At 41.3% G+C, this 72,089-nt stretch overlaps 1 non-coding gene across 1 annotated transcript; it reads right to left on the reverse strand.

Moving 5' to 3' along the window:
- Nucleotides 1-44,287: 44,287 nt before the first annotated feature.
- On the reverse strand, nt 44,288-44,394 carry LOC141634710 (small nucleolar RNA R71). The gene has a single exon (XR_012539435.1). It is a non-coding gene; the product is annotated as a small nucleolar RNA R71 (small nucleolar RNA).
- Nucleotides 44,395-72,089: the final 27,695 nt, after the last annotated feature.

Below are 72,089 nucleotides of genomic sequence, written 5' to 3' on the forward strand. Positions count from 1 at the left end.
TGAGAGAGTAGGTGAGTGTGTTGTCGATATATGATAGGTCGAGAAAACATTAGTCTCACAAGTGGAAATGTGACGGTCTATAGTTAGACGGAATAATGTCTCGAGTCAATATTAACTTAAGATGGAAACTAGTATTATTATTGTCACTATTATTACTGTCCGACTAAAATACGTATTTTTATATAAATGAGCTTTTATATATTACTTTTATAAAAATCGTATTTGAAATAAATTAATTAAATTGAATAATTCGAGAATATAAAATAAAGCAATCAAACGGTTTAATAAATTTTAAATGTCAAAATGGAAAATTCGCGGGTGTTACATGCTGCGACCCTTCGAAGAGGCGCAGCTGCTGCTGTGTTTCTTCTCAACGTCTAGTAACTGCTTTTTTGTAAAAAAATTTGAATAAAGGTTTTTTCGAGTCGGTTTTGAATATGTTTTTGACGTGAATCCTACATTAATTGATACAAAAATAAAATACAATAAAAAAGATGGGATTTACACCCTCAGACTTACATGTTTGACGAAACGAGATTAACTAAGTTAACGTTTTAGTGATTGCTCGACTCGAGTGTACTTAGAAAGTGCCCTCGTTGGAGGATTTAGATTAATTGATTGATTGATGTGTAGTGGTCAATTTAGTCGGTCATGCAACGTGACTGGGACTCAGAATGATCTGAGCTTACATGGTCGATTGATCAAGCACGTAGGCGTCAAAAGCTTAGAACACGGTCTAGAATACAAAGAGAGAAGAGAAGGGCGGACTCTAGCGTGAAAAATATGGAGGCCGAAGGTCTCTATTTATACTAAAATATGTGAGGAGCTTTGGAATGACTAAAACTTTGGAAAGAATTCACGGAAATATTACGTAAACCGCAAAAACAGACTGAAGAAAAGGCGCAGCAGGTGCTACGATCCTTCCAAGAGGCGCAACACCTGCTGCGTCATTTCCCCAGAGGTTTCCTCCTGCGGAAGAAAGATTTCTGCGTTTCTATTATGGAATTGCGGTAGATCTCTACTTCCTTGTTCCGTAAAATATGATTTATAGATGATATTTTGCCAAAAGATATAAAATTAAATTATGGAATAAATATCCGAAATATTCTAGAACATTCCGACTCGGCATTTTAAACGGATTCTCAGAAAATGAAGCGGTTTTTTACCCGGACTTCAAATGTACCCTAATTACTGTCAAAACGACCGTATTGGCGCGCAGATGACGGCCAAGGGGTAGACAAAAGTGATTGAGCTATCACTTAAAGATAAACTTATGAACTGTCATCAATCGTTCCTTGTACCAAACATGCGGCCCAATCATCACTAGGTGGTTGACGGAAGGTGTAGAAATGAGGTATCTACAGAGCCCCCACTTTGACTGAGGCTTAGACAAGGCGAAACTCAAAGTATAGCCATCAGGTCAATTGAAGATTACAACCTGACGACTATGGCGATGCGAGGCAATTCAAGGGGTCTGAACCAAGGATCTGTCGTCGGGAACATTTTAGAGTCTGTCGACTATCAGGGAGGGTCGTTTAAAGTCCATTAGACTACGTAAGGAAGCTCGCCAGCTATAAGAAGAAACCATACCTGAAACTTCTTTCTCGAGACGTTTTCGGAGTGCGTAGGAGCTAAGGTTAAGACCTAACCGGAGTTGCGTAGGAGCTAAGGGTAAGACCAAAAAATATGTAAGGATTGTGCTAGGGTGTGGGACCCCAAAAAGCTAGGTGTATGAATCTGCGTAGTTTGGGAACCTAAAGGACGGTTAGTATGGGAACTTTTGGACAACGACACCCCTGCCGAGCTCCGGGAGGAAACAAATAATATTGAGGGCAGCAGGACGTCGGTAGAAACTGCTAGGGAATCTGCTTGCATCGGTCTCAAACAAAATCTCGTTGGGGGAATATATTGATGATTCTGTCTAGATTGAATTATTTCTGGGAAATCTGATTGTATCTGCTTTCAAACAATCTCCATCTCTCGGGAAGTGTAATCGGCTGTCATGAACTCTCGATGGATAAATAATGTATCGATATAGGTGTGTCTAAACACCGCCGCGGAAAATAAAGAGGCTTGACTGGTGGTGGGCGTCCTAAGCACCGCTTGAAATCCGCCCGTTGTTGCAAGCGAAGTCCCGATAAGTGGAGGAATAAACTTGTGAGGTTGGTTCAGCAGAAATCCCTGCTGGGAGTTAGAACATCGTGACGGTTTTGCAGTCCGTTTAGTAAAATACGTATCCGGACAAAAGAAATGCCTAAAAGAACCAAATATATGATTTAAGGTGTCGGAGAAGAGGCGCACAAAACATAGGCCCACAAATAACAAACTTATAACGATCTTTCAAAAATTGAGCTCAGAAGATGCTGGGGAATAGGCGCAGCAAGAGCTGCGGCATTTGGAAAGGGCGCAACAGATGCTGCGTCATTTCCTGGGCTCGTCCCTGTCTGGGTAAAAACACGACTAAACCCGTGTTTATTTCACAATTACAAAACACAATTTATGTCTAAAATCTCTCAAATCCCAACCAAAATCTGTCAAAATTTAATCAATCCGTTCCGTTAATCATGACTAATCGAGGTATGTATCACATTCTTGCTTTTAATTCTTGTTTTTGATTGAATTAGGGCCGAAAATTAGGGTTCCCCCGCCCTTTAATTTCGAAAAATTTGGGGCTTTTGCCTCTAATGGATTTGTTTGATATAATTGATATTAGAATTGGATAATTAGCAATTTAGGAACATAACCATGTATTCTTTTTGAATTTTCATCAAGTATTGAGCATTTGAGCGAAAATGAAACCGTTTCTCAACTGTTTCGAAAATCGCTTCGAAAGTGGCCTTAGGATTGTCCATTTTTGATGAAATTTGGTTTTATGGAACCCTTGTGTAATGGGTAAACTTGCTATCATGTCGAATTTTTTATTTGTGTCAATTCTTTCAAGACACTTTTCTAGGGCATAATCGCTATTATAGCGAAATGCTGCCGAATTTTTGACTCAAACCCGTAACTAGGCTTGAACTTAGACTTGACTTGCCCCAACCTACCACATGAGTGGCCGGATTTCAAAAGAAACGGCCAAGGATGGCGAGAAAATCCCTTTTTAGAGCTTGAAAATGCTTGAAATGACCTCACTGAGGCTTGTCGTGGCTTGACACGGCCTGGTTTACCTTAATTTTACAGGTGACATTCCTTCTATGTCAGGGAGGGCTCCCATGGACGTAGAATTCGACCCTTCTCTTACTCTTGTAGGGGGAGACAGAGAGAGGAGGTGATCGAGGAGGAGGCTGAGGAGGTCCCGAGGAGGGCCAACGTGGGACGAGGGGGTCGCAAGCTAGTGGGTGCACCCGAGTGAGCCGAGAAATGGGTTGGTAGACAATTCATTTGGGCGGCAGAGAGCCACCTATCTTACAGGACGGCGAGGAGTCTGGTAAGTTTCGAACTTGTCATTTCCTATTACCTCTCCTTTTTGCTTTATCGTTTCATTTCTCACTTTTTTTAAACTAAAGATAGCTTTGTTTTGCATTGATGCAAGAGGCCGGGAGCATGAGGTCCTTTTCTGGTTACACGACGATGATCGACGCCTGATGGAGCGGGTCATTGTCTGCCATCAAACACATTTATACCCAACTACTAGCATAGCAAGCGAGTCGGGATCAATCCACGGGACGGGGGTACTCAAATTGTTCGATCTAATCGTAGTCGTGCTAAGGGTTGTCACAATTGATTGGGTTTGTAGTTGTATTCTAAACTAATGAAAGCAATAAAGTAAAACAAGAAATAAAGCAATTATAGATGTAAACAAATAATAAAGGATACTAGGATGTCATGGGATCATAAGGGAATCATGGTAAGATAGCATAAATGAGTTATATAGATGCAAGCAATTTATTATGGTTGGAATTAAGTTAGTACATATCATATAATTCATAAGAAGATTTGGGTCCCGGAGCCGAGTCTTTTGCGACCTTACAACACTACAAGTCGACTTAATTCTTCCTATTAAACTACATGCATGATAAACCACATCCTAGGGAAACTTACGTCTCGGAGCCGAGTCTGTTAAGACTTCACAACACCTACAAGTCGACTTGGGTCATCCCTATTCAACTCTATACATGGTCTTGTTAGAAATCTATATCTCATAACTTAACATATTCATATATGTGATGAAATAATTTAGTCATAAAATTAAACATTAGATCTTATGCATGAAAACATAAGTAAATATTAGAGAAAAATCATCATTCTTACATTGATATTATGGAACAAAGGGCACAAGTAAGATCTCCTTCTTACTTGTTCTTGAGCACTCCTAAAATGGAAGAACAAAGGATTCAAGTATAGAATCCCTCCCAAGGAATAATACCCAAGGTAACCTCTAAATAAAATTAATATTATTGATACTAGAACAATATTAATTTGAATAAAATTGACCCAAAATATTGTTTTTGGACTCTTAATTTTCGGTTAAGAGAAGGGAGAAAGAGGAAGAATTTTTCTCTCTCTAAAACTCTAATTTTAGATGTGTAGAATGAATGAATATTGCACTAACTATTGAAGTAGTGTATTAGGTAAATTATAGAGAAAAACCCATGGTTTTCTCTATGGCAAAACCGGGTAGGGGGAGGGGTGGTGATGGCCAATGCATGAGCAAGGTGTTCTTCACAAGAGGCACTAGGTATGCATGGCTAGGTTTAGGAAAAAAGATTATGTTTTCCACTTAATTAGTCAACATAATATTTATCCTAATACTCCCACTAAATCAGTCCATATAAGATAAAATGGACTCCATTTTATCTTTGTCAATTTGTCAATTTGTCACATGTCACATGTCATGTAAAATTGTTATGCATTTTTAACATATTAAAAATCAACGCATTAATAAAAATAAGTCATATACAAAATCTACTTAGTAATTCATAATTACTTGTACCAAAATAATTTACCAATTATAAATCACAACATCTTGTATTTATAATAAATTATTCATTCAGTTCAATTGCTTCCGTAAAAGATAATTTCATCTAAGCAATAAAACAATTCGATTACTTAGACCGCATCTTATTTAATCAAATTACAATGAGACACGTAAATATTACTTCCAAAATCGTCCGTCAATTTCAAGTAATTTAATTAACCTGTATCGTCAAACGATCAATTAAATAATCAACTAAGATTGTTACCCTTTAGGTATGACTTAAGGGGATCAACTGATCGCCACCGTCGCACGACAGTAATGTTAAACTCTAGTCAGCCAATCATTACCGATATGTGTGGACCAGTTGACAGTAAAATATTACTTCCCAATCGTATTCTTAAAATGAGACTTAAACATGTGATCATCATGATCGACAGTTGTAATCGCATTATTGTCGGAGGACACATATTCCAACAATCTTCCACTTGTCCTCGACAAGTGTGCGTCACCAATTCTCTTATACTATTACTATCTCCCACTCAATGCAAGGTGTCTTTCAGGTCTTACTTGCAAGTGATCATATCGAGAGTGGTTTCCTCGATCTGGAGAATAACTGATTGACCGGATTTATCTACCATGTATATCTTCCGAGTGTGGCCACGCATTTCCAGTTCATTACTCCTCGAGTGGCCCTGAGATATGGTTATAACCCTGACAAGGGGTGGACAATTCCTATCGCACTTATTCCCTTCGACTAGCCACAACCATCATAACCCAAAATATGCCCATTTGACCCCATTTACGAAGGTCGTAGTAAATCAAAGTTAATCTGAAACTGTGCCATCTTAGGCGAACAGTCTTTAGTCAAAAGAATCGACTCATTAGAATACTATAGTATCTCTCGCCACGACCAGGCTATATAAATTTGCTAGAACTCTATAAGCGGTCATAAGGCTCGACAAGGTGTTCCTAACAGTCTGCCTATGTGATCGACTAGTCATCACACACGACTCCATGGCACTTGAACTTGCCATCAATCGATTCACATTCTAGTCACTTCGAGACGTCACCTCATGTAAGTAACTATGGGCGAATACAATGCTAATCCGCGTTCACTTTAATGGGGTTCAATTGTCTCTACAACCCGTTTGGATGTAACAAGTATAAGGTGAGTTAATAATAACTCAAACGACAAATGTCGACATCACATTCGGGTAGTCAATACCGTATTACAACCTTGTGATGCATATCGTAAGTTTGTAAACACTAGTCGATTGCAATAGAAGTTTCACATACCATGTGTCCATGTGTTCAAACTTCTTTTATCGCATTTTCCTTTACATTCATGTTATCTCTCACAGCATGAACCTTACCAAGTACACATATAGGTTCCCAACCTCGGTTTGGGTTCTTTATCTTGAAAGAACTTTCTGGTTGTTTATCATACAACCAACGAATTTGTGGTGGATGATATGACTTGCACTGGTCAAGTACTCCATCCACTCACAATGCACTAGGTATATGTTTTGTAGAGTCTTGCAATAATTGTCAAGATGATTAGCCTAGCACTTCTCACAAGTCCTAGCATATTAGAAAATATTTGTTTTGAGTAACTTCTTACTTCAACTAAGTATCTTTCCAAACTTCTTATTTCTCCTTTCAGCTTGAAAAGCTTAGGATTTTCATAAATCCTTACGCGTGTTCGAACTTTAATATGTGCAACCTCTTGACACATAACAGAGTGTTCGGTCCAACACTGAAATTGCTCATCGATTTCTCCTCGAGAATTAATGACGATTCTTTTATGGCTTGCCAATGATTCATCATGCTCTTATGCATATGATTCATTATTGGACATGTGCATGATTATTCTAATGGCGGAAACATTAGTAACTTTTAATCATGTAATCAACCATTCTTAGGTTCAATGAACGACCATGACTGCTAATGGCAATTCCATTTTCATTGACATGAATAACCTACGTTTCTCGTTGATTCGATGTGTATATCTTAATACCTATCCAACATCTCATGATGTGATTGGAATCATCATAGTCCATTTTTATCCAGAATTGAAAACTCAAATACTTCTTTGTGAAAGAAAGTATTAGCTCGTCATTCTCAATGAGTAATGAGTTATAAACTTTTACAAGATGATTGCTCCCACTAAATTCCATGTCTTCACATGATAATTGCCAACTCCCACTTAATTCCACATGTTTCGTAAATGACTACTCAATCGAAAGATTTCAAGAATTGAAATATATTTTGCTTTGCTAAGTTATTAAGATAAAACCACGTATGTTCCCATCATATCCTTTCAAAATACCTATTTTGAAAAGGTTTCAATCTTAACCTTATGGAAAGAGATTTTTAATCTCTAACTCATTCATTTTATAATGATGTGTAGCAATGTCATTATTTAAATGTGAATTATATCTAATACACGTCCTTCTCAAAATACCCTTTTCTGGAAGGAGGTTTAACCATTTCATTTTCATAATGAGGTTAAGTAATGACACTAGCATGGTTAACAATTAATTTAGCTCTTGTGGATATCGGCATATCATTCTTTGCAACTTTTAGTAATAAATCTCATTTATTTTCTAGGATGCAACTTTGTTTCATTTAGTCTCTTAAGTAAATATCAATATTGAAACTATTTGTCAAATTTCGCTCATAAACTAGTCAAATCTCTTGTTAAGACATTACATTAGTCATTATTTTTCCAAAACTTTCTTTTGGTCTCCTCGTGTAGTTATCTTGAAAACATATTCTTTTGATTACTTCACTTGGTCTCTTTTGTCATGTATGTAGATTTCATCTATTCGAGACCATAGATCTCATCTATTCGTTTATACTATCTGTATAGGTATACAAATCATTCTTTCTTGCGTAGATCTCAATTACACAAGTACACAAATTTTGCTTGGTGTTCTTTGTGTCTTCATTTTATCCCACTCTATCTTTAGAATGAATACACTAGAGATTCAAAGATAGCATATGAGACACAAATAATGATTTTTGAAGTATAAGGAGGACTATCTCATAGGTTGACTAATTATTTTAGATTTGATAAGTGTACTTGGTGATTAACATTCCTTTAAGAGAGTTCAATAACTCAATATCACTTTATAATTGATCATACACAAGCCTTAAGCTTGTGGACTTATAATGAATCCCATCATTATAGTTGTCCATTAGATCACTTTAAGTGAATGATCATATGTTTCTATGAGCAAGCATATAAAGACGAATTCTTAAAACAAGGATAAAATACGATAAAAGGGGTGACTTGGGTTGCAAACCAAGCCACCATAATCCAAAATACAACAATTGTTTTAGAAAGGATCAAACATTTCCATGTCAACCACGGAAATCAAAAAAGTTCTAAAAATCCCAAACATAAATTAAAATAAGACAATAAAAAGCCAAGCTTCATGGAAGCTACTCCTAGCTTCTTGATGGTTTCTCAAGCATTCTTTTCTTTTCCCTTGTCCTTGCTTGGTGGAGGCCCTATTTACAATAAAAAGGGGATACATTATCACAACTTTGTATCACAATACCATAGTTGAATTAGAAACATAAAAGAAAGGATAGTCATTTACCTACTGGAGTGATCTTTCCAGTTTTAATGTCACCAAGATATTTGGAACAATTTCTTTTCCAATGTCCAACACCATTACAATAATGGCATTTATCAAGAGGACCCTTCTTGATCTTGGAAATGCTAGCTTCATAAGTCTGTGCCTTGGTGAAAGTGGGAGCTTGCTTCTTACCCTTCTTCCCATTCTTCTTGAATTTCCCTTTGCTCTTGGTGCTTATGTTAAGCACATCTTTAGGCGGGTTAACATTTAACCCCATGTCTTTTTCGGCTTGCACAAGTAACTTGTGCAATTCTTCAAGAGACACGTCCTTGTCTTGCATGTTAAAATTCACCCGGAATTGAACATATGCCTTGACTTTGGATAAGGAGTATAGAATCCTATCTACAACGACCTCTTTGGGGATTTCAACCTTTTGAATCTTCAAAGTCTCGACTAGCTCCATTAATTTCAGCACGTGAGGGCTAACCTTTTGGCCCTCTTTAGAGTCGAGATCAAAGAATGTCGTGGCCGCCTCATATTGGACGATCCGCGGAGTTTGTGAAAACATTGTCAGAAGCTTGGAATAGATTTCATTAGCGGTGCCCATCTTAAAGGCTCTCCTTTGGAAATCTGCCTCCATCGCAAAGATCAACACATTTTTCATTGCGGCGGACTCCTTATGGTAAGCCTCATATGCTTCCCTAGTAGCGGCACTCGACCTAGCATTAGGTTCGGGTGGAGAGGCTTCGGTGAGGTAACGAAGCTTGTCGTCACCTTGGGCGGCTAATTTGAGTTGGGCATCCCAATCGGAGAAATTTGACCCATTCTTTTCAAGTTTACAACGATCCATGAAGGATCGGAGCCATGAAGCATTAGTGAGAGGTGTGGCGTTGGGGTTTGGAGTGGCCATTGTTATGAGAAATAAGAGTGGTCTACAAAACAAAATAGAAGGAATAAAACATATGTCGTTTTCAAAATAATAACACTCGTAAAATTTTATTTAAACAAGTTTTATTGCATTTATCTAGTGACCTCTACCCAACTTGATAAATGATTCCAAGACCCAAATTCATATTAACTTAGGGCACGGTGTGCCGAAACACCCTTTATCAATATAACTTGGTGGATTAACCTTTTAATCGATTCTACTTTTAGAACTCTTGGTCGATAAAATTACATTAATATTTATCTCTAGCCCGAAACACATCCGGAAATCCTTGTGAATACTTTCGTTGAGTTCAACCCAAATTTCGAATAAATGTGTCCATGATCCAAACTCATATCAACTTAGGGCACGGTGTGCCGAAATACCCCTTATTAATATAAATTCGGTGGATAGACATTTATCACCCACTTCCCCTACATAACAAGGTTTGTACCCCGGTGTGGCCGAGTGCACTCCCTCACGAAATAGGTTTTCATGGTTTCTACTTTTTGGTAAGGCTAAGTCTCAATTGTTTATTTTTAGCGAGAGGTCATGTCAATTTATTATCTATCACGTTTTAAGTGAACTAAAGCGGTGAACTACGATAATTATAATTGACACGGTCGATAAACTCGATTAAAATGACAATGAATGTTTTAGTTATGGCGATTTAGCGATGCATGCAACATATAAATTAAATGCAAAACAAAAATAGAATCCAAGTATGGCCTTCCTAAAATAGAAAATCTAATTAACTATTACATATTCGGAAACCAACTCCATTGGTCCCTTGAACTTTGGTTTTGGCACACATCTCGAGGTAACACCGTCTTTATGTATCGCCTTCTTGAGTGGCACCGTCTTCATGGAACTCCGGAATAAATAAATTACATAACAAATTACGTAATTTCCTATTATACATTTGTAATTAAAATAAAATAAATCTATTAAATTACAAAACGGTGATACGAGATCACAATAAATTACAACAGAATCGATATTCCCATACATTTCGGGTAATACCAATTAAAAACTAAGGCCATACTAAGTAAAAATTACATAATTCAAAAATTATATAAAATAAAATTATGACAATCATAAATAAAATGCAGCATTATAATATGTATGAACATGCCCAATTTAATGCTAAATCGCCTTTAAGGAGCCAATATCGTATATTAAACGGTTTTTACGGATTTGTGTGATTCAACCTTTTAAAATCACAATAAATTACATAAAATCATATTTATGCACAAGTTAATTACCCTAACCAACTTAGGACTCAAATTTAGTCTCCACTAACATATTGACAATAATTAACTTATATTTCTTAAAATTTGTTCATTAATGGACTCAAAATTACAATAAAATGCCATAAACTCCAAATAAATCATAAAAATTTCAAATAAATTTGAAATTTGAAATTTAAACTCATGAACATTCTGGAAAAATACCATGACACTCATAATATCCAAAAACTTAGGTTAAAAATTTCGAAATTTAACGGGAAAAGCAATGTTGCGGTTTATCGGATTTATCAAATATAATCATAAAAACATGAGAAAAATTATATTTATCAACTTTTCAATTTTAGATCTGAAATATATGATAAAATGCAACATGTGACATTTTTCCTTAGTCATGAAGTATGTTTTAGCAATTATTCACTAATTAAAGTCACTATTTATGTTATTTTTCATCAAAAATTCATAAATCATGCATAAAGACTTCATTATAGCCTATTATTTTACACACATCTTGTAAATTTGCATGTGACAACAGACTAAATTTCTATGACCAGATTGGAAATATTTCTCATATGAACCTATTTTTCATTTAAATTCGATTTTTATCATGAAAAATCCACATTTCGAGCATAAGAACTCCACAAATTATGAAAATTTACAGGTCATCTAAAACCAATATATGTGAAAACATATCCAAAAACCATTGAAAAATTCGAAGTTTAGCTAATTTTAGTCCGAAAATGACATTTTTATCATAAAATCACATTTTAATGCCATTATTATATAAAATGAACAATAAAAATCCATAAATTAACCAAAATATCCTAAATACATTTTAGGATCAGAAACTTTAAAATATATAATTGATTTCGTGATATATCATAATAAGCACAAATTTATAAGTTTTATATGTTAATCGTATAACTCGGAAAAACTATAACCGATTTGCATGCAAACAACCTAAGGCTTATGATACCGCTTGTTGGAAATCTATATCTCGTAACTTAACATATTCATATATGTGATAAAATAATTTAGTCATAAAATTAAACATTAGATCTTATGCATGCAAACATAAGTAAATATTAGAGAAAAATCATCATTCTTACATTGATATTTCGGAACAAAGGGCACAAGTAAGATCTCCTTCTTACTTGTTCTTGAGCACTCCTAAAATGGAAGAACAAAGGATTCAAGTATAGAATCCTTCCCAAGGAATAATACCCAAGGTAACCTCTAAATAAAATTAATATTATTGATACTAGAACAATATTAATTTGAATAAAATTGACCCAAAATATTGTTTTTGGACTCTTAATTTTCGGTTAAGAGAAGGGAGAAAGAGGAAGAATTTTTATCTCTCTAAAACTCTAATTTTAGATGTGTAGAATGAATGAATATTGCACTAACTATTGAAGTAGTGTATTAGGTAAATTATAGAGAAAAACCCATGGTTTTCTCTATGGCAAAACCGGGTAGGGGGAGAGGTGGTGATGGCCAATGCATGAGCAAGGTGTTCTTCACAAGAGGCACTAGGTATGCATGGCTAGGTTTAGGAAAAATGATTATGTTTTCCACTTAATTAATCAACATAATATTTATCCTAATACTCCCACTAAATCGGTCCATATAAGATAAAATGGACTCCATTTTATGTTTGTCAATTTGTCACATGTCATGTAAAATTGTTATGCATTTCTAACATATTAAAAATCAACGCATTAATAAAAATACGTCATATACAAAATCGACTTAGTAATTCATAATTACTTGTACCAAAATAATTTACCAATTATAAATCACAACATCTTGTATTTATAATAAATTATTCATTCAGTTCAAGTGCTTCCGTAAACAATAATTTCATCTAAGCAATAAAACAATTCGATTACTTAGACCGTATCTTATTTAATCAAATTACAATGAGACACGTAAATATTACTTCCAAAATCGTCCGTCAATTTCAAGTAATTTAATTAACCTGTATCGTCATACGATCAATTAAATAATCAATTAAGAGTGTTACCCTTTAGGTATGACCTAAGGGGATCAACTGATCGCCACCGTCGCACGACAGTAATGTCAAACTCTAGTCAGCCAATCATTACCGATATGTGTGGACCAGTTGACAGTAAAATATTACTTCCCAATTGTATTCTTAAAATGAGACTTAAACATGTGATCATCATGATCGACAGTTGTGATCGCATTATTGTCGGAGGACACATATTCCAACAATCTCCCACTTGTCCTCGACAAGTGTGCTTCACCAATTCTCTTATCCTATTACTATCTCCCACTCAATGCAAGGTGTCTTTCAGGTCGTACTTGCAAGTGATCATATCGAGAGTGGTTTCCTCGATCTGTAGAATAACTGATTGACCGGATTTATCTACCATGTATATCTTCCGAGCGTGGCCACGCATTTCCAGTTCATTACTCCTCGAGTGGCCCTGAGATATTGTTATAACCCTGGCAAGGGGTGGACAATTCCTATCGCACTTAATCCCTTCGACTAGCCACAGCCATCATAACCCAAAATATGCCCATTTGACCCCATTTACGAAGGCCGTAGTAACACAAATCAAAGTTAATCTGAAACTGTGCCATCTTAGGAGAACAGTCTTTAGTCAAAAGAATCGACTCATTAGAATACTATAGTAGCTCTCGCCACGACCAGGCTATATAAATTTGCCAGAACTCTATAAGCGGTCATAAGGCCCGACAAGGTGTTCCTAACAGTCTGCCTATGTGATCGACTAGTCATCACACATGACTCCATGGCACTAGTCACTTCGAGACGTCACCTCATGTAAGTAACTATGGGCGAATACAATGCTAATCCGCGTTCACTTTAACGGGGTTCAATTGTCTCTACAACCCATTTGGATGTAACAAAGTATAAGGTGAGTTAATAATAACTCAAACGACAAATGTCGACATCACATTCGGGTAGTCAGTTCCGTATTACAACCTTGTGATGCATATCTGTAGATACCCAGTATCTGCTGAGACTCTAACAAACACCCGATGATTATCGGACTACAACATGTTTTGGGATCGCAGCGTTTGATCGACCGTTTGTGTACAACTTTACGTCGGAAAACTTAAAACGATTTCGAAAACAAAATATTTCAAAAATACCTGGAGTGTTTAATGCACAACGACGGGGTCGCGATGACACTAACTAGAGTCAAAACCGACACCGAGCCAAAAACCGACTCGAAAATTCAAAATCCCGACTCCAACAAAGAGTCAAACCTAGTCAACCCCAAAAACAAAATATCTCAAGCCTTCTATATTAAGTTTTCCCGGATTTATGAATGGTCAAATACCATACATGTGACTACAAAACCTAGGATAAAACAAATCATGATTGCGTTTGTTGTGAAAGCAACAACACAACTCGAAGACCCGCGGCATGCCACGTCGCTCAAAACTCACACAACCATTCATTCTCCTATAAATACCCCTCCATTGCCACCCATTTGAGACTTACGCGAGTGTCCGCCCCCTCTTTTCTCCCTTAAAATTCTCGACTCGACTTCTGAAGTCAAAACCCGACGCGTGTTTACAACCTACCGATCGTAAACACGAGCCTTACACATTGTTTTGTATCGTCATCGTGCATTAAACCACTTGTCCGACCAGTTTGACCACTACACCATCACTAAACTTTTAAAACACTCTTTTACTTACCAAAACGGTTTTAAACCGAGTTTTTTCCGATCAAACAAGTTGTTACACTTACGTCGGTCACTCGCCATAACCAAACATGTAAGTATGAGGGTGTAAAAATCCTCTTTTATTATGTTTTAATTTGTTTCATGACTTTAACATGCTAAAACATGCATAACATGAACCAAAACATGTAATAAACGAGCCAAAACTGATTTTTGGTCTGAGGTAGAAGCCCCTTAGGTCGCCAACTGGCTCGCGCCTAAATGGGGTACTCAGACCAGAGATCAACCGTGTTAGTTCTCGTCATTTCCCTTAACCCATTTTTCTTATTTGTAATCGGTTTTTACCATTTCAAGTATTTTCGAAACCCTTTTGTTTCATTTCACATGTTTTAACCATAAAGCATTTTTCACCATTGGTTCTTCATACCATGACGGTTAAATCCGTGTTTCGGTGATAATATTTGGTTAACGACATTTAGAAGGTATTTTAAAGCCTTTTATTTCATTTCTTTACATTTTCAAACAAACATATTAGTCACCAACACGAAATCATCCTTGGTTGTACATACCATGCCGGATTTTAACCCGGGTACGATGATGAGTACCGACTAATTACATTCAAAATGGACTTAAAACAATTAGTCTATAATCATTTTCAAAACTATTCATGTCAAGCTTGTCAAAACCGAGCCCGACACCGAATATTATCAAATAATGATGATTATTCGAGTCTAGTTCTTCAAATCAACAAATGCGGTCTAAACGACACTTTCAAAATCAAACCGGGTTCAAATACCCACTTTTAACACGTTTCATAACGTTTTCTAAAAATCGAAACACGGCATACAGCCGTTGGCTAACCCGCGCCTCAAGCAGGCCTTTTCTTTCTCATTTTCAAAACCAGAGGGAGGCCCCTTACACCGTCGGCTGGCTCGCGCCTCTTATATCCGTTTGGTACAGGGCCTGTTCCCATCCAGCATTAGTCTAGGACGATCCCGACTCCGGTTAACCCGGATATAGGACGGATCAGATGACTATTCGATTATCCAACACCATATTTGCAAAATGCCTTACTAAGACAAATGGATCATGTTATGCACCCTAAACCTAATACGGTAAATGGATGTTTAATTTCCGTCTTGCATGCAAATCAGCCATTAATCCAACTCGATATCTTATACTTGATACTTGGATTAAATCAACCGACTTAGAAAGCTCTCAAATGTTAGGTTTAAATCATTGGATGCGCATTCATGCATTTAAACCGTTTTATCAACTTTCGCATTCAACCAACCAAGATCGATCAGTAGAGGCCGCTAAACGTGGGTAGGATTGGGTGTCTGATTAAAGGGCTTCCCAATACGTACCTTCACCTCTTATTCAGAAACTTTGGATAGTGGACGACCTTATCCAGGGCGTACGGGAGTCATTCTAGAGATAGGATGCTAAAGAGGGACGATTTCCTTATCTTTAGTTCCTATGTCAAAACGCTGCTTTGTGCTTCGATTTAACCGAGGTGTAAAGTGGAATTCGAACGGGTTCCAGGCATCCCACAAATGCTTGGTGGCGACACCGAACATCTCTAATCGTTTCGAGACCCTTACCGAGACGAAACTGGCCGATCTAAAAACAATCCGGTCGAAAGCACCTTTACGCCGCCGAGCGTGGCTTTCAAAAAGACCGCTCCACGTCCGCAGATCGAACCGGACCTGCAAGTGGGCCATGTCCACAGATTGGCGACTCCCCTGGGGAAAACTAGGACACTTACGTCTTTGTGATCCCTAGATGGTGAGACTCGAACGAGGTCTTTGGTTGGAATGCATTAATTGATATTACGGCATGGTCGGGTTCCTTGTCCGGGCCCACAACCTAACCCTTTTCGACCAATTGGCTCGTCTCGTCGGCGTGAGTTATCTCATCCCCGCGTTTCGAATCCCGATTGAGTCAAGCATACCATTGACGTTACACATTTATGTTTCGTCAAAGAGCTTTCATCACTTTCGAGCACGAGGCTAGGGCACCCTCCTTACACTTTTTGTTTGGATTGGTATCCCTCTCGCAAATCGGGGTTTGATTGCTTGGTGTGTAACCCACCCTTTTAAGCCAAAACCCGTGTCAGCATGATGCATAATATAATGAAACTGTGAGTGCTTATGTGCTACTTGATCATAAGTCCTTCCGTGTCATTTTGCAAACTTTCAAAATCACCTTTTGCGCCGTTATAATGGCCATTTCAAACCACGGTCTTTCGCCGACCGATGCACGCCTTTCTAGGCCGTCGTAATGACAATTTTCAAACCTGGTTTTGTATAATCATTTCAACACGCCTTTCTAGGCCGTCGTAATGACGATTCTCAAACTCGGTTTTTTATAACCATTTCAACACGCCTTTCTAGGCCGTCGTAATGACGATTTTCAAACCCGGTTTTGTATAACCATTTCAACACGCCTTTCTAGGCCGTCGTAAAGACGATTTTCAAACCCGGTTTTGTATAACCATTTCAAATCACTTTCGAGATCCCGAGGACCATACACCGTCCCCGAGACCTTTTCAAACATTTCAAACTCGATTTTCAAAACATACAATTTTGAATTTCAAAACCGTCTTGGGAAACAATACACTGTTTTTCGAGCCGACTCAAACTCAAATCGTCTTTTGCAAATAAACTTAAGACAACCCTTTTCAACTGATCGACTTGCGCAGATCTCTATCTTCGGAAGCCGCCCTTTAAAGCGACAAATGAATCTTTTGAAAATTTCTATTTTCGAAAACTTCAGTCCACCATTCCAATTCCGCCTCGTGTCTATCGAGTCAAAGAAAACGTACTTATGGGTCTTTACTTATGAGTCGTCTCACCACGAGACCCGTCCAATGACGTCACGCCGTCATGTTGGACCCGTGTCAAAGGTTCGGTCAAACACCGTCACGTCATAAATCGAGTCGGCACCGAGGGACCAGACACGGTCACCCTCGTCTTGTTGAGTCCGATCATGGTCTCGTCCTTTGTGTTGTCTGCGTTCAGTCATGGAACCGTGTCGGATTGAGTTGTAATGTGAGCCGTTTTTCTGCCTCAGAGCCATGGCCCCGTCTTCAGCTTCGTCCAACAACAACAATGATTACAACGGGGATGTCACGACTGATCAGCTAGCCAGCCTACTTACCGCTCTTAAGGTCACCCTGGATCGCGTCGAGACCCGTATCGACGTCCTAGAGAACAAGGAAATTGGGGAACATAATACCCCACCTCTGACTGAGACTGAAAAGAGGCTGAAACTCTTGGAAGAACAACTCCTAGCCCGGGGTAACAACATCCACCTTGAAAATAACCGAAGGTTCGAACCTGTTGGGGACCAGTTACCTGACAACTTCACCCTGACTGATGTGCCTAAGTTCAAGGGAGTGGAGGACCCACTCAACCACATCCGTGCTTTCAAAGACTACATGGCCATTAAGGGGGTCAAGCAGAAACTTTTTACCAGGATCTTCCCATCCTCTTTGGAGCCAATTCCTCGCCAATGGTACTACTCCTTGGACCCGAAAAACCTTACCACCTGGGATGAAATCGCAGTTGAGTTTGCCAAACAGTATGCCGACAATGTCGAGATCCAGGCCAACACCCGTACCCTCGAGGTGTTAACCCAAAACGACAAGGAGGGGTTCACTGAGTTCCTAACCCGTTGGAGGAGGGTGAGTACTCAGTTGGTTAGTAAGCCGAGTGAATCAACTCTGGTGGAAAAATTTGTCAACAACCTCCGCCCGGTTTATGCCAACCTGCTGAGGTATCAAAATATCAAAACATTTCAAGATCTGCAGATTCTGGGAACACGTATTGAGGACGACCTTCGAAAGGGTGTCTTAGAAAAGACCATAGGTAGGGGTTATCAAGGATCCACCTCAACCGGATCTCGCCCTTACGGTCAGACAAATAAGATTGATGAGGTCAACCTCGTCGAACCATCTGCCAAGAAAATTGAATGCCCCCAGAGAGTGTTCCCCAACATAAGGTCAACTTATGCAAGTGCCTTGAAAAGGGTCATGGACCAAGGGAAGCTACAACTGATCGGGCCCACCCCGGACCCGACCGACGCCAAGAAATCCTGATTTTGGAACCCCAACGCCTACTGCCAGTATCATCGAGGGAAAGGGCATGATACCGAACATTGCTTCAAACTCAAGCACCTCAATCAAGACATGATTGAGAAGGGAGATTTGCTTATACCCCCACCAACTATGCCAAACAATAAGACGAATCCTCTGGGAATTCACGCCATCTCTGACGATGAGCCGACCCTAGACTGCTCTCATCTCATCTTGCCAATTGACGATGAGGTAAATGTTCTGGAAAAGGACCCTTCAGACGGAGTGTTCGTATTCAGTGCTGCCACTATGCTCACTATGTTTCAGTAAGTTGAGGAGGCCTTTTCCAACCTTTCTGAGAGAATCACCCGACTCGACGACGCCTACCGTCGTCTCATCTTCAATCCCCCGGCACCACATCCGATGGAGAATTCCCCAAGCATTCAAAACTACCCACCCCAGGATGGATTGCTCCCGCGACCATTCTGGCATAGGCCCCACGAAAACCACCTTCAAAATAACCACCTTCACGAGAATTACCCTCAAAATAACTACCCTCAAAATAACTACCCCCACAAAAATCGCCCTCACAAAAATATTCCCCACAAGAACTACCCACCGAGGAATACCCCTCCGAGGTATCCTCGAGACCCTGAAATTAACGGCATATGGCGGGATGATGTTGAGGATGTCTATGTCGTCCCAGGAAAGGAGAAGCGGACGAAGGAAATCGGACATCTCAGCCGGTCCGGACGTCCCTATCAGAATCCGAGCAACCCAGCGGTCGTTCCAACAACGAATGACCAAATCGTCTCAGAGGTGGACACTCAACCAAAGGCTCCCGAGGGCGAATCGAAATGACTCCGTAAAGCAACGGCCGAGATCTCAATTTGGCAATTGGTCGCAACGTCTTTTGAGCATCGACAGGCCTTGCTGCAGGCCTTGGAAAAATTAACCGTGCCCTCCACCTCTTCCCCAGAAGAAATAGTGGCACATATGACGAGAGACGCCCCTGATCTGAGCAACCCGGTCGTCTTCTCCGACGAGGATATCCCCCTGTTCGGAGCCAACCATAACCTGGCCTTGTACATCACTGTGCAATGCCTCCAAAAGAACATACCAATGGTCCTCGTGGATGACGGTTCCGCCGTGAATGTCATTCCTCTCAAAAGCGCCAAAGTGCCGGGTATTAAGGAATCGATTTAATCCCAACGAATCAAGGAGTACGCGCCTACGACGGCACTCGTCGCAAGGTCGCTGGGCTTATCACTCTAGCCGTCGCAACCGGGCCACTAGAAAGACAAACCAGTTTCCAAGTGGTCGACATCGACGCATCCTTCAACATGCTCCAGGGACGTCCTTGGATTCACGCCGTCAAGGCGGTCACCTCAACGCTCCACCAAAAGATTAGGGTCCCCTTTAACGGGAAAACGATCACGATCCCCGCTTCCCCAATCAAAGCAGTCATGAGAAGAGGGGTAGCCTCCCAAGCCATTGAGGAGGACGACAATGAAATGTGGGGTTTCCAAGCCGTGAACGCCATAACTGATAAACTAACAACCTCTCGAATGTGACTCGTTCGCAGACCTCACGATCAACCGTATCATGATGCGCCGGGTTATTTCCGGGTTTGCCGCTCAATCCACTAAAGGACCCATTGCCTCCTTTGAAACAGGCTAAGGTCCCCAACATTCCCTTTGGGTTGGGATACGAACCTACCGACAAAGATATCCAGGAGATGAACCTCCTAATCCGAAACGCAAGAAGCACGGAGTCATCCTCCGTCCCTACCACCCGACTCTCAACGGATACTTTGTCCCCGAGGGAGAGTCCGAGCTCTACCACGGTTTTCCGGAGCCTATCTATGACTCGTGGCGAAGGCTAGATACCGGGAGTGGAAGTCTTCCGGGACTTCTACTTTATTGCCGACAACATCGAAGTTTGCATCAACCGAGTCCAAACCGTCACCATGCCTCGACGGACAAGTCGTAACACTACTCTTTGGGGAAGATAACATCAAACGCCTTGACTATGAGGACATCATCAACATCGCCCGAAAGACAATCGTTTGATCCAACCGCCTTGATCTCCGATCTCGACCCGGAGAAAGCCACCTAAGGCTGGAGGAAAACCATCAAGTGGACCGATCGCCAAGGCCGCATTCTCAATATCACAACTGGAGAAGGCCCTATGTTCAAGGAGGAAAGTGCTGAAGGATCCGAGTCCGAGTCCGTGTCGGAGTCGAGTGCGTTATAGCTCCTAACACTCCGGATGTCCCGGTCAAGGTCCCCTTCCCTTTGTTTTATCACAAAGTCGTGGGCGATTCGGTAGGCCGAGTCTACTAAGGTCACCCCCACTCCAATGATAGGTGACAACCTGGAGCATTCCGGGGCCACTTCCTCTGTCGTGTCGCCACCGACCGACCACGAGATGTCTGTCCTTTCCGAGCTTTTCGCTCGTGTCAACTTAATGAATGCTAAGTTTGCTTATGACTCGTCTCATTTTAACTGCAATGCAATTCTGAATGATTATGAGGAATTTGACTTGAGTGACTACCCACCTCACTTAGCCGAAGAACTTGACAAACGGGAAACCAGAACCCCCATCATTGAGGAAACCGAGCCTATTAACGTAGGAACCGTCAATACACCTCAAGAACTTAGGATAGGGACAACCCTGGACCCCTCGGAAAGACAACAGTTCATTGACCTCCTCGACGAATACAAGGACGTGTTCGCCTGGTCTTACAGAGACATGCCGGGAATTGACAGAGAAATTGCGAGCACAGGATACCCATCAAACCCGGGGCTAAACTGTCGTGAAAGAAGCTACGCGGATGCGTCCCTGAGTGGGCCTTAAAAATCAAAGTAGAGGTGGACAAACGATTCAAGGTGGGTTTATCAAAGTATCTCGAATACTCGACTGGGTGGCCAACATTGTGCCGGTACTAAAGAAAGACGGGCGGGTCGGGTTTGCGTCGACTTCAAGGATCCGAACAAGGCAAGTCCAAAAGACGACTTCCCTTTGCCGCATGTTGACATTCTAGTAGACAACACTGCCGAACATGCTCTCCTATCATTCATGGACGGGGTATGCGGTACAAACCAGATTAAAATGGTTGAGGAAGACATGCACAAGACTGCGTTCACTACACAGTGGGGTACATATTGCTACACGGTCATGCCTTTCGGCCTCATCAACGCCGGAGCAACCTATCAAAGAACCGCTACCACTCTCCTACATGATATGATGCACAAGGAGGTAGAGGTATATGTCGATGACATGATCGTCAAATTAAAATAACGGGACGACCACATCAATGCCCTCCGGAAATTCTTCGCTCGTCTGCGGAAATATAACATGAGACTAAATCCTCAGAAGTGTGCATTCGGGGTCACCTCCGGAAAACTCTTGGGACATGTCGTCAGCAAAAGAGGCATTGAGATTGATCCAACCAAAATCAAAGCCCTTCAACAAATGCCTCGGCCTAAGAACGAGAAGGAAATTCGGGGATTTCTCGGTCGAGTCCAAGACATCCGGTTCATCGCCAAGCTCACTATGATTTGTGAACCGATATTCAAGAAGCTTCGCGCCTCCGATCACACCGATTGGGACGACGACTGTCAGAAGGCGTTCGACACGATAAAGGAAATCCTATCCAAACCTCCTGTCCTCATGCCACCTCAACCGGGCAATCCTCTATCCCTGTACCTGACTGTTACTGACACAACCATGGGAGCAATGCTAGCACAAACAGTTGGCAACGAGGAGCGAGCCATCTACTACATCAGCAAAAAGTTCATTGAGTACGAGACAAGGTATACCCAGCTGGAAAAGACATGCCTTGCCCTAGTATGGTCAACAAATAAGCTGCGGCATTACATGCTCAGCTACTCGGTCCACATCTACTCTAAGATGGACCCGGTTAAATACATCTTCGAAAAACCCGTACTAAACGGAAGGCTGTCTAGGTGGACACTCATGCTGTCTGAATTCGATCTCAAGTTTGTACCTCTGAAGGTTATCAAGGGAAGAGCAGTCGCCGACTTCCTAGCAGAAAATCCCGTCAGCGAGGATCCAACGACCGACACATGGTCACTTCCTGACGAAGACATCCTTTGTGCCGACTCCGACGCTTGGGACCTATACTTTGATGGAGCATCTAATCTGAGAGGCTTCGGGGTAGGAATCCTTCTAATATCACCAGAGGGAGAACATGTTCCGATCTCGGTCAAGCTAGACTTCGCCGTCACCAACAATGCCGTTGAATATGAAGCATGTCTCATCGGCCTACAAGCAGCCATCACACTTGGCATCAAGAGACTGAGGGTCCATGACAATTCCTCACTCATCATCAGTCAGGTATCCGGATCATGGAAAATCCGATCTGACAGCTTAGCTCCCTACCGAGCAAAGATCAATCAAGAGGCTGAGTTCTTCGACCAAGTCGACTACTTCCACTTGCCGCGAGAGGAAAATCAATTTGCTGATGCCCTGGCAAAAAACTTGCCGCGCTCGTCAACATACCTGACGACATGACATCGATGCCCCTATGTGTCGAGAGGAGGAGCGAGCCAGCTCACATTTGTGCCATTATCGACGACGAGGAAAACCATGATGAACCTTGGTACCAAGCCATCCTCAATTACAAAACAAAAAATGAATTCCCTCCCAACTCTGATCAAAGAGGACAAAGAGCCATCCGTTTACTTGCGTCACAATTCGTGATAAACCAAAATCAACTCTACAAAAGAACACCCCAAGGGATTCTCCTCCTTTGCATTGACCATCGTAAAGCCAAGAAAGTCATGGGAGAGGTTCACGATGGAGAATGTGGCCCTCACATGAGTGCAATGATGCTTACACGGAAAATCATGCGGCTAGGTTACTACTGGACAACCATGGAAGCCGATTGCCGTAACTACGTCAAAAATTGCCACAATTGCCAAATCTTCGCCAATATACAACACATACCACCGTCCCTTTTGTACACAATGACATCACCCTGGCCTTTCTTAACCTGGGGCATCGACATCATCGGGAAAGTCAACCCGATAGGCACCAAGGGGCATCGCTTCGTCCTCGTCGCCATCGACTACTTCACCAAATGGGTGGAAGCACAGTCATATGCAGTCTTGCCCGCCAAACAAGTGCCCAAGTTCAATCAAAACAACATCATCTGCCGATATGGGGTACCCCATGAAATCATCAGCGATCAAGGCTCTCACTTCCGGGCGGAAACTCAAGCCTTGCTGGACAAATACAAGATCAAACGACATAGATCATCTCCCTACCATCCCCAAACCAACGGAGCGGTGGAGGCAGCGAACAAGACTCTTGTTACCATTATCAAGAAAATGCAAGACAACTACCGCGACTGGCCGAGCAAACTCCCATTCGCACTCTGGGGATACCGAACCTCTATTCGAACACCAACAGGCGCCACACCCTTCTACCTAGCATACGGTATGGAGGCGGTTCAACCGGTGGAGTTGGAGGTCCCTTCTCTACGCATCCTACTCGAGAGTCAAGTCCATGAGGCGGAATGGACCCGTCGAAGGTACGAACAGCTCACTCTTCTAGACGAACGGCGACTCAACGCCTTGCACAACATCCATCTATACCAACGACGTATATAACGGGCATTCAACAAGAAGGTCAAACCCCGAAACATCCGGGAGGGCGACCTGGTCCTCAAGTCAGTCCGAGCACCATTACCTGTCGATCCGAGGGGAAAATTCAAACCCAACTGGGTCGGGCCATACCTGGCCAAGAAAATACTTTCGGGGGGCGCAGTGAGACTGAGTGACCTAGATGGGGAGGACATTACAAACCCGAACAACCTAGACTAACTCAAGAAATTCTATCCTTGAACTCTATCAACCAATAACCTAGCCTAGTTTTGCAACTAGCACCGACCTCAACCCTTTTCAAGTCAAGTTCCTCAAAATGTTCTGATTTGAAATTGCTTGTTTTATCGAGTCTAAGCTGCGGCACCTTGCCCGTTTCGAATGTCCTTTGATCTGTCAAAGGCAACGTCCATTTGCACTACAAAAACAAACCCTTGCACTACGAGCATGGTTTGATTTCACCTCTTCAGGTGAATACGTAGGCAGTCCCTCCTATGCCTGAGGGATACAACCACAAAACCAAATTCAAATTCACAAAACCTTTCGAACTACGATCATGGTTTGATTTCACCTCTTCAGGTGGATACGTAGGCAGTCCTTTCTTACACAAGAAGGATACAACCATTCCCACAATCAAAAAAACATTACCCACATACAAAAATCCCCATCAAAAAGGAGAAAAGGAAAACCATTCCCTTTTTCCACAAAAATACAAAAATGAGCCTTTCTCCCTTTCCACAAAATACCACTTTCCCAAGTGCAAATGCTGAGGACGATTCAAATCGAATTGCCTTCACAAAATGGATGGAAGAAACAAGCGTTCACAATTTTCGACACGAGCAATCCTCTTATTTAATTAATAATGGGAAGGATTACAATTTCAACAACAAATAAAGCTCGACGAGTCTACAACTTGTCAAAGCTCAGGTGTCAACTAACACACCTCACATAGTAAAACTAGCACAAAACACACAACAACTAGCTAGTACAACATAATAAAAACTCACAACAATAATACAACATAATAATAAAGTGGGTAATGGAGGTCTTCACTCTTCCATTCTACCCTTGCCTTTTCCCTCGGGGTACATCTTCCCCTTGTTCTTCTTGTTGGCCCGCCTAGCATGGACTTCCTCCTCGGAACGGATCCTAAACGGATCTAAGACGGCGACAACCTCCGGTCTAGCACAGGACCCCATGTTTGACCCAAGACGAGCCAATGCACGGCCCACCATACTCTTGGGGCCGGAACTCCTCCTCTTCGGTGGTCTCATCACATCGGGAGTAGCTCCATCAACATACTCCTCAAAGAAGGCACGCTTGGCCTTGCCAACCTCTCGGTACTTCAAGTCGACAACCTCGTCCTTACGGAATTTGGATCTCTCTTCCAAGGACGGAGCACGTGACCACTTGACATAAGCGGGAGTCACCCATGTCGTGGCAACGGGGTTTGGCACCTCCCAAAGCGGCCGAGCGGCCCACCACCTTTTGAAGAATTCCACAAGCTCGGAGTTCCGGAAAACATTCTCTTGGATAAGAGTATCTTGAGCGGGCACCTTTTGTTGACGCCCCATTTGCCTCATGAGCCTTTCGGGATAAATGAAGGAAACAACCTTCAAACCCACCACCATCAAAGAACGAGGACAAGCACCCGAAGCGGGCAACCCCGTGAAGGACCTCAAGTGCCACCACGACACCACCCAACGGATATGAGGACCACCCTCCTCCGCCAATCTTGCGGCCAAATAGGCCTCGGTGGAAGCAAAACTATCCGGGTATAATTTCTTCCTCATGGTAAGATGACAGAAGGAGTAAGAAGAAGGATTAACCGGAGGCTATACATACCTTAGCCTCTCCAATAGCCACACATGGAGGATCCTTGGGGATCCGAAAGAGGGAGCTTCTCCACAAGAGCCTTCCTTGTCCAAAGCTTGGATAATCTCTCCAAGCACCAACCATGATGGATCTCTACCATGGTCCATTTGCTCAATCACAGGGATAAGGGTCATGCTACCATGGCATCTCGGCCCCTCCTTCTTCAAGACATCAACAAAGAGGTACACATGGACGAGGCAAAATGCAAGAGCCCTTCTCCTAGCAACCTCCGAGACGTTAGCATCTAACCGATTCGAGAAGATGTTGATAAGAGCCAACATATCCACACCATGAAGAGCAAGAAGAAAGTTGACTTGGCTTGTTGATAAACCCAACATAGAACGGAATTTCTCGTTGTAGCACAACCGAGTCGGAGGAAGCACCGGAGCACAACCCGGCCACCCACCAATGGCTCCAACTTCTTCGACAAGAGGACAAAGCTCGCCATTCGGGAAAACGAAAACATGATTTTTCGAATCCCAAAACCGAGAGCACGCTTCAAGAAACGAAGGTTGCACCTTGACTTGACGAAGCACCAACAATTGACCAACTCCCATGCAATCAAGTTGATACTTCTCGGGAGGCGACAAATCCCGGCACCATTGTCGCAAGGCGTTCTCGAAAGCATCCATGAAATATTTTTGTGGAAGAAGAGGAGGTTTTGTAGAGATGTTTTCGTGTTTCGGATGATGAAACAATGAAGCGCAAGCGTCTCTATTTATATAAAGTGATCAGCGCGTTTTTTTTCAGAAAAAGAGGAGAGCCGGCTTCCATCGCCGAGCAGCTCGCGCCTCTTTAAGGCTTCCCCAGGATTCCCGCTGTTGACTTGTCTCTTTCAACATGTGTTTTCTCCTGGCACCTCAAACCTCCCGCCAGGAACCTCGCGCCTCTTCGGGATGATCCGGGAAATTTTGTGTTTCTTCACACTCACATTTCCTTGTTTTCGCGTTTTACGAAATCCGACACGGTTTCCATAACGCAGCTTTAAACATACGGATTTTTCTTTCTTTTTTTTAAAAGGGGGAAGGGCTAGTCGCCCCGATCTGCGACGGATCGTTTCCATGTCAGTCGAAATTCCGAAATTTTTTCGCTTTTTCTCAACACAAAAATCAAAATCGAAAATTGATAACACGACATCAATTTTCTTCAAAATTCAAGCACTCACAAATCTGAGTCTTGACCTCAAAAGACAAATATACTCGCAAAAATCCTTTTCCAAAATTCTTTCCTGACGGTTTGAGTTTTATTTTTTTCGAGTCAATTTTCAAAATTTCGATACAATTTAATTCACGACACGAGTTAATTGCTCAAATTTTCAAATCAATTCCTTTTGAATTCCAAACGTGACGATTTTGTCACGGAATTTTCAAAATTCGTTTCAAAATTTCAATTTTAACTTCAAGTCATCTTGGTTAATTTTGATTTTCAAATGCTTTACGTGATTTTCAATCAAATGCTTCTACGTGTTTACGTTTATGCGTATGTGCTATCTATTTCCTGTTTTTCTACACTAACGATGCAGGAACTGGTGCAAAGCAAAAGGAGAATCAACAGCCGACAAGCGCTACTTCGAAACACAACACAAGAAGCCAAAAATCACAAAACAAACCACAATCCAAAAACACATATATACAAACCGCCTTACGCAAAATACATCAACAAACGTCTATCATATAAACACTGGCCTAAAACAAACGTCTATCATACAGACACTGGCCTAAAACAAACGTCTATCATACAGACACTGGCCTAAGACAATGAACTGGGGGCTAACCGCCACCTACCGAACTAAGCACTCTCTATCCTCTCAAACGGAAAAGAAAGAGAGCAACAAGGGAAACAGAGGAGCAAACGTGAAAGCAGAGGAGGTTACCATGACGATAACCCCTCACTCCTGCTCCATGACAAAAAAGAAGACAATGTCTTGCAGATTTCAGACGATACGACAACCGGGGACCGTAGCTTAGCATGCTACCCCGATGTTGGACCCCACTCAGCTGAACTCAACTGCGATCAAGGTCAACAACAGGGGATAACACACTCGTACTGACCCCCAATCATCAGTCATCCTGTCCGTGAGCAACGACGAAAAGGACAAACCGGCCATATTAGCCGCCTATCCGGATATCTGCAGACAACGACCAACGATCGATACCCGATCGTTGGCCGGACAAAGGCCGCCAGGGAGAAACACAACCAAGCCTGTAACAGAAAAACAGCCGACTCTCCCCCTCCGGGACCGACTTCCTCCTCCAAAGCCTCAACAACGGACCTGATCGGTCCCAGACGATACCCTGCAAAAAAAAACAACAAAAAACGTCAGCCGAAATTTCGGCATTACGACGGCATAAAATGGACGAATTCAAAAACAACAAAAACAACCTGCAATACAAAAACAAGGGGCAATCCCGCCCAAAATTCAACCAAACAAAACGGTTCACAACAAACAAACAAAAAGGACTCGCCCCTCTTTTCAAGCAAAAGGCTAGTCAAAATCAGAAAAACGGCGTTTCAAGACCCATACAAGGTCTACCAACAACCCAAAATACATGCCCGACACAATGGGGATTTTTCTACGGTTCAAAAAGGCAATTCATACGCTAATTTGAGCCCAAACCGGTCAAAAATTCAAAAACGACCGCGAAAGGCAAACGTGATTTTATCAGGCCTCAAGGTGACCTAAAATACCAATAATGTCCATTTCAAGGCAAACTGACTCAATTCAAGCCCAAACAAGCGCTTATTTTGTCAGACGTAAGACCGTCGCAAAAGGCAAAAATTCAATTTTGCCCACAAACATCCAATGAAGGTCCTTAAATGGCAAGCACGGGTTTTCCCAACTACAATGCAACCTAGTGGGACCCACTACCCAAGCAAATAAACTTGGCATTGTGAAATGAGACGGTTTCTCCCCTCAATCACGTTTTTCGAGCATAGGGAGCGGGAACGGGGACCAAAATGCAAACTAAAAGCACCCCTATACTCCTAAACAGGTTTCTAACCAAATGCAAACATCAATTTCACTCGAAATTGGCTCAATCAAAAACGCCCAATTCGACTTTTAGGGCAAAATCCGCCCTAATTCAACTAAGCTAACAATCAACAAATTTGAAAGGATTCAAGAGGAAATACTTACCTTGAGATGACATTTGTTGACAATGGCACGAGTGAAAGCTAGCTAGAAGGTCCGGTAATGGCAATTTTGGCGAGATTTTGAGGTTGAAGATGAATATTCATCCGCAACTCAACCTCGCGTCTTTTTAACAGAAAATAGGGAAGCCAGCTTACATCGCCAGGTGGCTCGCGCCTAAACCAGGCCTCCCCTTTTCTTTTCCAGCGAAATCTGGGCTTTGGCCCAATTTCCCATGACAAATTCGAATTTTCATTGACGATATTGAATGTCGTCATTTCCTCGAAAAACAAACAAAAACAAATTGCGAAAATTTAAAACTCGCTATTTTCAAGCAAACGGCGATCAAAACCGCCAACTTCAAAAATAATAGCGAAAATTCGAAAACCGCTATTTTCTCCAAATTTCGAGCAAACGGCGGCACATAAACCGTCACTTCAATCAATAGTGAAGATTCCAAATTCACTATTTCTTTCAAAACGTCAACGGCGGCACATAAACCGTCACTTCAATTAATAGTGAAGATTCAAAATTCACTATTTCTTTCAAAATGTCAACGGCGGCACATAAACCGTCAATTCAATTAATAGTGAAGATTCCAAATTCACTATTTCTTTCAAAATGTCAACGGCGGCACATAAACCGTCACTTCAATTAATAGTGAAGATTCCAAATTCACTATTTCTTTCAAAATGTCAACGGCGGCACATAAACCGTCACTTCAAACGCTATAGCAAAACTCAAATTTGCTGTTAGAACAAACGGCGATCCAAACCGCCACTGCAAATTCAAACCGAATGGTGAAGATTCCAAATTCACTATTCCTTCAAATACCAGCACGGGGCTTCCTCGCGGAACCCGCTCATTCCAAAAATAGTGATAGTGAGAATCCATACTCGCTATTTCCCCAGCGACATCACGAGTTCGCTACATTCGTAACAAGCCCATTCGACGCGGCTATTCCCATGGTCCATTAACCGACCATACCATCGGCTGGCGAGCCTTTGTCCGCAACCTTTCAAGGATACATCCCGAAGATGCCTCGGGTACATTTCCTTACCTTTGGCTGGCGAGCCTTTGTCCGCAACCTTTCAAGGATACATCCCGAAGATGCCTCGGGTACATTTCCTTACATTTGGCTGGCACACCTTTGTCCGCAACCTTTCAAGGACAGATCCCGAAGATGCCTCGGGTACATTTCCTTACCATCGGCCTGGAGCCTTTGTCCGCAACCTTTCAAGGACAGATCCCGAAGATGCCTCGGTTACATTTCCTTGCCGCGGCTGGCGAGCCTTACACCGCATCACGGCTGGCGAGCCTTACAATGCACCGCGGCTAGCGAGCCTTACAACGCACCGCGGCTGGCGAGCCTTACAACGCACCGCGGCTGGCGAGCCTTACAACGCACCGCGGCTGGCGAGCCTTACAACGCACCCCGGCTGGCGAGCCTTACAACGCACCGCGGCTGGCGAGCCTTACAACGCATCGCGGCTGGCGAGCCTTACAACGCATCGCGGCGGGCGAGCCTTACAACGCACCGCGGCTGGCGAGCCTTACAACGCACCGCGGCTGGCGAGCCTTACAACGCACCGCGGCTGGCGAGCCTTACAACGCACCACGGCTGGCGAGCCTTACAACGCATCGCGGCTGGCGAGCCTTACAACGCACCACGGCTGGCGAGCATTTGTCCGCAACCCTTCCAAGGACACATCCCGAAGATGCCTCGGGTACATTTCCTTACCTCGGCTGGCGAGCATTTGTCCGCAACCCTTCCAAGGACACATCCCGAAGATGCCTCGGGTACATTTCCTTGTCTCGGCTGGCGAGCCTTACAACGCACCACGGCTAGCGAGCATTCATCCGCAACCATGCAAGGACATATCCGAAGATGCCTCAGGTATGACTCCTTCTTATGGCTGGCGAGCCTTCATACGTAGTCTAACGGAATTTAAACGACCCGCACGGATAGTCGGCAGACTCTAAACTGTTCCCGACGACAGGTCCTGGACTCATACCCTCGAGTCGCCTTGGCGTCGCCCTTCCCGACGGCAGGTCCTTGGCCCGAATCCTTTCGAGCCGCCTCGACGTCGCTTAGGTCTTCAGGTTGTAATCTTCGATTGACCTGGGGGCTCTACTGTGACTTTCGCCCTGTCCAAGCCTCAGTCAAAGTGGGGGCTCTGTAGATACCCAGTATCTGCTGAGACTCCAACAAACACCCGATGATTATCGGACTACAACATGTTTTGGGATCGCAGCGTTTGATCGACAGTTTGTGTACAACTTTACGTCGGAAAACTTAAAACGATTTCGAAAACAAAACATTTCAAAACATTTCAAAAATACCTGGAGTGTTTAATGCACAACGACGGGGTCGCGATGACACTAACTAGAGTCAAAACCGACACCGAGCCAAAAACCGACTCGAAAATTCAAAATCCCGACTCCAACAATGAGTCAAACCGAGTCAACCCCAAAAACAAAATATCTCAAGCCTTCTATACTAAGTTTTCCCGGATTCATGAATGGTCAAATACCAAACATGTGACTACAAAACCTAGGATAGAACAAATCATAATTGCGTTTGTTGTGAAAGCGACAACACAACTCGAAGACCCGCGGCATGGCTCGCGCCGCTTTGAGCAGCCCAGGTGGCCACGTCGCTCAAAACTCACACAACCACTCATTCTCCTATAAATACCCCTCAAATGCCACCCATTTGAGACTTACGCGAGTGTCTGCCGCCTCTTTTCTCCCTTAAAATTCTCGACTCGACTTCTAAAGTCACAATCCGACGCGTGTTTACGACCTACCGATCGTAAACAAGAGCCTTACACATTGTTTGGTACCGTCATCGTGCATTAAACCACTTGTCCGACCACTTTGACCACTACACCATCACTAAACTTTTAAAACACTTTTTTACTTACCAAAACGGTTTTAAACAGAGCTTTTTCCGATCAAACAAGTTGTTACACTTACGTCGGTCACTCACCATAACCAAACATGTAAGTATGAGGGTGTAAAAATCCTCTTTTATTATGTTTTCATTTGTTTCATGACTTTAACATGCTAAAACATGCATAACATGAACCAAAACATGGAATAAACGAGCCAAAACTGATTTTTGGTCTGAGGCAGAAGCCCCTTAGGTCGCCAACTGGCTCGCGCCTAAATGGGGTACTCAGACCAGGGATCAACCGTGTTTGTTCTCGTCATTTCCCTTAACCCATTTTTCATATTTGTAATCGGTTTTTACCATTTCAAGTATTTTCGAAACCCTTTTATTTCATTTCACATGTTTTAACCATAAAGCATTTTTCACCATTGGTTCTTCATACCATGACGGTTAAATCCGTGTTTCGGTGATAATATTTCGTTAACGACATTTAGAAGGTATTTTAAAGCCTTTTATTTCATTCTTTACATTTTCAAACAAACATATTAGTCACCAACACGAAATCATCCTTGGTTCTACATACCATGCCGGATTTTAACCCGGCTACGATGATGAGTACCGACTAATTACATTCAAAATGGACTTAAAACAATTAGTCTATAATCATTTTCAAAACTATTCATGTCAAGCTTGTAAAAACCGAGCCCGACACCGAATATTATCAAATAATGATGATTATTCGAGTCTAGTTCTTCAAATCAACAAATGCGGCCTAAACGACCCTTTCAAAATCAAAACGGGTTCAAATACCCACTTTTAACACGTTTCATAACGTTTTCTAAACAGTCAGAACACGGCATATAGCCGTTGGCTAACCCGCGCCTCAAGCAAGCCTTTTCTTTCTCATTTTCAAAACCAGAGGGAGGCCCCTTACACCGCCGGCTGGCTCGCGCCTCTTATAGCCGTCTAGTACAGGGCCTGTTCCCTTCCAGCATTAGTCTAGGACGATCCCGACTTCGGTTAACCCGGATATAGGACGGATCAGATGACTATTCGATTATCCAACACCATATTTGCAAAATGCCTTACTTAGACAAATGGATCATGTTATGTACCCTAAACCTAATACAGTAAATGGATGTTTAATTTCCGTCTTCCATGCAAATCAACCATTAATCGAACTCGACAACTTATACTTGATACTTGGATTAAATCAACCGACTTAGAAAGCTCTCACATGTTAGGTTTACATCATTGGATGCGCATTCATGCATTTAAACCGTTTTATCAACTTTCGCATTCAACCAACCAAGATCGATCAGTAGAGGCCGCTAAACGCGGGCGGGATTGGGTGTCTGATTAAAGGGCTTCCCAATACGTCCCTTCACCTCTTACTCAGAAACTTTGGATAGTAGACGACCTTATCCTGGGCGTACGAGAGTCATTCTAGAGATAGGATGCTAAAGAGGGACGATTTCCTTATCTTTAGTACCTATGTCAAAACGCTGCTTTGTGCTTCGATTTGACCGAGGTATAAAGTGGAATTCGAACGGGTTCAAGGCATCCCACAAATGCTTGGTGGAGACTCTGAACATCTCTAATCGTTTCGAGACCCTTACCGAGACGAAACCGACCGATCTAAAAACGATCCGGTCGAAAGCACCTTTACGCCGCCGAGCGTGGCTTTCAAAAAGACTGCTGCACGTCCGCAGATCGAAGCGGACCTGCAGGTGGGCCATGTCCACAATATCGTAAGTGTGTAAACACTAGTCGATTGCAATAGAAGTTTAACATACCATGTGTCCATGTGTTCAAACTTCTTTTATCGCCTTTTCCTTTACATTCATGTTATCTCTCACAGCATGAACCTTACCAAGTACACATATAGGTTCCCAACCTCGGTTTGGGTTCTTTATCTTGAAAGAACTTTCTGGTTGTTTATCATACAACCAACGAATTTGTGGTGGATGATATGACTTGCACTGGTCAGGTACTCCACCCACTCACAATGTACTAGGTATATGTTTTGTAGAGTCTTGCAACAATTGTCAAGATGATTAGCCTAGCACTTCTCACAAGTCCTAGCATATTAGAAATATTAGTTTTGAGTAACTTCTTACTTCAACTAAGTATCTTTCGAAACTTCTTATATCTCCTTTTAGATTGAAAAGCTTAGGATTTTCATAAATCCTTACGCGTGTTCGAACTTTAATATGTGCAACCTCTTGACACATAACAGAGTGTTCTGTCCAACACTGAAATCGCTAATCGGTTTCTCCTCGAGAATTCATGACGATTCTTTTATGGCTTGCCAATTATTTATCATGCTCTTATGCATATGATTCATTATTGGACATGTGCATGATTATTCTAATGGCGGAAACATTAGTAACTTTTAATCATGTAATCAACCATTCTTAGGTTCAATGAACGACCATGACTGCTAATGGCAATTCCATTTTCATTGACATGAATAACCTACGTTTCTCGTTGATTCGATGTGTATATCTCAATACCTATCCAACATCTCATGATGTGATTGGATTCATCATAGTCCATTTTTATCCAGAATTGAAAACTCAAATACTTCTTTGTGAAAGAAAGTATTAGCTCGTCATTCTCAATGAGTAATGAGTTATAAACTTTTACAAGATGATTGCTCCCACTAAATTCCATGTCTTCACATGATAATTTCCAACTCCCACTTAATTCCACATGTTTTGTAATTGACTACTCAATCGAAACATTTCAAGAATTGAAATATATTTTGCTTTGCTAAGTTATTAAGATAAAACCATGTATGTTCCCATCATATCCTTTCAAAATACCTATTTTGAAAAGGTTCCAATCTTAATCTTATGGAAAGAGATTTTTAATCTCTAACTCATTCATTTTATAATGATGTGTAGCAATGTCAATATTTAAATGTGAATTATATCTAATACACGTCCTTCTCAAAATACCCTTTTTTGGAAGGAGGTTTAACCATTTTATTTTCATAATGAGGTTAAGTAATGACACTAGCATGGTTAACAATTAATTTAGCTCTTGTGGATATCGGCATATCATTCTTTGCAACTTTTAGTAATAAATCTCATTTATTTTCTAGGATGCAACTTTGTTTCATTTAGGCTCTTAAGTAAATATCAATATTGAAACTATTTGTCAAATTTCGCTCATAAACTAGTCAAATCTCTTGTTAAGACATTACATTAGTCATTCTTTTTCCAAAACTTTATTTTGGTCTCCTCGTGTAGTTATCTTGAGAACATATTATTTTGATTACTTCACTTGGTCTCTTTTGTCATGTAGATTTCATCTATTCGAGACCATAGATCTCATCTATTCGTGTATACTATCTGTATAGGTATACAAATCATTCTTTCTTGCGTAGATCTCAATTACACAAGTACACAAATTTTGCTTGGTGTTCTTTGTGTCTTCATTTTATCCCACTCTATCTTTAGAATGAATACACTAGAGATTCAAAGATAGCATATGAGACACAAATAATGATTTTTGAAGTATAAGGAGGACTATCTCATAGGTTGACTAATTGTTTTAGATTTGATAAGTGTACTTGGTGATTGACATTCCTTTAAGAGAGTTCATTAACTCAATATCACTTTATATTTGATCATACACAAGCCTTAAGCTTGTGGACATATAATGAATCCCATCATTATAGTTGTCCATTAGATCACTTTAAGTGAATGATCATATGTTTCTATGAGCAAGCCTATAAAGACGAATTCATAGAACAAGGATAAAATACGATAAAACGAGTGACTTGGGTTGCAAACCAAGCCACCATAATCCAAAATACAACAATTGTTTTAGAAAGGATCAAACATTTCAATGTCGAACACGGAAATCAAAAAAGTTCTAAAAATCCGAAACATAAATTAAAATAAGACAATAAAAAGCCAAGCTTCATGGAAGCTACTCCTAGCTTCTTGATGGTTTCTCAAGCATTCTTTTCTTTTCCCTTGTCCTTGCTTGGTGGTGGCCCTATTTACAATAAAAAGTGGATACATTATCACAACTTTGTATCACAATACCATAGTTGAATTAGAAACATAAAAGAAAGGATAGTCATTTACCTACTGGAGTGATCTTTCCAGTTTTAATGTCACCAAGATATTTGGAACAATTTCTTTTCCAATGTCCAACACCATTAAAATAAAGGCATTTATCAAGAGGACCCTTCTTGATCTTGGAAGTGCTAGCTTCATAAGTCTTAGCCTTGGTGAAAGTGGGAGCTTGCTTCTTACCCTTCTTCCCATTCTTCTTGAATTTCCCTTTGCTCTTGGTGCTTATGTTAAGCACATCTTTTGGCGGGTTAACATTTAACCCCATGTCTCTTTCGGCTTGAACAAGTAACTTGTGCAATTCTTCAAGAGACACGTCCTTGTCTTGCATGTTAAAATTCAACCGGAATTGAACATATGCCTTGACTTTGGATAAGGAGTGTAGAATCCTATCTACAATGAGCTCTTTGGGGATTTCAACCTTTTGAATCTTCAAAGTCTCGACTAGCTCCATTAATTTGAGCACGTGAGGGCTAACCTTTTGGCCCTCTTTAAAGTCGAGATCAAAGAATGTCGCGGCCGCCTCATATTGGACGATCCGCGGAGTTTGTGAAAACATTGTCAGAAGCTTGGAATAGATTTCATTAGCGGTGCCCATCTTAAAGGCTCTCCTTTGGAGATCTGCCTTCATCGCAAAGATCAACACTATTTTCATTGCGGCGGACTCCTTATGGTAAGCCTCATATGCTTTCCTAGTAGCGGCACTCGACCTAGCATTAGGTTCGGGTGGAGAGGCTTCGGTGAGGTAACGAAGCTTGTCGTCACCTTGGGCGGCTAATTTGAGTTGGGTATCCCAATCGGAGAAATTTGACCCATTCTTTTCAAGTTTACAACGATCCATGAAGGATCGGAGCCATGAAGCATTAGCGAGAGGTGTGGCGCTGGTGTTTGGAGTGGCCATTGTTATGAGAAATAAGAGTGGTCTACAAAACAAAATAGAAGGAATAAAACATATGTCGTTTGCAAAATAATAACACTCGTAAAAATTTAATTTAAACAAGTTTTATTGCATTTATCTAGTGACCTCTACCCAACTTGATAAATGATTCCAAGATCCAAATTCATATTAACTTAGGGCACGGTGTGCCGAAACACCGTTTATCAATATAACTTGGTGGATTAACCTTTTAATCGATTGTACTTTTAGAAATCTTGGTCGATAAAATTACATTAATATTTATCTCTAGCCCGAAACACATCCGGAAATCGTCGTGAATACTTTCGTTGAGTTCAACCCAAATTTCGAATAAATGTGTCCATGATTCAAACTCATATCAACTTAGGGCACGGTGTGCCGAAATACCCCTTATTAATATAAGTTCGGTGGATAGACATTTATCACCCACTTCCCCTACGTAACAAGGTTTGTACCCCGGTGTGGCCGAGTGCACTCCCTCACGAAATAGGTTTTCATGGTTTCTACTTTTTGGTAAGGCTAAGTCTCAATTGTTTATTTTTAGCGAGAGGTCATGTCAATTTATTATCTATCACGTTTTAAGAGAACTAAAGCGGTGAACTACGATAATTATAATTGACACGGTCGATAAACTCGATTAAAATGACAATGCATGTTTTAGTTATGGCGATTTAGCGATGCATGCAACATATAAATAAAATGCAAAACAAAAATAGAATCATAGTATGGCCTTCCTAAAATAGAAAATCTAATTAACTATTACATATTCGGAAACCAACTCCATTGGTCCCTTGAACTTCGGTTTTGGCACACATCTCGATGTAACACCGTCTTTATGTATCGCCTTCTTGAGTGGCACCGTCTTCAAGGAACTCCGGAATAAATAAATTACATAACAAATTACATAATTTCCTATTATACTTTTGTAATTAAAATAAAATAAATCTATTAAATTACAAAACGGTGATACGAGATCACAATAAATTACAACCGAATCGATATTCCCATACATTTCGGGTAATACCAATTAAAAACTAAGGCCATACTAAGTAAAAATAACATAATTCAAAAATTATATAAAATGAAATTATGACAATCATAAATAAAATGCGGCATTATAATATGTATGAACATGCCCAATTTAATGCTAAATCGCCTTTAAGGAGCCAATATCGTATATTAAACGGTTTTTACGGATTTGTGTGATTCAACCTTTTAAAATCACAATAAATTACATAAAATCATATTTATGTACAAGTTAATTACCCTAACCAACTTAGGACTCAAAATTAGTCTTCACTAACATATTGACAATAATTAACTTATATTTCTTAAAATTTGCTCATTAATGGACTCAAAATTACAATAAAATGCCATAAACTCCAAATAAATCATAAAAATTTCAAATAAATTTGAAATTTGAAATTTAAACTCATGAACATTCTGGAAAAATACCATGACACTAATAATGTCCAAAAACTTAGGTAAAAATTTCGAAATTTAACGGGAAAAACAATGTTGCGGTTTATCGGATTTATCAAATATAATCATAAAAACATGAAAAAAATTATATTTATCAACTTTTCAATTTTACATCTGAAATATATGATAAAATTCATCATGTGACGTTTGTCCTTAGTCTTGAAGTATGTTTTAGCAATTATTCACTAATTAAAGTCACTATTTATGTTATTTTTCATCAAAAATTCATAAATCATGCATAAAGACTTCATTATAGCCTATTATTTTACACACATCTTGTAAATTTGCATGTGACAACATACTAAATTTCTATGACCAGATTGGAAATATTTCTCAGATTAACCTATTTTTCATTTAAATTCGATTTTTATCATGAAAAATCCACATTTCGAGCATAAGAACTCCAAAAATTATGAAAATTTACAGGTCATCAAAAATAATATATGTGAAAACATATCCAAAAACCACTGAAAAATTCGATGTTTAGCTAATTTTAGTCCGAAAATGACATTTTTATCATAAAATCACATTTTAATGCCAATATTATATAAAATGAACAATAAAAATCCATAAATTAACCAAAATATCCTAAATACATTTTAGGATCAGAAACTTTAATATGCATACTTGATTTCATGATATATCACAATAAGAACAAATTTATAAGTTTTATATGTTAATCGTATAACTCGGAAAAACTATAACGGATTTGCATGCAAACAACCTAAGGCTCATGATACCGCTTGTTAGAAATCTATATCTCATAACTTAACATATTCATATATGTGATGAAATAATTTAGTCATAAAATTAAACATTAGATCTTATGCATGCAAACATAAGTAAATATTAGAGAAAAATCATCATTCTTACATTGATATTTCGGATCAAAGGGCACAAGTAAGATCTTCTTCTTACTTGTTCTTGAGCACTCCTAAAATGGAAGAACAAAGGATTCAAGTATAGAATCCCTCCCAAGGAATAATACCCAAGGTAACCTCTAAATAAAATTAATATTATTGATACTAGAACAATATTAATTTGAATAAAATTGACCCAAAATATTGTTTTGGACTCTTAATTTTCGGTTAAGAGAAGGGAGAAAGAGGAAGAATTTTTATCTCTCTAAAACTCTAATTTTAGATGTGTAGAATGAATGAATATTGCACTAACTATTGAAGTAGTGTATTAGGTAAATTATAGGGAAAAACCCATGGTTTTCTCTATGGCAAAACCGGGTAGGGGGAGGGGTGGTGATGGTTAATGCATGAGCAAGGTGTTCTTCACAAGAGGCACTAGGTATGCATGGCTAGGTTTAGGAAAAATGATTATGTTTTCCACTTAATTAATCAACATAATATTTATCCTAATATTCCCACTAAATCGGTCCATATAAGATAAAATGGACTCCATTTTATCTTTGTCAATTTGTCAATTTGTCACATGCCACATTTCATGTAAAATTGTTATGCATTTTTAACATATTAAAAATCAACGCATTAATAAAAATACGTCATATACAAAATCGACTTAGTAATTCATAATTACTTGTACCAAAATAATTTACCAATTATAAATCACAACATCTTGTATTTATAATAAATTATTCATTCAGTTCAATTGCTTCCGTAAACAATAATTTCATCTAAGCAATAAAACAATTCGATTACTTAGACCGTATCTTATTTAATCAAATTACAATGAGACACGTAAATATTACTTCCAAAATCGTCCGTCAATTTCAAGTAGTTTAATTAACCCGTATCGTCATACGATAAATTAAATAATCAATTAAGAGTGTTATCCTTTAGGTATGACCTAAGGGGATCAACTGATCACCACCGTCGCACGACAGTAATGTCAAACTCTAGTCAGCCAATCATTACCGATATGTGTGGACCAGTTGACAGTAAAATATTACTTCCCAATTGTATTCTTAAAATGAGACTTAAACATGTGATCATCATGATCGACAGTTGTGATCGCATTATTGTCGGAGGACACATATTCCAATAGGTCTAATAAGGCTTGAGTTGGTTTATGTCTTACAAGCCTCATTGAAAAGATAAGAGATGGGTAAAAAATGCAAGGTTTCATAGTCTAGCATTTCATCAAACATGACATGTGCATAAGTTGAAGAACAATAAGCAAGCATTCATATGAACTCATTAAGCATAAATGTATTCCATGATTAACTCCCCTAATCCCCCACTAATCCTATTTAAGTAACTACTCACTCATCATCATGGAAGACATGTTATTAATGGTGTCAATCATCTTAACAAGCATAAACATGATGAAAGAGTGAAGAAATAAGCAATAAAGAGTAAAGAGTAAAGAGATTATACCAACATTAAGATGGACAAATGGAAATAAAAGAATAATAGAAGAGAACTTGATTGATTGATGAAGAGTTGTCAAATCTCCAAATAATAACCTAATAATCTTCAATTACCCAATAATAAAGCTTTAAACAATAATTAAGGAAAGATTAATGTGTAATTTGTGGAAAGATTGAGATTAATCTATTCTAATCTACTCCTAATTTAATCTAAAAATGTTTAATTTAATCTAAGAGATCTTGGTTTTTTGGTTATTACAAATGGAGTATATATAGTGGTACATCATTAGGTTAATCAAGGGTAGATTAGTAAATAACAATGCTAAGTGTTGAGTAGAGCTTTGCAAGTCCTGAGGGAAATGCGCGGATCCTAGGTCTGGGATGCTCATCCTGAGCTCGGGATGCGCGGATCCTCATACAGTATGTTCTGAAATGGCAAAGCAGCTCGGGACGCGCGAATTGAGTTCGGGACGCGTGGATCCTGGGATAGCTTTTCTATATGAGCTCGGATTGTAAAACGGACGTCATTTCCTCATCCGAACTCCTCTTGGAGTGATTCAAAAGCCTAGACCACTTGATTTTTTGACGTCATTTCATCTAGCATACTTTCAGAGCCAAACAAGCAACTCTTGGTTTGGTTCCGAGCAATTTCTTCTTGTAATGGCTTCATTCTCGTCATCCTTTCTTTTAAGCCTATGATCCTTCTATATAGTCTTTATTCCTATATCCTTGGTCATTATTCTTTCCTGCTCTTCAAACTAGTCCATCCAAGATCCTCAACAAGCTTCCAAATATGCACGGGAGACGGGAATTCCGCCTCATTATCTTCTTTCCTACAAGACATATACAATTCAATAGGAAAGCAAAATAGGAAGGAATTGACGGATAAAATGGTCATGAAATGCTATATTAGTATGCAAAATGGGTTCAATTAGGGGACTAAATGTGCGCAATTAAGTCACATCAACGCCTTCGGGAGCTTGTCGGAGGAGGAGAAGGTTTTTGGTCGGATCGGTTTTGTTACTTGATGTGACCATAATTGGCGCATATTTAGCCCCCGAATTAGCCTTGTTTCCATGCTTTTTAGTACTTATTTGGGTCATTTCTTATCTTTAGTTCTTTGTTTTGCATACTCTTTGAGATTTTGATCCCTTGGTAGGAAAGGAGTAAGAATCTTGCATTTTCATGGCAAAACATGACTAAATTGATCAAATTCAATGACCAAGCATCAAGGAGGGACAAGATTAGAAGGCCTTTGTACATATCATAGTAGAAGAGCAATGTTGAGAAAAGATCCTTGAGTCCCCAAGGAAATCCCCAAGGAATTTATGAAGAAAAGGGAAGAAAAGAAGAAGTTACCACGCTGACTGACAATCCGAGCGTATTGTCAACAATCCGCCCGTCCTGCCCTTGCACAATCCGAGGCCCCAGCTGGAATCCGCTCGGATTCCCCTCACAATCCGCCCGAATTCCCCAGAATCCGCTCGGATTCCATCGCCCAAATCCGGCCGTCCCGACCTTAATCCGCCCGGATTCCTTCACAGCACGGGTTGTCTTCTTCAAGCTACGAAAAGAGAAGCCCTTCTCTCCAAAAATACTGGCTTCTCCTTGCTCAACTTAAAAAGTGTAATTACTAGTTTAGCCCTTAGTTAACCCTAATGCATCCTCCCTAATTTTCACTATAAATACCCCATTAGTCTAATTAGAGGAGCATGTTCTTCTTATCAATAATTAGTGTAGTTAATATCAATCAAATCTCTCTTCAATATTGTAATCAAGTATTAATCAAGTTTTAATCCAAGTTTTAGTTCTTTAATCTCTCTTTTGTTCATCCTTTATTTTGGGTAATTGAAGATTATTTGGGTTATTATTGGGAGATTGACAACCTCTCAATCTAGCATTCAAGTACTTCTATTATTCTTGCTTTATTATTGGAATCATTAAGTAGGTATAATCTCTTAATCCCTTTTTAATTATTGCTAATTACTTTTATTTATTCATCATGTTTCATATTGTTAGTATGATTGACAACCTTGCTAGCATGATCAACATGATAATGAGTGAGTAATCTCTTAGCTAGGGTTAATGGGTGATTAGGGGAAACCAACATGGGGAATGATTCATGCTTAAATTAATATGCTTTCATATCTTATTTGCTTGCTTGTTTTGATCTCAACTCATGCACATGTTATATTTGATGAAATGCTAAGCCTATGAATCCTTGCATTTACTATCATCTCCTATCTTTTCAATGAGACTTGTAAGACATAACCCAACTCGAGTCTCATTAGACCATGCATGTTGTTGAGTAGGGAAGATTAAGTCGACTTGTAGGTGTTGTACAATCTAATCGATTCGGCTCCGGGACCCAAACTTTCCTAGGATTGTAAGATATAACCCAACTCAATCCATCACAACAATAATTGCTTGCTTATAATTTGAGAACATGTTTGTATGATCATATCCCATGATTCCCCTATGACCCCATGACACCCTAGTGCCTTTAATCAATTGTTTACACCCCTTTAATTCATCTTGCTTGTTTATTTTCATTGTTATTCTAGTTTAGTAACCTTCTACATCAACCAAATTTGTGACACCCCTTAGACACCACTAGTTACAATAGAAATCTCATTTCAACTCCAGTCCCTTGGGATCCGACCTTTACTTGCCTCTTTTCTAATTGTAGAGTTGCTTGTTAAGCTATAAATTGTGTTTTGATTCGACCGTGACCAACGACCACATCTATTTACTTGTGAATACGAAACGGACCGATCAAAAATGGCGCCGTGTTAGGGGACGGTGTTTGTTTGATTTAGATTTCTTCTTTTTGTTATTAGTTGTGTCTTTCTTCATCTTGAGGAAGTAAAACTCCTCAAGGTTTGTTCTAATTGTTTTTGAGTTGTTTGATATTTTGCATGTCTAGAAGGTTACAAAGTGATTTGTTACCTTTTGACCGTGAAATCGAAAGAACCTTGACGAACAATAGGAGACTTGTTAGGAGGAATTTGAGAGGTGTTAGTGAAGTTGTTCAACCAACTAGTGAGTTTGTCAATCCTTTCGCAATAGAAGGAGAAGAAAACCCATTACACAATACCCCACAAAATCCACCTACAATGCCAAAATTCTCGTCACACTCCGTACCCACCGAGGATAATCTACCAATTGGTACTCCTACACCGCAACATCTCACCGGAAATTTTATTGCCAAGTCCGCCTTCATCCAACTAGTTGAGAGGAGCCAATTCGGGGGAATGCCTAGTGAGGACCCTCATTCTCATATGGAAACCTTTTGCGATTATTGTGATGCTATCTCTCAAACGGGCATGACTCAAGACCAAATTAGATGGGTCTTATTTCCTTTTTCCTTAATCGGCACCGCAAAGCAATGGTTGAAGGGCCTTGATAAGGCCACCCTTGGAATAGATTCTTGGAAGAAGTTGGCTCTAGCTTTCTACAAAAAATTCTACCCACCGGAAAAGACCAACATGCTAAGAGCTCAAATTACGGGTTTTAAGCAAAGGGATGAAGAGTCTTTGTATGAAGCTTGGGAGCGGTTTAAAGGTATTTGTCGCTCATGTCCTCACCATGGACTTAGCGAATGGTTTTTGGTGCAACAATTTTGGAATGGTTTATATGAAGATTCTAGGAACATTCTCAATATGGGATCAAATGGAATGTTCACCGAAGTTGATGATAATCAAACATGGAACAAGATTGAGGAAATGGCGGTTCATAATTCACAATATAGTAGACCTCGCAAGGCTACTAGAGGAGGAAAGCATGAAGTGGACTCCGTTACTCAATTGGGTGCTCAACTTAGTGCTCACATTGACACAATCAACTTGAAGTTTGAACAAGCTATGGCTAGACTTGAGGAAAACTCAAAATCATCGAAGCATCATGTCAATGCCATGACGGCATCCTCATCAATCCCATGTGGGATATGTGAGAATTGTGGAACTTTGGGTCATGACCCAAGTGAGTGTAGGGGAACAACCGAACAAGTTAATGCTTTCCAAGCTTACAAAAGTGGTACCCCTTATTCAAATTTTTACAATGAAAACACCAAGTTCCATCCAAATCTCTCATACAAGAGCCAAAATGTTCAAAACCCTCAAACAACATACACTCCACCACCCATGAGAAACCAAAATCAAAGACCCTTTTACAATCAAAACCAAGGTTACCAAAATCAAAACCCATACAATCACCAAAATGACCAAGGTTTTGATGTCCAAAAAGCGGTCCTCCAAATGCAAAAGAATCAACAAGAATTTTTCACCCAAATGCAAAAAGATAGCCAAGCAAAAGAAACCACCATCAACAACATTCTAGCTCACACCAAGATGTTGGAAACACAATTGACTCAACTAGCATCTTCAAGCTCACAAAGACAAAAGGGGCAATTACCACCTCAAAGTAATCCCCCTAGACATGAAACGGTTAGTGCCATTCACTTGAGAAGTGGTACAAGGTATGAAGCACCGAAGAAGCAAGTTGAGGATGAAGTTGTGGAAGCGAGTGAAAAGGAAGAAATTGTGCAAAACTCGAAAGATGGAGAATCATCAAAAGAAGAAAGTTCAAGGAAAAATGAAGACAAGGCCAAAGAGAAGGAGCCCATTGTGATTAGACTTCCTTTTCCAAGTCGTCAAGCCAAGCCCAAATTTGATGATCAACTTGGAAAGTTCATGGAAATTGTGAAGAATTTAGAAGTCTCAATTCCTTTCACTGAGTTAATCAACCACGTTCCGGCCTATGCAAAGTACATGAAAGATATCCTCACAAAGAAGAAGTCGATCTGGAAACTTGAGACTATCGCCTTCACTAAGGTGAGTAGTGCAATACTTCAAGGGAGTTCACCTCCAAAGTTAAAGGATCCGGGGAGCTTCTCAATACCATGTACCATTGGCGACACAACGATCAACAAAGCCTTATGTGATCTAGGGGCAAGTGTGAGTGTCATGCCGTACTCGGTAAGTAAAAGGTTGGGAATGGGAGAGCTTAAATGCACCAACATCACACTCCAAATGGCTGATAGATCGACGAATACACCGTTAGGGATATGGGAAGATGTCCCCGTGCGAATTGGGAAGTTTTTCATCCCGGTGGACTTTGTCATTGTTGATATGGAGGAAGATTCCAACATTCCAATCATCCTAGGAAGACCTTTCCTACACACCGCGGGTGCGGTGATTGATGTGAAACATGGAGAGCTCACTCTAGAAGTGGGAGATGAAAGCATAACTTTTAATCTTGACAAGACCATGAGAGCTCCTCGTTTGCATGAGCCATGTTTTATGATTGATCATTATAGCCGAAAAGATGAAAGGAAGAAATCGGAACTCCAATGGAAGAAGAAAATTGAAGATGCTCCATTCAAAGAGCAAGTGAATTGTGACAAGGAGAGCTTGCAAAGCTCATCAAAATCAACCAAGGAAGAAGAGGATGGCCTCATTGGCCACGAGAAGAAATTGGGAGAGTTGTCTCCATCTAAGCAAGAGATTTTCAATGATCAACTCAATGAAGTTTGTGGTCTTTGGGACGACGAGTTTGAAGGGATTTTTAATCCCTACATTGGGCATGCCATCGATCATGATCAACAACAAGGGCCACGGTCTATTGAGGACCTCTACCATAATAATGAACAAGCTTTTGATTACTTTTTCAAGGTGTTGAGCAACATCAACAACACCTTGAACATGCCCCCTTGACATCTCATCAAGAATGAGAGTTTGGTGGAGTCCTCCCTAAACCACCACTTGTAAATATTTCTAACTCCCTAACTTACATTTCAATTCTTGTATTGCATTTTTGTCATTTTTGGATTTTTATTTACTTTGATCAAAATAATTGTCATGTAAGAGAGAAGTGAGGGAGGGACTAACGACTTCAATTGATGTGTAGTGCTTTACCTTAGTGTGGGGATTGCAATTGCCTAGGCTATCCATGCCTTCGTATTGCCCCCACAATGAAGAACACAAGGCTTGAAAGAAAGAATGGAAGAATGAAAAAGGGAATGCGCTGTGCACGGATGGAACTGAATCCGTGTACACAGGAAGAATCCGAGCGGATTCGGAGAATCCGCCGTCTTATGCAATCCGAGCGTCCTGCGGAAAAGACGCCCGTCTTGAATCGAGCTGAATTTTGGAATTTTCTCGATCGTTAAAGAATCCGAGCGGATTCCCAAAAATCCGCCCGTCTTGAAGAATCCGTCCGTCTTGTAAAAAAAGACGCCCGTCTTTGCTGTTTGAAGAAAACAAGCAAAAATCTCGGGATGAAATCCGTCCGTCTTTGAAGAAATCCGCCCGTCCCGTGTTCAGCAAATCCGAGCGGATTGTACCAAATCCGCCCGTCTTTAGGCGAGCTTTTGCAAAGATTGAAGAAGCAGAATCCGCACGGATTGAGCCTAATCCGCACGGATTGCCCCTGCAGTTTTGAAATTTTCGGCCTCTTTAAAACCCCTCCCACCTTCATTCATTCATTCATTCATTCATAAACACTACCCACAACATCAAAACCCTCATCCCCTCCATCATAAAACCAAAAACCCTCAACAACATTCAACAAAAACAAATCAAACCACCCTTCCAACAACAAATTAATCACTCCTTCTTTAACAAAAACCAAAACCAAGAACAAAATTTTCAGCCTTTGAGTCGATTTTTGTTTTCATAAAGGCAAAGCCTTTCACCTTAAAATCAATTTGGGCATACTACAAATTGAAGATTTTTCATTCTTTTCTTGGTTAAGCTCATCAATGGCAAGGACTAAGGGTGCAACAAAGGCAACAAAGGCACCAAAGGCTAAGGCACTCTCACAAAGGCAAAAGGCTCTTCAAACAAAGAAAGCTTTGGCTATGGTGGTGGCAACACCAAACTTGGAAGTGCAACAACAACAACAACCTTCTATGGGACCATCAACATCCTCTACTCCGGTAATTAATCAACTTTTGCATTATCCGGAGGTAACTTTTATTTCCGATACCCATAGAAATACCTTTGTCAAGTTTGCTATGAAATCTATTCAATCCACCAAATTCATATGTAAAGATGCCTTGGAAAAATTGGGTGTTCTTGAACAAACAAAAGCCTTTTTCAAAGCCATGGGGTTGGAGAAATTGTTTGAAACAAAGGAATTGACATACCCCTCCCTTGTCTTGGAATTCTTAAGTTCTTTAAAAATCACCAAAGTTGAGAATAGGGAAAATATCGAGTTTCGTCTAGCTAATGTTAGTAGACGCATTACCTTTAAGGAATTGGGTGAAATTTTGGGTCTTAGTGATGAACAAAGTTATTTCAAGAGTTATGGAAAGTATGACCCCGAACCTCTTTGGGAGGCAATCTCCGGGAAGAAATTTGAGGATTTTCATGCGTGTCGTGCTCTTTTGGTCCATCATCCGGGCATAAGAGTATGGCACAAGGTTGTGGGAAATACCATAATTGCTAGGAAAGACACCAATCATTTCACAAGACTCGATTTTATTCTCCTTGAATCGGCTTTGAATATCGGAAGAATTCAAACCAAGCCTTACAATTCTTTGAGGCTATTGGTTGATAGATGGCTTAATGTTGATAATGGGAAGAAGGGCACGACCGTTATTGTCAATGGCGGCCTAGTCACGGTCCTAGCTAAGCACTTTGATCCTAATTTCAATAAGGATAAGAAGTACAAAGCAAAGGAAGGTGGCCATCTTATTGATATGCATATTATGATTCACAAGTTCAAGTGGGTTGCCCATAACCCCCTTGACACTAAATATGGATGGCTAACTAGTGAAGCTAGATCGTTCACCTTGCCCTCGAAGATTTGTCGCCTAAGCGTCCACCGGACCAATTATCTACTTCCCCTTTCCGAAGAAGCCGAGTATATCATTCAACAACAAAAGGGTGATCTTGAAACCCCCTCCTCTTCCATTGTCATACCACCTTACCCCTTTGAGTATGAAGAGTTCAAGCCGGAAGGAATTGAAATTGGGAAAGACTATGTGACTCTTCTCATGCAAGCAATGCACAAGCAAGCCCATGAAGATCGGAAAAATGCGTATTTGGCTCAATATCCACCCCTCCTACATCTAGCTAGGCAAGGACTCCTTGATCCATCTTGTCCTTTGCCTAGTTGGGCGGATAGAGAAGTCTTATTTCCGGATGCATCTAGGGACGTGGTGGGAGACAATGAGGTTGTTGGAAATGATGAAGAAGTTGATGATAATATTGAGGAAGAAGCAATGGAAGAAGAAAGAAATGGTGAAGATGATGATGAGCAAGATGAGGAAGAAAGTGAAGAAGCAAATGACAAGGAAAGTGGCAATGTGACCACTTCTCATGAGGGAATTGGTGATGATGATAGCATGATGGAAGACTAGCAAGCCTTGGAGACTCCTACACTCCCATGGTTTGTATCTATCTCTTTGTATTTTATTTCATTTTGATCATTGTTGGTTTAGTCCTAGCAACATCAAAGGACTCACACCTCGGTACCATTGAGGTGTTCCTATCTTATTGTTCCCTTTTGTAAAATCCAAAATGACAAACTAGTTTCATGCATAAGCATAGTGTATGCATGAACTATACCCATCCTTGGACATTAGCAATAGTGTCTCACTCGGTTTGGGGATGTTAATGCATACGCAACGGGAGGTAATCTAAATTATCCTCTCCGTCATAACAAAAACCATGCATCATGTAGTGTAGTTTAGTATAGAATTGCATTTAGTATAGAAATCATGCATAATCTTTGCATAATTTCCATCATTTTGGCTATTGAGGACAATGCCCATATTAGTGTGGGGATGGGAATTCTAACATTTAACTCTTATTCAAAAACCCATAAAAATTGAAAAATTTCAAAAATCATAAAAACTGAAAAAAAAAATTGAAAAACCCAAAAACAAGTTCATTTCCTTTGTATATATTGTCTTGTATATATTGTGTTTGTTTTATCCTTGTTCACATTGATTGACTACGCCACATCCGAGACATGAGGATATTGAAGACCGCATGGTATGATCTTTCCAATCTCCTTTTTCCTCTTTATGTTAATGACTATGTGGCTTTATTTTGATTGATGCGGTATAACAATGTGAATCTAGGACTTGCATTTAGATTATATGTCATATTAGTTGGTAGAATCATATACATTAGGATGTTTATATGTTAGTTGCATCATGGCATGTAGTTGCATGTTAGAAAAATTTTGAGAAACCGTCTATTTGGGAAGCTTGACAAGTGTATATAGGCCCTAGTAGATGCTTTTTCTTCTTAAGACTTTGCTTGTTAGAATACTTGTGAAACACCCTAGGATGTGTCATGCTAGTATCCTTTGACCCATGGTTTAAGGCCGAGTCAAGAGTACCTTGTGGTGTGATAACTCCTTGGCTACCGTTTATTCCAAGGTGACCCTTGAAACCATGCACCCAAACATCCATCATCCATGTTCTACCACCTTTTTGTCATCAAAGGGAATGGGCACAAAAAGAAATCAATTTGAGTTCAATGAAATGAAAAGTGAAAGAAAGTTTGCAAAAATGCATCAAAAGAAAAGAGGAGCAAAAATTGACTCCTAAGCTTCAAATACAAGGCACCCTCGTTACTAATTGGAGTGACTTTGAAAATATTCAAAAAGAAATGCAAAACGTTGTCAAGTATTGAAATGCCAAAAATTAAAAAGAAATGGCAAAGAAAGTGTTCTCAAATGTCAAATGCCACAAGAAATTGGGGGAAAACAAAAACAAAAGCAAACTCCCAAAGTGAAAATCAAATATCTATTGATCCCTTTATCCATCATATCCATTTTTGTGCATGGTAGAGAGGGGACGACCCTTCTTCTTGTCTAGGCAAGAGGGGGAATTCCGCGATCCTCCAGTGTTTCTAACACCATAAGGAGTCTACTCTTGACAAAAGCATTTAACGATTGAGGACAAAGGTACCCTAGCTTGACACATTTTGGAGGTGATTTATTGGTATCCTTCTAGGCTTAGTAGTTTGAACAAATTGCATCTATGAAGGATTGTGTACCCTTGAATTGCTTCCCTTGTAGATATTTTCCGCCACTCGATGAGGGAGTGGCTATTATTTTTGTAGATGCATCCATTATGTGTTTTTGCGTGCTTAATGTTTGGATGTGTCGCCATTTTGGCAAGACCCACCTTGCCTTGCAAGAAGGCATCCTACCTCATGGTTGTCTTGTTGTGAGTTGAAGGGGCGGAGTGAGACCCGCTAATTATCTCATATCGGCTATATTATTAGGATAGGTTAGTATTGGTCCTAGTCTTTGTCACCTCTTTACTCGGGACGAGCAAAGGTTCGGTTTGGGGATATTTGATGTGACCATAATTGGCGCATATTTAGACCCCGAATTAGCCTTGTTTCCATGCTTTTTAGTACTTATTTGGGTCATTTCTTATCTTTAGTTCTTTGTTTTGCATACTCTTTGAGATTTTGATCCCTTGGTAGGAAAGGAGTAAGAATCTTGCATTTTCATGGCAAAACATGACTAAATTGATCAAATTCAATGACCAAGCATCAAGGAGGGAGAAGATTAGAAGGCCTTTGTACATATCATAGTAGAAGAGCAATGTTGAGAAAAGATCCTTGAGTCCCCAAGGAAATCCCCAAGGAATTTATGAAGAAAAGGGAAGAAAAGAATAAGTTACCACGCTGACTGACAATCCGAGCGGATTGTCAACAATCCGCCCATCCTGCCCTTGCATAATCCGAGCGTCCCAGCTGGAATCCGCTCGGATTCCCCCTCAGCAATCCGCCCGGATTCCCCAGAATCCGCTCGGATTCCATCGCCCAAATCCGGCCGTCCCGACCTTAATCCGCCCGGATTCCTTCACAGCACGGGTTGTCTTCTTCAAGCTACGAAAAGAGAAGCCCTTCTCTCCAAAAATACCGGCTTCTCCTTGCTCAACTTAAAAAGTGTAATTACTAGTTTAGCCCTTAGTTAACCCTAATGCATCCTCCCTAATTTTCACTATAAATACCCCATTAGTCTAATTAGAGGAGCATGTTCTTCTTATCAATAATTAGTGTAGTTAATATCAATCAAATCTCTCTTCAATATTGTAATCAAGTATTAATCAAGTTTTAATCCAAGTTTTAGTTCTTTAATCTCTCTTTTGTTCATCCTTTATTTTGGGTAATTGAAGATTATTTGGGTTATTATTGGGAGATTGACAACCTCTCAATCTAGCATTCAAATACTTCTATTATTCTTGCTTTATTATTGGAATCATTAAGTAGGTATAATCTCTTAATCCCTTTTTAATTATTGCTAATTACTTTTATTTATTCATCATGTTTCATATTGTTAGTATGATTGACAACCTTGCTAGCATGATCAACATGATAATGAGTGAGTAATCTCTTAGCTAGGGTTAATGGGTGATTAGGGGAAACCAACATGGGGAATGATTCATGCTTAAATTAATATGCTTTCATATCTTATTTGCTTGCTTGTTTTGATCTCAACTCATGCACATGTTATATTTGATGAAATGCTAAGCCTATGAATCCTTGCATTTACTATCATCTCCTATCTTTTCAATGAGACTTGTAAGACATAACCCAACTCGAGTCTCATTAGACCATGCATGTTGTTGAGTAGGGAAGATTAAGTCGACTTGTAGGTGTTGTACAATCTAATCGATTCGGCTCCGGGACCCAAACTTTCCTAGGATTGTAAGATATAACCCAACTCAATCCATCACAACAATAATTGCTTGCTTATAATTTGAGAACATGTTTGTATGATCATATCCCATGATTCCCCTATGACCCCATGACACCCTAGTGCCTTTAATCAATTGTTTACACCCCTTTAATTCATCTTGCTTGTTTATTTTCATTGTTATTCTAGTTTAGTAACCTTCTACATCAACCCAATTTGTGACACCCCTTAGACACCACTAGTTACAATAGAAATCTCATTTCAACTCCCGTCCCTTGGAATCCGACCTTTACTTGCCTCTTTACTAATTGTAGAGTTGCTTGTTAAGCTATAAATTGTGTTTTGATTCGACCGTGACCAACGACCACATCTATTTACTTGTGAATACGAAACGGACCGATCATTACTCGTCGTCAAAACTTACCTAGACCAAAACAATATTTATAACTTCACAAACTACTCTACTCTTAGTAAAGAGGTATGTAAAGGTCGGATCCCAAGGGACGGGTATTGATGTAGGATTTTCGATTGCAAATGGTTGTGTCTAAGGGTGTCACAATTTGGGTTGAGGTAGGTGATCAACTAAACTAATCAATGTAAATAGAGTAATGAAAACAAGCAAAATGATTAAAATGAGTTGTAAACAATTGATTAAAAGCACTAGGGTGTCATGGGTTCATAGGGGATTCATGGGATTGTAAGCAAAATGGTACTGAAAGTCCATGGTGGGGAAGAGCTCGGGATGACTGGGCAATTATTCTTCCTAATCTTGTCAAGATTCTGCTTTGGGATTGTGAGAGGTTGGATGGTATCCCATTGTTGAGTAATTTAAAGCATCTGAAATTCTTGTCTCTTAGAAAAATGAATAATTTGGAGTACATGGAACCCAATGCAATTGTCCATGGTGGTTCTGGGTTAAAGGATTTACCTTTTTTTCCATCCCTTGAGTTTCTCGGTCTTTGGTGTATGGAAAGGCTGAAAGGATGGTGGGGAGGGGTCTGTGAAGGAGATAGCAATAGCTGCATGCCACATTGGCAACCACCATTTCCTCGTCTCTCGAGAGTGTTAATTGAATTATGCCCCAAGTTGACATCTCTTCCTCCTTGTCCGAGCCTAGAATCACTAGAGGTAGTGCTCAGCAACAAGTTGTTGCAGATATTACCGGCTGAAGGACCTGCAAACTTAGATCTCAAATTAGCAGTGGAAGTAGACAGCGTAGGTTATCTCACTACTCTGCCTGTTAGATGTCTTACCGATATCGTGATACGAGACAATGATGAATTGAATAGGTTATCGGAATTTGAGGAGATTTTCAAGAGCTCTTCTTCCTTACGAAAACTTGAGATTAGTAGGTGCAGAAGGCTGACTAGTGTTTCAGGGGTGTTGGAACATCTCACTGCGTTGGAGTCGTTATCACTAGATGATATACCTGTAGTGGACGAGGAATTCGAGGAAGACATGCCTTGGAGATCACTACGTCACAATCTCCGTTACCTTGACTTGAGGTCCCTTGACAGTCTGCAAATGCTGCCTAGAGGGATGAAGCACCTAACTGCCCTTCAAGACCTCAACATTCGTCATTGTAAATCGTTGAAAGGACTAGCGGAGTGGATAAGCTGCTTATCAGCACTAGTGTATATCTTACAATCCCTAGGAAGGTTTGGGCCCCGGAGCCGAATCGATTAGATTGTACAACACCTACAAGTCGACTTAATCCTCCCTATCCAAATATATGCATGGTCTAATGAGACTCGAGTTGGTTTATGTCTTACAAGTCTCTTTGAAAAGGTAAGTGATGGGTAAAAAATGCAAGGATTCATAGGCTCGCATTTCATCAAACATAACATGTGCATAAGTTGGAATCGCAACAAGCAAGCAAATTAATTATGAAAACATATTAGATTAAGCATTAATCAATCCCCATGCGGGTTTCCCCTAATTCCCCATTAACCCTAGTTAAGGAAACTACTCACTCATTATCAAGTTTAACATGCTGGTCGGACTAAATCTTTTCGGTAACTTGTCGTTAGGAGCACCTATACCAAAACATAATTTATAGCTTCACAAACAACTCTACAATTAGTAAAGAGGCAAGTAAAGGTCGGATCCCAAGGGACAGGAATTGAATGGGATTTCTATTGCAACTAGCGGTGTCTTAGGGGCGTCACAATTTGGGTTGATGTAGAAGGTCACTAAACTAAATAGCAATGAAAGTAAACAAGCAAAATGAATTAAAAAGGGTTGTAAACAATTGATAAAAAGCACTAGGGTATCATGGGGTCATAGGGGATTCACGATAATTTATCATACAAACATGTTCTCAAATTATAAGCAAGCAATTATTGTTGTGATGGATTGAGTTGGGTTATATCTTACAATCCTAGGAAAGTTTGGGTCCCGGAGCCAAATCGATTAGATTGTACAACACCTACAAGTCAACTTAGTCTTCCCTACTCAACAACATGCATGGTCTAATGAGACTCGTGTTGGTTTATATCTTACAAGTCTCATTGAAAAGATAGGTGATGGGTAAAAAATGCAAGGATTCATAGGCTCGCATTTCATCAAACATAACATGTGCATGAGTTGAGATCATAACAAGCAAGCAAATAAACCATGAAAGCTTGTTAATTTAAGCATGGATCATTCCCCATGTTGGTTTCCCCAAATTACCCATTAACCCTAGCTAAGTGACTACTCACTCATTATCATGTTGAACATGCTAGCAAGGTTGTCAATCATACAAACAAAGTGAAACATGATGAATAAATGAAAGTAATTAGCAATAATTAAAAAGGGATTAAGAGAATTATACCTACTAATGATTCCATTAATAAAGCAAAGAATAAAAGAAGTACTTGATGTTTGATGGAGAGGTTGTCAATCTCCCAATAATAACCCAAATAATCTTCAATTACCCAAAATAAAGGATGAACAAAAGAGAGATTAAGGAAATAAAACTTGTATTAAAACTTGATTAATTGTTGATTACAATATTAAAGAGAGATTTGATTGATATTAACTATACTAAAGATTGCTAAGAAGAACATGCTCTTCGAATTAGACTAATGGGGTATTTATAGTGGGGATTAAGTGTAGGAATTAGGGTTAACTAAGGGCTTAAATGACGATTAAGTCTCTACTTAAGGAAACGCCGGTATTTTTGGAAGGATGGGCATCTTTCTTGAAGCTTGAAGAAGACGAAGTTGTGTTGCCTTGGAATCCGTGCGTCCTTAGCACGGGACGGCCGGATTCGAGGGTCTCTGCCCGGGCGTCTTGGGGAGAAGACGGGCGTCTTCTGGGGTTGCTGCCTGGGCGTCTTGGAGTGAAGACGCACGGATTGTGAAGGTGGAGGACGGGCGTCTTCAGGACAATCCGCACAGATTGTTGGACAGTCACATTTCTTCTTCTTTTCTTCCCTTTTCTTCATAAAATCCATGGGGATTTCCTCGGGGAAGCAAGGATCTTTTCTCATCATTGTCCATCTACTATAGTATGTACAAAGGCCTTCTGATCTTGTCTCTCCTTGATGCTTGGTCATTGAATTCAATCAATTTAGTCTCGTTTCGCCATGAAAATGCAAGGTTTGCACTCCTTTCCTACCAAGGACACAAAACCTCAAAGAATATGCAAAACAAAGAACTAAAGACAATAAATGACCCAAATATGCACTAAAAAGCATGGGAACAAGGCTAATTCGGGGACTAAATATGCTCTAATTATGGTCACATCAAATATCCTCAAACCGAACCTTTGCTCGTCCCGAGTAAAGAGGTGACAAAGACTAGGACCATTATCTAAACTAACCTAATAACATAGCCGATATAAGGCAATTAGCAGGTCTCACTCTGCCCCTTCAACTCACAACACGACAACCATGAGGTAGGATGCCTTCTTGCAAGGCAAGGTGGGTCTTGCCAAAATGGCGACACATCCAAACATTAAGCAGACAAAAACAAATAATGGATGCATCTACAAAAGAATAGCCACTTTCCTCATCTAAGTGGCTGTGGACAGCGGGCCGCCCACGGGGGCGCTTGGTGAAGGTCGAAACAAGCGTTTGCATTTTGTATGGAGTCGCCACCAATTTTTATGGGAAATTGGAACCGTTCGAATACCTCGTGTCATGTCAAGACACAAAGTAGTGACATGAACACTAAGCAATCGTTACCCTTAGCATTCTATGTCTAGAATGACTCTCGTGGATGCCAATGAACACGGGTGCTCACGGAGATCTGGAGTAAGGGGTGAGGGTACGTATTAGGAAGCTCTTTTGATCGAACACCTAATCCCGCCCGCCTCGATAGCGGCCTCTACTAATGATTAGGGAAGTTATTCGTACTCGATATATCGTCGGCTATATGCATGCAATGCAACATCCATTAGATTAATCCTAGCATGTGAAGATTTAACTAAGTCGGTTGACACGTAATTAGCATACAATTGGGTCGAAGTAGGATTTAATGCTCATTTACATGTGAAAACATACAAATGATAAAAGAAATACAATAATTATAAATTACAATAATGAAAATTACATTAATTACATTGGATAGGCGATTTATGTCGAAAATACCTTCAAAACGGATGATTTGATAAAAAGGAGATAAAAGAATAAAAGAAGGAATTACGAACAGAATAGAAGTGATAATACGGATAATAGTTAGTTAATACGTAAGCTAAACAAACTAGGTCAAGGCAGAAACGGAGTTCAGGGACAGAAATCATCCTGGAACAGGCGCAGCAGGACTGCGCCCTCTGGAAGAGGCGCAGCAGTTGCTGCGTCTGTTCCAAGGGTGAGTTCTGGCTGTGAAGCCGGAACTGCAAATCGTTAATTTGAATTGATGAATTTAATGATGGATTAAAATATTTACTCGGATGAAAGTGATTAATATGTTAATTATATGTGAATGATGGTCATAAAAGCGATAAACATGGATGGGATGAATCGGAAACGGGTTATTTACATGAAATTATGATGAAAATATTAATGAGTCCTCTATTGAAATAAGTCAACTAGGCTAAATACGACGGATATACAACGAACATGACAAAGGACAGATGAAACTATATCAATGACGAATTCCAGAAACTCAATATGAACAAATTGAATCTCTAAAATCCGGGTTTGAATCTTATGACGAAAACCCGTAAATATGGATTATTTAGGATTTAAGTCGGATTTATGATAAATTGAAACATGCTAATGATGAATACATGTGGATTATATGATATTGAGACGAAGAATTAACAGACGAAACAAACAAAGGAAAGAATTTGGACACGAATTACAGAGGACAAACGAAGAAGAAAAGAAGCAGGAACTGCGGCAGCCTCACGAAGAGCGCGGCGAGGAGCTGCGCTCCTTCGAAAAGAGGCGCAGCGATTCTGCGTCTTTTCTCGCGGGTATCTATCTGGAAATCCCAAAAACGAGGTTTTAACAAAGGGTTTTAGAAATCGGTTTTAACGGTATTTTCGACGTAAACCTTACAATTGATGATGATAAATAAATAAATACAATAAATAAAGAGAATTATACACCCTCAGACTTACATGTTGACGAAACGAGAAGGACTAAGATATCGATTAGTGAATGCTCGACGCGAATGCAAAGAGAGTGCCCTCGTAAGAGGAAAACGATTGATTAATTAAGTTGATTGATGTGTAGTTGGTCAAATTGGTCGGTCATGCAACGGAGAGGCTGGTACCCGGAAAGATCCGAGCTTACGTGGTCGAAAGTTCAAGCACGTAGGCGCCAGTAAGTAAGAACAAAGTCTATAATGCAAAGGGAGAAGAGAAGGGCGGACACTCGCGTGAGAAATATGTGGAGCGAAGGCTCCTATTTATACTAATCACGTGAAGGAATTAGGGTTTCGGAGACTCTTTGGAAGTGAATCTCGGAAAGATATGAAAAAGATACGTAAAACATGCAGAAATAGGCCTGGGAAGAGGCGCAGCAGCCACTGCGTCTCTTGGAAGAGGCGCAGCGCCTGCTGCGTCCATTCCCAGGAGGTTTCCTCCTGCTGAAGAAAGATTTCCGCGTTTGAGTTATGGTAGGACGGAAATAATCCGATCTCCTTAATATCTTATATGAATATTACGGGATATTATTTGCCAAAAGATAAAATTTATGAAATATGGAATAGAAATATCGGAACATTCCGAACATTCCGACTCGGGATTTTGATTATCGAGAAAATGGAGACGGTTTTTGACCGGACTCGAATGTACTCTAATTATGCCAAAACGACCGTATCGGTGCGTAGATGACATCTAAGAGGTAGACATTTAATATTTGAGCAATCACTTGACGATAATCTTTACGGCTGTCACAAATCGTTCGCGAACCAAACATGCGACCCAATCATCACCGGGTGGTTTGCGGGAGGTGCAGAAATGAGGTATCTACAGAGCCCCCACTTTGACTGAGGCTTGGACAAGGCGAAAGTCAAAGTATAGCTATCAGGTCAATCGAAGATTACAACCTGACGACTATGGCGACGCGAGGCGCTCGGGGGTCTCGAGCCAAGGACTGTCGTCGGGAACATTTTAGAGTCTGTCGACTATCGGGAGGGTCGTTTAAAGTCCATTAGACTACGTAAGGAGGCTCGCCAGCCATAAGAAGAGACCATACCGAGACTTCTTCTCGAGATGCTTTCGGAGAATGACACCTTTGCCGAACTCCGTGAGGAATAAATATCAGCAAGCAGGACGTCGGTAGAAACAAATGGGGAATCCGCTTGCGTCGGTCTCAAGCGAACTCGGCAAAAACTTGAGGTTGAATCGGCTTGCGTCGGTCTCAAGCGAACTCTTGTTGGGGAATATATTGACGATTAGGAACATCTTGATCGCCATGGAAGAAATCTTGAGTGAGCAATACTACAAAATATCACGCTACTGGGACAAATATTTTGACGACTAGGAACATCTTGATCGTCATGGAAGAAATCTTGAGTGAGCAATACTGCAAAAAATATCTGGCGCTGGGACAAATGCGAGCCGGAACGGAAGAAAATCGTCGAATGGGCCCAGAGATTAAAATAGCATTGTGGAAGAGGCGCACCAAAGATGAGCCCACAAATAACGAACTTATAACGAATTTTTGAAAATCCGTGTGGAGGGAACAAAAGGAAGAGGCGCAGCAAGAACTGCGTCTCTTGGAAGAGGCGCAGCGCCTGCTGCGTCTTTTCCCCAATTTGGCTTTCCTGCGTAAAAACGCGAAAATCAGAGGCATTGTGTTCATTATTTCGAAACACAAAATCACTCGTTTCTCTCTCAAATCTTCACCATTTCCACCAAGGTTTGATTCAAAATCTTGCTTAGAGCATGACTAATCGAGGTATGTGTCTTGGTCTTGCATTAATCTTCTACATTCGTCGAATTTTGAGCCGCGAAAATTAGGGTTTTCGACCCTTTTGATAAAAAATTTGGGGCTTTTCCCCCAAATGGTTTTGCTTTGCCAAATGGACACTAGAAATGGATAGTAGGTAGTGTTAGGAACACGACCATGCATTCGCTTCGAATTTTCATCAAGTTTCGAGCCTTTGAGTGAAAGTTTGAGACGGTTTTACAGCTGAACCGTAAATTGCTTCGAAAATAGCCTTAGGACTACCCATTGGCGATGAAATTTAATATTTGGGATCCTTGAATGATGGGTAAACTTTCTACCATCTCGGAATTTTGGTTTGTGACAACTTTTTCAGGACACCTTTCTAGGGCATAATCACCGTTATAGCGAAATGCTGCCGAATTTCCGACTCGAACCCAGAACTAGGCTTCGAATTGGACTTGACTTGACCCAATTTATCACATGAGTGACCGGGTTGATGGGAACATGGCCAAGGATGGCAAGGGAGAGAGCGTTTCAGGGCTTTGAAGGCTCGAAAACCCCTTAACAAAGGCTCGTCGTCGTGTGACGCGGCCTGAATTTGCTTTGCAGGTGATGAGGCTTCTACTTCTCGGAGACCTCCCATGGAGATAGACGCCGCTATTGTTGAGGAGGCTTTAGAGCAGGCCTTCACCGCTGCGGTGATGGCTGCTGGAGACGAGGCTCACGAGGAGGAGGCCGCCGAGGAGGAGGAGGCCCCGAGACGGGCCAACGTCGGGCGAGGAGGTCGTCAGCTGAGAGGAGCTCCTGCGTGGGCTGAGACTTGGGAGAGTAGGCACCTCGTGTGGGCTGCAGAGGGTCACCTGTCCTACAGGACGGTGAAGAGCTTGGTAAAAGAATTCACTACTCATTATTCATCCTCTTTCATTCTTTTTGGTTCCAATTTCTTTCAAATTTCATTCAAAGCTAAAGATAGCTTTTGTTTCAAATCATAATAGGAGGCCGGGAACATCAGGTCGTTCTCGGGTTACACGACGGCGATGGAGCACTACGAGCAGCTGTCGGCGGAGGAGAGGGCCATGATCGAGCGTGGAGCATTCGGTCCTCTGGTTCAGGTCTGGAGGGATATCGTAAAGAGGAAGTTGCGGGCTAACCTTAGCCTGGTCCGCGCTTTCTTGGACCGATTCTGGGATACGACTTCCACGTTTCACCTACCTTTTGGTGAGGTGGGAGTCACTTTGGAGGATTACGGCATGATTTTCCGGTGCCGTGTGGGACCGAGGAGATTGTGTGGCGGAGAGCGCCATGAGGGCGGACTCGGCCGAGGCGAGGAGGTTGATCGGCTGGAACTTGTCGCCGAAGGCTGTTGCGATCGGGTTTGGTACCCAGTACTTACGTTCGAGACTACTTTGCGGGAAGACCCGACCCGGTGATGATTGATGGTAGGGAGACGGCTCCTCCTCCCTGTCTGGTGGCGAGAGGGCTACTTTGTGGCTTTGGTGGTTTCTGTCTTCGATTTACCTCGGAGACAAGGGCGAGAGGCTGTCGACGAAGCTCCTTCCCTTCCTTTCCGACCTGAGTTCCCTAGGGTGTTGGGACTGGGTCACTGCTGGTTTTGCGGTCCTCATCCGCTTCATGAGGGCCATGGTTCGTCCGGAGTTGATGGAGAAGGGGACTTCTCCTGGCGCTGTCGGACCTGGGCTACTGTTGGAGGTATGAACCTTCCTTTAGACCAAAGTAAATTCCTTTCTTTATCAAATCACGAAAGATCGTCATTGATTATTCTGTTTTATTGGCGTGGGTGTACTCCTACTTTCCGGGCCTCGCGCCCAAGAGGACGGAGCCGTTGGAGAGGGCCTATCCTGTGGTGAGGGATTGGGTCATGTGCCGGACGAAGAGCAAGCGTTCTTCTCACAATGTCTACTGGCGGGACGTGAACGCTCTTCAGCTGAGCAGCGTGAGTATCCCATTTGTATTCATTTATTCTTCTTATACTTTGCCTTTAATTGATCATAGGAATGATCTTTGCTTTTATATTGTCACAGTGGGTGCCCAGACCTTGGGCGGAGTATGCAGGAGCGCCCCCTTTCGTTGCTGAGGTCCTTCGACCTAGGAACCCGAGTCGACTGCTGTTGAGGACGTCGATGGGTCTGTGTGGTACTTGGGCGAGCGGTTGGCTCGTCAGTGCTCTCGGGACGTGTTGACGGTTCCCGTCGATCCCCCCAGGACGATATTTAGGGAGCCTTCTGAGGCTGAGAGGGAGGCGGACTTGGCTGGTGCCAGTGGCGACGACCTTCTTCTGCCTGGGAAGGACTACTCGGCGTTCTTTTACGGGAGGTTGGCGTACTGGCCGGTAGTGGTGAGTATCTTTCATTTTTTTCTTGATTTTGATTTTGAAAATTGCGACGAAGGATCATTGATTAATGAGAGCTATTTGTCTTTGCAGGAGGTTGAGGCGGCGGGCATCGAGCCCCCAGAGTACCCCGAGACCCTCGAGTACATTGACGCGACCGGGAGGACGACGATCTCCGAGTTGCGTGACTTTGACGTAGCTGTGACGGATGCTGGCTTAGATGACTGGCAGCATCTGATTCGGAGGGTAAGCCTCCAACTTGTATGACCTTTTGTGTAAGAACACATTTGATTGAGTTTGCTCAATTTGCTGCGAATTTCTTTTGATAATGCAGGTCGCGCCGTCCCGGTTCGTGGCGCTATGGAGGGTGGCCAATCGGCTGCGAGCTACTGCCATCGAGGCACTCGTCGGTGGTCGAAGTCGTCAAGTATGAACCTTATTATATTTTTTTGATTTTGATTTTCGATATTGCTTGAATTGATTGACATGAGACAATTTGTTGCTATTTACCGGGTGACCGCGAGCTGGAGCGAGAGTTGACCCAGTCTCGGGAGGAGACAGCTCGCTTGCTGAGGGAGCTCGAGGTTCGGGGACGCCGAGATCGCCGTTCTGGTGGCGAGAGTTGCCGAGTTGGAGGGCGCCCAGCAGTAGTTTTGTGTAGTTTTGTAGACTTGTACATTTGGACATCTGATTTTGAAACATTTTTGGACTCTGTTTGGGGCGCAAGCCCCCAGTTTGCTTGTGCTTTTGGACTTCGTTTGGGGCGCAAGCCCCCAGTTTGCTTGTACATTTGCTCTGTTTGGTGTATATACGATGGCCTGAGTGCCTTTGCTGCTGGGTTGTGTTGCTTGTACCTGCAGGTTAGTTCTAGAACAGGTTTGGTAGATAACGGTTTACGCCGTCATGCTACCGAAATTTACATAGAAGTCACGCAAAACATACATAAGGCCTTTAATCAACGCAAAATGAGACGCAAAAGAACACGAGGAAAAAAAAAAAGCAAAAAATTTGCCGGAAATGACTGGACGGTAGGGAGGGTTACCCCCTAAAAAAGAAAAGAAAAAGAAATCTGTAAGTTAGAGATGTGGAAATGAAATAGAAAAAATAATAATAAAAAAAAAAAAATATATATATATATTTACGTGTTGAAATTCGGTAAAGTAAATGAATTATAATGGAAATTATGTCCTAAAATGATGAATTGGAATTATTTCTAAAAATGAAAATGAAATGTATTTCCTAAAATGAAAATGTGCACATGTGGTAAAATGGCGAACTGTCGATGTCGTCTCGAAATGCGTGCCCGCGAAATTAGGAAACTTGAAACATGGTAAACTGCTCGTATTTACCAAAATAAAATCCCGTAGGAATAGGAAATTATTCGTTATAGAATTAGGAAAGATCCAAATGCGGAAATCACAGAAGTGAGTCTGGGGAAGAGGCGCAACATGAGCTGCGTCCCTTTGAAGAGGCGCAGCGGGTGCTGCGCCTGTTCCCAAGCAGGTCCGTTCTGGCGGATTTTTGGAAACAGCAATTAGTATAAATAGAAGCGTCGACGGGGCGTTAATTCACATAATTCTTCCGTCTCCTCCTCGTCTATTCACATAAAACTCTCAAAATAAATCTTCAAGAGAAAATTGTCATTATGAATACTTTGGAGATCCGCTTGAAGGAATGGACCAACGAGTTTTCGAATATGGAGAAGCACGACATGGGTGCTTATAACCTTGGGTCTTTGTTGAGTTTGAAACTCATTAAGGTAGTAAAACCGTTCTTGGATGCTTGCCTTGAGTATTGGGACCCGAATTATCATGTTTTCGCGTTCCCGGGAGGTGATATTTGTCCATTTCCTGAAGAAATTGCTGCTATTGGTGGGTGGGACCCCGAACATTTACCTGCCATCCCTTCTACTTCACAAGGGTACAAGAGCAAATTCAGAGACTTGCTTGGACTGACTAGACTTGAGGTGGATCGTCTAGTTACCCCGAAAGGCGTGAGGATGTTGGATTTTATAGACCGATTCATCAACAGGGCCGACCCTACTGTTTCTCATGTTGCTAGGAGGAGGGCATTTGGCTTTTGTTTTCTTTGCACGTGTACGTCTTCCGGGGACACGTTGACGAAGACTTGAGAGGTGATCCCCGTCTTTTGAGCCTTATTGAGCAAATGGAGGCTGCAGAGCCCACTTGCTTATGCTTAGGAGAGATCATTTTGGGTTTGGATAATAGGAAATCCAACCGCGATCTGCCGTTCTTGGGGAGTCCCGTCATTTTGCAGGTAAAAGACATCATCTTTTCTTTCTCTTTTTTTTTTTCTTTTTTTTTTTTTTTTTTTTTTCGTTTTTTTTTTTTTTCGTTTTATGTCTAATACCTGCTCTTGGTAGGTTTGGCTTATGGAACGGCTCCGATTGATCGAGCCCCCAGTTCATGCACTTTCCTATCATTCCCGTTCGATTGCGATGAGGACGCGGTTGTACATGGTGGACTTCACCCGGGTCTGCGATTATTGGAAGAACTTGCTGAAGAATGATGATGGTCCGTTGATTAGGTGGGTTGTACCGTGGTGGCACCTCAAGTCTGTCACCGGAGTGTCTTCTTTGGATCCCACTAGGTCCGTGCGCATTCCTGGATTGGAGTTTATGGTATGCATCTTCCCGGAGAGATTGATGAGGCAAGTTGGGTTGAAGCAGGCGATCCCTAGGCTTGATACCGTCCCGCAGACTGCTATGGCGCTTACTACCGAGAGCCGAAGGGAGTGGGCCATTAAATGGGCCCAAAGAAACATGTGGTTCTTGAACTTCTCCGCCAATGCTTTGTGGGTGTCGGACTCTTATCTGAGGTGGAGAAAGGCTGCAACTCCGGAAGAGCGCGAGCGACTGAGGAAACGCGAGCCTGTTGACTACAAGGTGCGCGAGGGAGAGAAAGAGAAGGAGAAGCATCTGACAGAGGGAGAAGAAGAAGTCGGGTTTCAAGTCATTCATCCTTCAAAGAAATCAAAGACTACTCCTGTCGCAGAGGTGGTGGTTGGCAAGAACGGAAGAGTCAGGCCTCGAGAAAGACCGTTGGTGATTAGGTCTGAAGTGGTGCAAGAGCGCCCAGCTCGAGGTCGTGACGGGAAATATGACAAGAATGACAAGGGCAAGGGGAAAATGGAAGAATAGCCCAAGTCTCTTTATTATTATTTATGATTATTATTGTTGTAATAAAAAGGAGGGATTTTTAGAATCCTAGCCTATTCTATTTTTATTATGTAACGTACTACTATTATTATTAGAAAGTGAATTAAATAAAAAAGGTTAAATGGTTATGAAACCGTTGCGATTTTCCATTTATTATTCTTGTCGAATTTCAAATGCAATGCAAATGTCCTTCTATTTACATTTAAGATATAATGGGTTGAATCCCGTGAAGGATTGTCTACGTATTCACTTAAAAAGCGAAATCAAACCCTTGCGCGTAGTTCGAGTAAATGTAAAAGAATAATTGTTCGAAGCAAGAGCTTGTAATGAACATAGAAAATAAGCATGAGCTTTTGCTTACTCGGGAGGTGCGAATTTAGTTTGTTTGATGATATGAGGATGACAAACTTGTCAAAATGCAAGAGCACAGTGACATTTAGCTTATTTCAGCTTGGCCAGGGGCCGTTTATTTAGTGCCACAAGAGCGACACATGGGTTTACGCGAGGCGCGTGTTTGTTCCTATTCTAGGCATAGTACCGTTTCAATTGGTCAAGGTTTGTGGGGTTTGAAAACTCATTCCCGTCTAAGTCTGTAATTCTAACCGCACCCCCTAGGAGTATGGATTTGACTAGAAATGGTCCGGCCCAATTAGGTTTGAATTTTCCCCGTGGGTCGACAGGTAAAAGAGCTCTAACCGATTTGAGTACTAAGTCTCCTTCTTTGATGTTTCTTGGCCTAACCTTTTTGTTAAAAGCTCGTTTGATACGTGCTTGATATGTTTGGACATTATGCAAGGCCCGTAGCCTACGTTCATCCAGGAGGATGAGTTCTTCATACCTATCCCTCTTCCAATCGGCCTCCGGGATTTGACTTTCTAGTAGAATACGCAAGGATGGTATCTCTAGCTCGATTTGGTTTCTGACTTCCATTCCGTAGGTTAAATAGAAAGGAGTAGCCCCAGTGGGCGTCCTGACAGATGTACGGTACCCCCATAAGGCGAAAGGTATCTTGCTTGGCCAATCTCTATAGTTGTCAATCATTTTCTTGAGAATTGTGACAACATTCTTGTTTGCCGCCTCTACCGCGCCGTTAGTCTGTGGTCTATAGGGCGAAGAGTGGTGATGCTTAATCTTGTATTTGGCTAGCAATTGCTCGGTTTCAGCTTGGAAGTGTGACCCATTATCGCTAATGATCTCATGTGGGCAACCATATCGACAGATGATGTTATTTTGTTTGAATTTGGCCACATTTTTTGCCGTAAGACCAGTGTAGGAAGCCGCTTCTACCCATTTGGTGAAATAGTCAATTGCCACTAGAATGAAACAGTGACCTCCTGTTCCGGCTGGGGTTATTTTCCCGATTATGTCAATTCCCCATGCAGAGAATGGCCAAGGAGATGTCATCGTGTAGAGCAACGAAGGAGGGACATGTTGTACATTCCCGAAGATTTGACAATTGTGGCAATGTCTCACGTATTTGATGCAATCGGATTCCATTGTGGTCCAATAATATCCCAAACGTGTGATTTTCTTTGCCATCATAGGCCCACTAATGTGAGGACCGCATTCTCCGTCGTGGACTTCTTCCATCACCTTTCGTGCCTGTGAATGATCAAGGCATCGTAGGACTACACCAAGAGGTGTTCTTTTGTATAATTCTCCTTGCATCAGAATGTATTGGGAAGCTAGTAGGCGTATAGCACGTTGTCCCCTCTTGTCCATATCCGGCGGATAGGTACCATTAAGCTTGAAATTCAGGATTGCTTGGAACCAGGGTTCCTGTGCGATTTCTTCTTCATCGGTGATTTGATGGACATAAACCGGCTCTGACCGTCGTTCGATACACAAAGGCATTTCCATCATGTGATCTGGCATATTTATCAAAGATGCAAGTTTCGCAAGAGCGTCTGCAAATTGATTTTCCTCCCGAGGTAGGTGTAGGTATGTTACGTGATCGAAGAATTGAGCGACTTGGTCTATCCTAGCCTGATAGGGTGCGAGGCTTTCGCTTCGGATTTTCCAAGATCCTGTAACTTGGTTGAGGATCAGTGATGAGTCCCCATGTAATCGGAGATTTTTGATGCCTAAGCTTACTGCCGCTTGTAGTCCAATGAGGCAAGCTTCGTATTCTGCAGCGTTGTTTGTCACCTCGAAGTCGAGTTTGACAACAATCGGTGTATGCTCACCTTCAGGAGAAATGAGCAACACTCCCATTCCGAACCCTCTTAAGTTTGATGCTCCATCAAAGTATAGGTCCCAGGAGTCTACATCAGTTTGAAGTATGTCCTCGTCGGGAAATGACCAAGTATCTATGGTTTGTGCGTCATTGATAGGATTTTCTGCGAAGAATTCGGCGACGGCACGCCCTTTTATAACTTTCAGTGGCACATATTTGAGGTCAAATTCCGAGAGCATCAGAGTCCATCTTGCCATACGTCCGTTGAGGACGGGTTTCTCGAAGAGGTATTTGACTGGGTCCATTTTGGAGTATATCTTGACGGAGTAGCTAAGCATATAATGACGTAGCTTCTTCGTTGCCCACACAAGAGCGATGCATGTCTTTTCGAGTTGTGAGTATTTGCACTCGTACTCCAAGAACTTCTTACTTAGATAGTAAATAGCTCTTTCTTCGCTTCCCCTACGATTTGAGCTAGCATGGCACCCATGGCGGTTTCGGTCCTTTGTGAGATATAAACCAAGAGGTTGATCTCGTTGCGGTGGCATGAGCACTGGTGGTTTAGCCAATATCTCCTTAATTCGGTCAAACGCCTTTTGACAATCATCATCCCACATGGTATGGTCTGTTTTCTTGAGTTTCTTGAAGATAGGCTCACAAATCATCGTAAGTTTCGATATGAATCGACTTATGTATTGTACTTTTCCCAGGGAATCCTCTCGACTTCATTTTTTGTTTGAGGTTGTGGCATTTCGATCGAGCTTTGATTTTGGAAGGATCTATTTCTATACCCCGTTGGCTAACAACGTATCCTAGAAGTTTGCGGATGTTACCCCAAATGTACATTTTCGGGGTTGAGTCTCATGTTGTACTTTCGTAGCCTTGCGAAGAACTTGCGAAGGTTCGCAATATGTCCCTCTCTTTCCTTGGATTTGACGATCATGTCATCTACGTATACCTCAACTTCTCTGTGCATCATGTCATGTAGGAGTGTAGTTGCGGTGTGTTGGTATGTAGCTCCGGCGTTGATCAATCCGAACGGCATTATTGTATAACAATATGTTCCCATTGGGTGACGAACGCGATCTTATGCATATCTTCCACGGCCATCTTGATTTGGTTATAACCCGCATATCCATCCATGAAGGATAGTAATGCGTGCTGCAGTGATTGTCTACCAATATGTCAATGTGAGGTAGAGGGAAGTCATCTTTTGGACTTGCTTTGTTCAAGTCCCTAAAGTCAACACAAACACGGATTCTCCCATCCTTTTTGGGTACAGTACTATGTTAGCTACCCGGTCGAATACTCGGAAACTTTGATGAACCGGCTTTGAATTGCTTGTCAACTTCTTCCTTAATCTTTAGAGCCCATTCTGTTCTCATTCGTCGAAGCTTACTTTTCTGAGTTTGAAACCTGGCTTGATCGGAATCCTATGTTCGGCAATATCCCTGTCGATTCCTGGCATGTCTTTGTACGACCAAGCGAAAACGTCTTTGAATTCATTTAGGAGGTCTATGAAATCGGCCCTTTCGGTTGAGCTCAAGGTAGTCCCTATCCTAAGTTCTTTGGGTTCTAATTCAGTTCCAACATTGATGGGTTCGGTGTCCTCTATTACTGGTTCCCCTTCCCCTTCCTGTAGTATTTCCTTGGCTACGTAGGGAGGTATTTCGGTCAAGTCTGGGTCTTGGTCATCCTCAGTATCTTCGTAAACAGAATTGCACTCAAGATAACACAAAGAGTAAGCAGAACCTGATTTATTCATATTAAGATTTGAGTAAAGTTGAAACAAAGAAGCCAACTGATCCATGGTCAGTGGCGGCAAAGGGACAGTAATTGGGGCATTTCCCGAACTACTGTGACTACTCGAGGCTAAGCTAGGAGAAACGAAGGGAGTGGGGATGACAACAGGAGTAGACTCTCTAATGACTTCTCTAGACTCCGACTCTGACTCCGACTCCGACTCGAACTCGTCGTCTTCTGGTTCTCCTTTGAACATCTCTCCTTCTCCAGTGGTGAGCTTGAAGAGTCTTCCTTGGTTGTTGGTCCATTTGATAGATTTTCTCCATCCTTTCTGATGTTTTGTGTCGGTTTCTGTGATCAACGCGGTGGGGTTGAAGCGATCGTCTTGAAGTATCATAGTAATGATCTCTTCCTGCGCGGCCCTAATGAATCGATCTTCTCCAAACAATAGGCTAACAGCTTGTTCGTCGAAGCAAGGTGCTTGACGGGTTTTGACGGTAGGAACCGTTTCTAGAGGAATGAAGTAGAAATCGTGAAAGATCTCGATTCCGGCTAATTTCCTCTCAAGATAATGCCAAGGTTCGGGAAATCCATGAAATGGTTCTGAACTTCCTTCTTGGACAAAGTACCCATTTAAAGTGGGGAGATATGGCCTCATTTGGACTCCCACGTGCTTGCGATTTTGGACTTGGGCGAGCATCTCGAGAACCTCTTCTTTAGTGGGTTTGTACCCTAGTCCAAGTGGTATCCTTGTCGAGTTGCCTTCCTTGTATGGTGCGAAGGTACTCTTCCGAATAGGGTTCAAAGGCATTCCGGGGAAGTATCCCTGGGATTTGAGTATGTGGTTGACCACCAAGTTGGAGTAGGGATTATAGTATAAGGGTGCCAATTCGCTTTCTATGACACTTACACTTTGGAAGCCCCCAAGTTCGTATACGGGATCCGCCAGGACTTGATTGTTTGATTGCTTTTCGATTATTGCCTTGATGGGTGACGAAGTGATCGTCACGACTTTGCCATTTAGTGGGATCTTGATCTTTTGATGAAGGGTGGATGTTACCGCTTTGGAAGCGTGAATCCAAGGCCTTCCCAGAAGTATGTTGAATGAAGCTTCGATGTCCACTATTTGGAAGTTAACCTTTCGTTCGATTGGTCCCGTGGCTATGGTTAGGTTAGCAAGTCCTACCACTTTTCGTCGCGTACCGTCATATGCACGAACACCTTGATTTGTAGGAGTCCAATCCGACTCTTTCATGCCTAGTTTGTATGCCGTTTTGAGGGGTATGACGTTGACCGCGGAGCCATCATCCACCAAGGTCATTGGCACATTTTTCTTTAGACAGATAACAGTGATGTATAGAGCAAGGTTGTGACTAGCGCCAAAAGGTGGCAAGTCTTCATCCGAGAAAGTAATAGGATTACTTAGCTTAGGTGATTCTTGGAAGACCAAGTTGACTACATCTTCAGGAGTGGAGTTATGTGCCACATTCAATTTGGCCAAAGCTTGCAGTAAAGCTTGGCGATGTGGAAATGAGCTTGCCACTAGTTGCGGTGAAAGATCAGCCTTGGTCTTCTCAGTAATTGCTTGAGCAAATGATCAGTGGGGTCATCTTCGTTGTCATTTGGTGTGATGACGTTGGTTGGACCGTTTTGAGTGGTGCTTTGATATGGGCGACCGAACGAGTTAGGTGATCCACATCTTGGTCTTCACGATTTTGGACTATTTCTTTGACTAGGGAGTTTTCAATGAGATATTCGTCCTCATCATCATCGGCCCAAACCCCGTTAACTGCAGCTAGTTCCTTCATTCTCATGATGTCACCTTCTAGTCGTATGATTTGATCGACTAGTTTATCAACCACGGTGACTACTTCTTGCATAGTGGCATTTCGAGAGAAGATCAATGGTACACGTTCTTTAGGTATTGCGTTGGGATTGCGCAAGGTTGTTACCATGTTTTCTAGTTCCCACACTTGTCTATCTACACTCCTTGCCCATGTGATGAAGTCGGAAATGGTAGGGGAGATAGTAGAGTAGAGCCTTTCCTTCTCAATTGCATGAATTTCATTTTCGGTGGGAGAAATGAGGTGTGAGCAATCTAAGGTAGATTCGTCACTTGTAATCACTAGAACTCCAAGAGGATTCTGAGTGTTGTTGGGCTTACCTTCTGGTGGAATTGGAAGTCGACCATCTTCAATCATATCTTGAAGCACGTGTTTCAACTTATAGCATTTTTCTGTGTCGTGCCCTTTGCCCCTATGGTATTCACAGTATGAATTTTCATCCCAAAACTTGGACTTCCTTTCGGGTTCGGGAGTAGGTCCAATGGGTTGGAGTTTACCTTGCTTCATTAGCCTTTTTAGAGCGTTGGAGTACGTATCCCCAAGGTTTGTGAATTTCCTTGGTGGAGTAGTTTTCTTAGATGGCTCGAGAAGGTTAACTTCGTCGGTCTTGCTACTAGAGCCGTATGAACGACTTGTGGACCCTTGATATCCTCGACCTACCGTTTTGGACAAGAGTCCTTTACGGATGTCATCTTCAATTCGTGTCCCTAATACGGTTAAGTCCTTGAAAGTCTTGATGTTTTGATATCTTAAATGGTTGGCATATATGGGCTTGAGATTATCCACAAACTTTTCCACAAGAGTAGCCTCATCCGGGCGTTCAACTAGTTGAGTACTAGTCTTCCTCCACCTACTTAGAAAGTCGGTGAATCCTTCTTTGTCATTTTGGGTAAGAACCTCTAGAGTACGCATGTTGACTTGGATCTCGGCATTATCCGCATATTGTTTAGAGAACTCGATTGCGGCGTCTTCCCAAGTAGCGACCTTCTTGTGATC

This window comes from Silene latifolia, chromosome Y, assembly GCF_048544455.1.
Source record: "Silene latifolia isolate original U9 population chromosome Y, ASM4854445v1, whole genome shotgun sequence".
Taxonomy (NCBI): Eukaryota; Viridiplantae; Streptophyta; class Magnoliopsida; order Caryophyllales; family Caryophyllaceae; genus Silene; species Silene latifolia.